The sequence below is a fragment of the Triticum urartu genome, chromosome 2A, assembly GCF_056163025.1.
Source record: "Triticum urartu cultivar PI428250 chromosome 2A, HENAU_Tu73, whole genome shotgun sequence".
Lineage (NCBI taxonomy): Eukaryota > Viridiplantae > Streptophyta > Magnoliopsida > Poales > Poaceae > Triticum > Triticum urartu.
In genome coordinates, this window is record NC_141874.1 from 564,385,582 (window position 1) to 564,457,670 (window position 72,089).

Genomic DNA, 72,089 nt, shown 5'->3' on the forward strand with positions numbered 1-72,089 from the left:
CATGGTCTCACTCACGGCTCCGGAATTTTACAACGGAACGAGTCCGAAACCCTCGCCGGTGACCTCGCCCTTCCGCCGACGAATTCGCCTCCGAAGAACACCGCCGCCGCAATCGTCAACAGGCTGTGGAATTTTACCAAGCCGAAACCCAACCACAGCGTATTCCGAACGATCCGCCTCCGAGGAAAGCCTGACTCTCTGATACCAATTGACATGACCAGATATGAAGCAAACACACAAATTCACTCGAACTAGCCCCGATTCGATTAAAGTTCAGAACAAGTAACAGGTACAGGTACAGATCGAGGATCGATCCCAATTTCTACAGAGTAATCTAGGGTTCTAGAGCTACGCTAGGGAGTACAACTTGTAGAATGGGGAAAGATGCCGATGGATGGCTTGGAGGAGAGGATAAGTAGCCGCGGTGGTGCCTCGCACGTGCTCTGCTTCTGTCTGTAGGTGTCCTAGCTGTTGACGGCAACGGCGTGACGAGGAACAGGAGACCGTTGGAGACGAGCACCGTTGATCGTCACTTAACGCCTTCAATCTTGGCCGTCCATCTCCCATATGAGTAACGCTTCGTCCTCGCTACATATTTCTTCAGTTAAGGTGTTCAGTTCGTCAGTTAACTGCGCTTGAGTTGCAGGGTCCTGACACGGGTGGAGGCGCTCGCCGCCGACCGCGCGCGGCTGGAGGCCGTCAACGCGCTGCAGCACGAGTCCTGGCCCCTGGGAGGCCCGCGACGTTCGCCTCCAGTGGTGCCTCCTCAAGGTGACCCCTCCGCTCCATCCACTCCCTCCTCTTTATCCTAGGGTTTCGATCGGCTCCTTTCTGATGCTACTGACTAGCGTGTGCTCGCGGAGATGTCAGGCGGATGAGAACTGGAGGATGTGGGAGGCGACGTGCATGGCCCTACGGCGCTCCGACGATGACCGGATGTTCCCCGGTAAGAGGAGCATTTCCTCAGCTGCTACTCTGCTTGCTACTAGCAGCGCATATCACCTAATCTTTACATAATCAGGTTGCTACGGACTGCTACCCTTGTCTGCTGCACTGAATATAGAACCCCTAATTCCCTAAAGAGTGAAAATGAGGATCTAAAGATTTTATACAAGTGTTGGAGCTGGAAAACGAGGAGCTTAAGGTACGTTACCGAAACATGAGTTGCATCCCAGCTTGTGCATCCTGTCAGTTTTCTTAACTCATATTCTGTGTGCCCATGCCTGCTTCTTATACTGTTAGATAAGAGCCAACGGCCGGGAGGAGGAGGAGGACGCACGGCAGCGTCAGAATCAGCGCGTCGGATCCGGCCGAGGCTTACGTCGACACGGACGCGGAGGCTCTAGCCGCAGCCGCCGCGCTCTATGCCCCGCCCCTGCTCGCCGAGCCCTGCCTCTCTGGATCTCCAGCCATGTACGCTGCCATTGACCTGCACTTTTCAGAAATCTTATGTTCAGAGTGTAGTGATCAGGTGTTAATTTGTTATTTAGTGTCAGTTTAGTGCAGCTGCTCCCCTGATTTGCTTCCTAGCTGGACCATTGATCTAGAAAAGATGACACACTAGAACGTACATGGAAACTTTCAGATAAGTTTGTATACGTACATGATTGAATCCTCTCCGTGCAAGAACTGACGATACACAACTTGTTGGAAAATCATTTGAGGGGATGAACTGCAGTCTTCCCTTACCACCCAGTAGTTCCCAATTTATATTTGGAATTTTATTTTTATTTGATAAGTATAACACCTAATTTACAATGAAGTGCATCCATCAAGCAAATTGTTTGACCATTAATACAGAGCACCTCCATGTCCATGTCGTCAACATGTTGCTCGCCGACCGTGTTGTTCTTGAGATCCGCCTTGAAGACGGGGGATCGGGCCTCCAGCACAAATCGTTCTTTAGCATGTCATCGCGATATGCTTCTATAGGAAGAGAGATCCTCCCCCATATTTATGCTTTTAACCCGCATGGATAGTTCTATAGAAAAAAAAAATGTTATTCTGTAGTCTTCGTAACTTAAGCAATGTATAAATGAATATCCACTATTCATATGTGACAAGAAGTGCATGAACTTGGCTAATGTTTAGGGGCATAAACATGATCATGTCAAAACTGCATAGAGGCACCATGTTATTATGTTCTTACAGATAAAACATTCAGGTTACTAATTTCTCTTTGCTGAGTGATTTTACTGTTCCTCATTAGTACGTGTTAGAGCTATGAATGCTGAACTCGCTAGATTCCTTTTTGCTATGTCCGCAGGGAGGTCGCTTCTGGCATGTTCCGCAAGTTCAAAACGAAGAAGATCTCTGTTTGCACAGCCCTTCAGGGGAACAAATGGATTTCTGCACTCCGTCAGGTCAACACCACTGAGTTAGTTCATGAATCCATCAAATTATGGTTGTTGATCAGAGAGGTGCAAATACCACAGGCCAAGATGTCGTCTCCTGGTGTTGGACAACAGATGGAATGTATATGACGCGCTCAACCTACAAGGCAATGTTCTGGGGCTCTTACTCGAGCACTTGCTCTTGAACTTTCTGGAAGGCTTTGGCTGAAAACAAAGTAAAAAAATTCTGTTGACACCTGTCGCTTGGGAGGATTCTGACCGCGGACAAGCTGATCCAGAGAGGATGGCAAGGAAGCGAGATTTGTTCGATGTGCAGTTCACAGGAGGAGTCAGTGGAGCATCTTCTTCTGAACTGCTATTTTGCTCGCCAAGTTTGGAGGAGGATCGCGGCTTGGTCTTGTTTCGATTCGAGACATTATGCCGTGAAGATGGCCTCCGGGAGGGAAACGGTGTACTCCTGGTGGCTGGAGCGAGCCTGCCAAATCCTTACGACCAACCAGCGAAAGTTTGATGGGACTGTTGCTTACACTTTTTGGCAGATTTGGAAAGATAGGAATGAGAGAGTTTTTGACAATGCTTATGCTGGTGTCGAGGACACTTTCTTTGGAATTTAGGAGTCCATCCTAACGAAAGAGTTGGCATTTACCAGAGTGATACTGTATGATGGAGGCTAAGGCCATCACATCGAATTGTAACCAGGTTTCAGCCTAAACTTGTGTTTTTCTTCTCCTCTAATAGAAACGGTAGCGCTCCTGCCAACATTTCAAAAAAGTATGTCCGCAGCGAAGTGCTGACTACTTGGAGGCTATATACATGAAATGTTGGGTATTTCGGGGTAGTTCTTAATGCATACCAAACTGCTCATACCAGTGTTAATATTTTATTTTCTATCGAGGCGACCTGAATGATTGTTCATTTATTGCTCTATAGTTCGGTGAATCTTTGAATTTACTTTCTGGATGTACAATAAATAGTCAAACTGAAATTCCGATTCAAACATGTTGGGTAAATGAATAAAAAATTGATCGACCTCTGTTCTCATGAGATGTTACGCTGAAATGGATTTGAAATCATTCATGTGACTGTACTTAGGTTAGGTATTTTCTAGACTTCTTATTTTGAATGAATATACTCCCTCCGTTCGGAATTAACTGTCACTCAAATAATCACCCATTACAGGTGAATCAATTCCAACTGCAGCTTGTAGCGTCGTGGTGGACAGGAACAACGTGGCGGAAACGGCTGCTACTTACCTGATACCCCCAGGGCCCGGCACCATGGTGGGTGGGAGGGAACAAGAAGGAACAGGGAGCCGCGCAAGGTCCATTGATACGGCGGCGGGGGCGGAGGACTCGCCGGTGCGGCCGACGGAAGCGCTATTCTTCCCGCCCATATCCTCCGTGAATAAGGAAGAGACGCGACGCAGGAGGCGGTTCGCAAAGCACATCAAGAACGGACTTGAGAATGGGGAACGATAAGGACGATTTTTTTGAGGGGCAAGAAGATTTTCTTTTGAGAAGTATGATAAGGAAGATGAGTTTGTGCGTCCCTTCTGTCTAGGTCAAGTTATTTGTTTGGGCCAAGTCCAAATAATTAAAAAATAAATAAACTCTTCCCAACAAAATAACTAACCATCTGTAACCCCTCAAAAAAAAAAACTAACCATCTATAAAAAAATCAACACGGTAATTTTTTTTAAATGTTAGAGTTTTACATGTGTTCACATTTTCTTGGTTTCAAAAAATATGTCCGCACTTTTTAAAAAGGTTATAAATTCCAAAAAAAGAATTACTAAAAATTTTCCATTTAGAAATGTACAACAAAAAAAAAACTTTTCAAAGAAAGCTCTTAAAAAATGTTCTTCTTCAAAGAAATGCACTGATTTTCATAAAAATAGTAACTATTCTTAAAAAAGTGTTCCAGTTTTTATGAAAATGCTAACTTTTAAATAAGGAAATTTCCGCATTTTTCAGAAAAGCAAAAAGAAAATGACAGACAATCTATTTCAAGAAAAAAAAATACTCTTCCATAAAAACAGATGAAGAACACTAAGGCGGCTTCTTCACGTCCGAACTTCATGCTACATAAAGAACTAATCAGTTTAACCTTATTATCGATGTATATTAAAATTAGATAAAAAAATGATGCCCGGTGCAACGCACGGGCATTTGTACTAGTAATAAACAAATATGAAAGTCCAAGGTACCACTTTAATTAAGATATTAATGTGGTATCTTTGAAGGGAGTTTCTCTACCGAAAGACAACCTCACTCCTCCCAACTGGCAATAAAAGAAGAAGTGTAGTTTTTGTACTCACGATGAAACAATCAAACATCTCTTCTTACAATGCAAGTTTTCACGCTCTACATGATCAGTCATTCAAATAGTGTTCATTTTATATCCGTTCACTACTATTATCAATATATATGGTCACTGGCTTCACGAAATACCAAATATTTGTAGCATCCAATAAGGTGGGACCGGTTGCTTATTATGGTTGATTTGGCTATGTAGAAACGATATGTTTTTAATGGCAAAATCTCTTGTCCTGTGTGGGTTATATACCGTTGTACACAATGGCTTTGTCGTACGTGCTCTATGCTACACCGGACGTAGTACCATTCAATATTCAAGAGGTGTTGTGCATGCGGTTAGAGCGGTGCCCAGGAGGTTTTTACCCAAGATCAGAATCTCCGAATCGGTCCACCAGCTCAATTGACATAGGCATAGTGTCTGTACGATATAACTTTACTGTTGTCAACATGCTACTTGTTACTCGAGTCAGATTGTGAGTCTGGTTATGTGCATCATAGTTATGCATAGGCCGAGTATCACTTTGATGTGTTAACAAAAGCGTCCTTTGTCAGAACAAATGGAGAAGCAACATCAATCGATTATACCACATGGAATTGGCAATTTGCCATCTTTAACAAAACATCAGTATTATTTGTAAATTAGGATAGCGTCCATTGTGGCAGACAGCAGGCCTTTACGATGTTATATCTTGTTGCTGGAAGCTCATTGATAGCCCGTGGAAGACGATCTCAGAGGGTCTCTCTCCCGCGCCAAGTACGGCAACAGCTTCCTCTCGTCGGGGTAGGGGTACTCCCTTGCCGCCCCGTTCTCTCGCTCGTCGTCGCGTGCCCTGCCCGGAGAGCTCATATATATATTTATATTCTTCACCAGGAAACATGCCTGACGTACATATGCCCATAGTGCCTGAGATCATATAGTACGTGCTAGAAATTGAGGTACATGGCGATGAGTGGGGCTTATACTTGCTGGGGCGTTGGCCATTGGTGAGTGACGGACGAGTAGAAGAGGGAGTGGATGTGCGTGGTGGTTCTCCGGCGCCGACCGATTGCTCCTCCGGCCGCCGCAGTTTGAGCAGAAGATGGAAGAGAAACCGTTCGTAAATTTCCTTACGGAACTTTATCCAATCGGTCGTCAGAACTCAGAACAAGATTGGGTACGGCCCAAAAGCTTAAGCAGTTGAATGCAAAGGAGGCCCAAATAAAGACCTAACCGAAGCCTCCAATCTCTCTCAGTTACTACCTACGATCGAGGGCGGCGGCAGTCGCTTCTGCTCTGGCTAGGCATCACGATGGCCAGGACAACGGGCCCCGCCCGCGCGCGGCGGCGGCGGCGGCAGATTCTTCTCGTGTCGCTCCTCCTACCAGAAAACCCTACGTCTGCCGTCGGCGTGAAGCAGGGGGCAGCCATCGACGACGGCGTAGCGTTCGAGCATGAGGCCACTGGGGAGCCTGTATCGAGACGGACGCGTAGCCGCCGCCGCCGCGCCGCCTCCATCGGCCGCCTCCCGGAGGAGATCATGTCGTTCGAGATCTTCGTCCGCCTTCCGGCCAAGGACATCCTCCGCTGCCGCGCGGTCTGCCGCTCCTGGCACCGCCTCGCCTCGGTGCCTGATTTCATCCTCGCCCACCATCGGCGCCAGCCGTCTCTCCCCCTCGTTCAGCTCCATGGCGACATATTTAGGGCAAGTACAAAGGCTGGCCACCCAATCTTGGGGCATGGCCCCGGTCGGGCTGTCCTTGGATTGAAAGATTACCATGGCTTTGAGCTGAAGGCCTCCTGTGATGGCCTCCTCCTGATTAGCCACTTTGGCGGCCGCTTTAGGATTTGCAACCCGGTCACCCGTCAGTGCGCTCCACTCCCACGCCTCACCACCGAAGAGCGTCGCAGCAACATCAAGATTGCGGCGTTGTACCTGTACCCTCCTACGGGTGAGTACCGCGTCATGTACAGGACAGGGAGTTACCACGCCAAAGCAGCTTACTGCTACATCCTAACGGTTGGGCGTGGAGGTTCGCCGAGGTGTATTGGAGTTCCTTCGGATACCCTTGCCATACAGAAAGCTAAGATTACCGAGAATGGAGTGACCCCTATTAATATGAGCCCACCCGTCGTGTTTGGCGGTTGCCTTCATTGGGAACCTGGCTGGCTTGACTATGACGCCAACAATATAGTCGTGTTTGACACGGTGGCCGAGACATTCAGGTCCATGTGTTGCCCGCTTAGTGCGACGAGCTGCTGCACTCATTTGTGCGAGATGGAAGGTTTGATTGACTTTAGTTGCCTGGACGACGAGAGGACAGTCGCCAGAATCTCTAGGTGCTGGAGGACTACGAGAAGGAGGCATGGTCTTTCAAGTATCATGTCAAATTCCCCATGGAGAGCTTGTGTCGCAATATGTATGCGCAACATCTTGTTCTGTCCCACAAGGGAGACGTGCTGGTCTACAGTCCGTACACACGCTACATGTTTCGTTGTGACAGCAACGGCGAGTTGCTAGAGAAGTTCTCATGGGAACCCGAGTTACAACGTAGTTTGGACATAATTGAACACAGGTTAAAAGAAAGCCTTGTCGAGCAGGAGTTCTTCACAAAGCAAGGCGCTCATCAATCATTTCTTTTCCAAACGCTCTAAATTAAGATACCTCAACTATTTTGTCTATTTCCTGTCTTTTAGTAAATTTTATATACTTTAGTGATTAGGTAGAGCTATTTATATCTTCTTAGACAAGACATGTTTTATACAATCTGGATTTTTATGGACCTTGAACTCAACATTTACTGGTTGCGTTGTGTTGGTATTTTTCACTAATAATTCTTTCCTCAGTTTGTATGCTTACCCGTACATATTTGGTTACATCCTGATGTCCCCAAGATTAGATACTTAAAATATGTTTAAACCATCAAGATGAAAACAATTAATCTGATGTCTCAACACTTATGATATGGCCAAATTAATTGCTCAAATTTGATCCATCTACTTTCTCGAAGTTGTGAATCAGCTGGGGTGTAGGTACGCCCAACTAACTTTGAAACATAAGATGTCACATTTCATAAATGTGGAGAAAAAATAATTAAAGCTGCATGCTTCACATGATAAGAAGAAAATATGTTCCTTAGAGGATGCTTGGATCCAAAGGACTTATTTTAGTCTGACTAAAAATAGTCTCTTTAAGAGGCTAAAGTTCCAAGCACCCCAGACTAAAGAGGGGCTAAAACTAGTCTTGAGACTAAAATTTTTTAGTCAGGGGTACCCCTACTAAAATGTGAATTAGTCCTCTCTCTCCCCATTTAACTTCTCTCCTTTAACACAGGCGAGTTCTGGATTGGAGGGTTTGAAGGATAATAAATACTCATTAACTTGATTTTAGTCTCTTTAGTATTTGGATCCAAGCATGCACCCTCTTAGGAATTTTGGATGCAAGAGGATTGACTTACTTGTTTCAAGCGGAAGTGGGGATTGAACTCGTAGATACCTAGCAGCTAAAAGAGATCCAAAGCACCGTATATGGCTCAAATAGTTCTTATAAGAATGATCTATGAACTACAACGTTTCGTTAAGAAAGATTAGTTACACCAGATATATTATTCTTTCTCACTTCCTATAGAAACCAAAGGGATAAGTGGGAGTCGAAAGCGACAAAGATAAAGTACCAGCAGGTGCAGACATAGGTGGAAGACTTTCTTTCTTCTTGTACATATTGAGCTTTGTTTCGTTAAGATCTCAGAACAGCTCCGAATGGAAAACATAGTGGTGTAGGTGGTCACCGGGAGGAAATACTTGATTTTAAAAGCGTCTATGTTCAGCATCAAACCTCAGTTCAGCATCAAGCGCGTCTATTTTTTCCTATATCTACACATGTGTCACCAGCGCACAAATAGGCTTCATATGTTCTTCTCAAAACACGGTTGCTCCTTCATGGCAGAGAACAACTTAACCACCATCTCACTATGTTTTGTCAAAGGCTCTCCACCATCTCGCAATCATTTAGTGCAAACACAACATCTATACTGATAACTCTGGCAGAATTTTGAGTGGATTAGTTCCAATAGTGTTGTACTCTGACTCCGGGTCGTAGGCTGTGCCTTTACTGCCTCCCAAGTTTTAGCTATTTTATTGGTGTATGTAATGCATTCTGGGCTCATAGGCTGCTTAATATATTTACGTTTCTTACAAGTGAGAGTGCACCCTCACATATTTCCTACCGCTTTCTCTGTGCATATGTCCATTTAATCTTACCCTAGCCTCATGGCTGATAGTTTAATTTTAAGCTTCAAAGCAGTTTCATATTTGTTAATATAAGTTACGTACTGATGTTGGTTGTCTCTTCTGTTTTTAGGCGATGACATGCGAACACCTATGTTGATAAGGTGTAATAGGCTACACCATAAAGATTAAATGTTGCGCACCGCAAGTGACAAAATTTAACGTCTTGTTCTGATTCGTGCTCCTCCAGCTCATTGGCTTTTAGTTTAGTATACAACCCATGTGTACCTTTCCTTGGTTTGTCTTATTCGTTACAAGATCAAAATCTTTGTTACTTAACTGAGAAAGCAAGTGTTTACTGCATTTTTGGACGAGGTACTGGGTAACCGGCCGCTGTCAAAGCTTTGTCCCTCTTCCTTTGTTTGCGGCAGCGGGCAGTGCGTGTCGTTGTGTTGACCTTGCGGGCAATCACACCGACAGGTCCTCCGACTCCAGGCTCGGCGGGACTATGAACATCTCTGTCAACACCTCCTCCTGCTCCATCGTGGCAATGGATGACGAAATGAGCGGGAACTGGGGTGGGTGGTCGCGATCTGAGAGGAGACAGCGGAGAAAGGGCGGGCTTTCACGTCGAAACATTGGAGTTGTCCAAATGCGCAGGCTCTACCTTGATTTGGGCTAGGTCTGGGGTGTCGGGGCCCTATGTGGCTGCTGTCCAGACGTCCGCAAATCTCTCCAAATTTGCTTCCGGTTTGCCGAGTTCTGAAGTGCGGACCGGTTCACAAATGTTTCGTGCATGATGTTAAATAAGACAAAATGTCCAGACCGTGTTGTCTAGACGTTTAACGGCATTTTGATACACGACATTGAAGTTGGCCTTACGTGCGTGCTAGAAATTGAGGTACGACGAATCTGCTGGGACCTGTGGTTGGCGAGATCGATCTAGGCAATAGTGTTGGATGAGGAAGAAGAGCGAGTGGATGTGTGTGGAGCAACTGCTTGTCCTGCCACCGCGGTTTGAGGGAATTGAAGCAGTCAGAAGGGAAGATGGAACAGAAGGCCCAAAACTCATCTCGGAACGTACATCTGCACAATACCTACCCTCTCGCTTAGGCTTTACCAACTCCAGCGGCGGCGACGCCGGTGTTGAGTCTTTGTCCCCTGCCCCTTTATGGATAGCGGATGATGTTCGCTCGGGCTCCCCTGCCTTGGCGTTACGAGGTTACGTTGTCATTGGCTTTTTGCGAGGGCGTCTAGGGTTTTGTTTTCGGTCCACATCACCATGGTTGGAGGTGCGAGCTCAGCCTCTGTAGCAGGAAATAAATACTTTGCAGTGACGACTCACTAGTAGAAAAAGGGGCTATGGTCCAGGCCGCCTCAGCCCATTAGTCCCAGTTCAGTCTAGAACCGGGACCAATGTGGGCATTGGTCCCGGTTCGTGAACCCAGGGGGCCGGCCGGGCCACGTGGGCCATTGGTCCCGGTTCGTCTGGACCTTTTGGTCCCGGTTGGTGGGACGAACCGGGACCAATGGGCCTCGCTCCTGGCCCACCACCATTGGTCCCGGTTGGTGGCTTGAACCGGGACCAACCCGGTTCATGTCACCAACCGGGACCAATGAGGTGCCTATATATACCCCCTCGCGCAAGAGCAGAGCACAGTGCTCTGTTTTTTCTGGCCGAGGGGGAGAGGGCTTTGTGGTACTCTACCTCACCTCCTATGCACATGAGGTGTTCGATGGAATGCCCGAGCCACACTACTTAAGCTTTCTCCTCTCGAAGCTCGACCTCCAAGCTCCATTTTCCTCGAGATTTGTCTAGATTTAGCGGTCCGTCACGCCCCGTCCCCGTCTTCACCGCCGTCGATCACCCGCGCCGATCTCATCACCGACACCACCGTGGTGAGCCTCTTATTCTTATCTTCTTTCTGAAAGGAAAAATATTCTTACTTGTATGTTTAGATAGATACTTGTATCATTTTCTTACATTTATTATTGCATCTTATATAGTGCGATGGTTTTGGTATCCGCCCCCGTCGGCCCTCGTCCTGTCTATGATTCGGATTTGGTATGTATATTATCTTTATAACTATTGGTTCATTTATTGTTTATGAAAATTATGCCGACCAACGTGACATAGATTTTATTTATCTAGGATGTATGTGAATCGGAAATGCCAATCGACCCTATTGTCGAGAGGTTAAATTTAGTTGAAGAAGAAAACAATTTGTTGAAGGAAAAAATAAAAAAAAAATTGAGGAGGAGAAGATGATATTGGAGTTGCATGTTGCGGATGTCGTCGATGATCACAAGATCAAGATGGATGCAATGCGCTTGAAGATTAGAAAGATTAGAAAATATGCCATTCATACCGAGGCTTGGTATCATTATGCTGTTGGATCAATTGTTACCTTGGTTGCGATTATGATCGCATTTGTTTTCGCATTGAAATGCTTTACATAGTTTCAATGTATGGTTTAATTAATTAGATGCTCTGGAGAGCTATATGTTATTAGATGAGAACTATATATGCACTTTGGTTTTAATGTGATGATGAACTTCTATTAATTTGGACACTTAATTATATATAATGCACGCAGATGAACCGGCAATGGATGTACGGTGACAGACATACCCGCGAGTACATTAAGGGCGTGCATGAGTTTCTCGATGCGGCTGAGACAAACAAGCAGAATGGTTTTATGTGTTGTCCATGCACTGAATGTGGGAATACGAGGTCTCACTCTAACCGGAAAATCCTTCACTCCCACCTGCTTTACAAGGGTTTCATGCCACACTATAATGTTTGGACGAGGCACGGAGAAATAGGGGTTATGATGGAAGACGGCGAAGAAAAAGAGTACGATGACAACTATGTGCCCCCTGAATACGGTGATGCTGCAACGGGGGGAGCTGGTGAAGATCAAGAGGAACCAGACGATGTGCCCAATGATGCTGCCACGGGTGAAGCTGCTGAAGATCAAGAGGAACCAGACGATGTGACCGATGATGATGATCTCCGCCGGGTCATTGTCGATGCAAGGACGCAATGCATTAGTCAAAAGGAGAAGCTGAAGTTCGATCGCATGTTAGAGGATCACAAAAAAGGGTTATACCCCAATTGCGAAGATGGCAACACAAAGCTCGGTACCGTACTGGAATTGCTGCAGTGGAAGGCAGAGAATGCTGTGGCTGACAAAGGATTTGAGAAGCTACTGAAAATATTGAAGAAGAAGCTTCCAAAGGATAACGAATTGCCTGACAGTACATACGCAGCAAAGAAGGTCGTATGCCCTCTAGGATTGGAGGTGGAGAAGATACATGCATGCCCTAATGACTGCATCCTCTACCGCGGTGCATACAAGGATCTGAACGCATGCCCGGTATGCGGTGCGTTGCGTTGTGGAGAAGATACATGCATGCCCTAATGACTGCATCCTCACCGGCGCCCTTGCCTCCCCCGCCGTCGCCATCGCCAGACGCCCCCGCTGTGAGCCGCCGCGCCGGTCCGGCTCAAATTAAGCATGTTTTTTATTAGATTAATTTCTTATTAGATTTATTACATTAATGTTTTTGTTCACAACATGTTTTTGTTCATATATGTATTTTTTTGTTCATATGTGTATTAATGTTGTTGTTGCATATATGTAATTTTTTTCAATGTATATATGTATGTGGTAGCTATATATGCATGATGAGGAGGGTGGGGCTCGATATACCCCCTCCCCAATAATTTCAACATGAGCGGAGAGGTCGATATAGCCCCTCCCCGACAACATGAGAGAGGGACGTGGGGTCGAGAGAACTAAATAAGATGATGATGTTTATGATGTTTTTTTCCTGTTGATGATATGATGATGTTTTTTTCCTGTTGATGATATGATGATGTTTTTTTCTGTTGATGATATGATGATGTTTTTTTTCTGTTGATGATATATATGATGATGTTTTTTTTTCATATATGCATTTTTTCATATATATGATGATGTTAGTGGAGAGGAAAAAGTAAAATAAGGAAAAGGAAAATAAGTAGAGAAAGAAGGAGAAGAAGAAGGAGAAGACGAGGAGAGGAAGAAAAGGAAGAGGAGAAGAAGAAAGGAATAGAGGAGAAGAAGAGAAAATTAGAATACATATTCTATTTTCTCTTTTCTCCTCTATTCCTTTCTTCTTCTCTTCTTTTTTTTCTTTGACACATGGGGGGGGGGTCGAGAACGTCGGACATTCATGAGAGAGGCGAGGAAGAAGGGGAAGAAGAGGGAGAAGAAGAGGAGAGGAAGAAGAGGAAGTCTTCTCCTCTATTCTTTCTTTTCTTCTTTTTTCTTCTTCTTCTTCCTCTTTATTTTATCGGGAACGAGGGTCGTCGAGGGTCGCCGAGCGGTAGAGGAGAAACCCTAAATAGAAAGTATCGTCGGTGTGAGATACATGTACCGTCGGTGTCGGACACTACATCCACATCCCACAAGTGGCGCGGGCTTCGACGCCCACGTCACTTGTGGGATGTGGATGTAGTGTCCGACACCGACGGCCACATGTATCTCACACCCACGATACTTGCTATTTAGGGTTTCCTCTACCGAAAAGAAGAGGAGAAATAAATAAGAAGAAGAAAAAAGAAGAAAAAGAAGAGGAGAAGAAGAAAGGAATAGTGAAGAAGAAGAGAGAGGTTTCCTAGTGTCAAAGTATTGAAGAAATCCATGCCTTCATCATTAGCCGGAAGTAACCAGGGCATGTTGGTACGAAGTTCTGCAAAGTTGTTCTGGAATGGAGTCCCGGATAGAATAATCCGCCTTTTGGTAAGAATTCAGCAAAGGCCTTCCAAATAGCGATATTCGGAAGGCTCTTTCTGAACTTTGTACCAAAAAGCGAATTATCCTATCTGGGACTCCGTTCCAGAACAACTTTAAAGAGCTTCGTACCATCATGCACATGTTACTTTCGCCTAATGATGAAGACATGGTTTTGTTGAATCCTTTGACACTAGGCAACCTCCCGACCCCTCGGTGATCCTCTCGAACATGAGAGGAAGAAGAGGGTCGTCTAGGGGTCTAGGGTTCCAGGGTCGTCGAGGGTTCGAGGGGTCGAGGATCGCCGAGGGGTCGAGAGAGGTTTCCTAGTGTCAAAGTATTGAAGAAATCCATGCCTTCATCATTAGCCGGAAGTAACCAGGGCATGTTGGTACGAAGTTCTGCAAAATTGTTCTGGAATGGAGTCCCGGATAGAATAATCCGCCTTTTGGTATGAATTCAGCAAAGGCCTTCCAAATAGCGATATTCAGAAGGCTCTTTCTGAACTTTGTACCAAAAAGCGAATTATCCTATCTGGGACTCCGTTCCAGAACAACTTTGAAGAGCTTCGTACCATCATGCACATGTTACTTTCGCCTAATGATGAAGACATGGTTTTGTTGAATCCTTTGACACTAGGCAACCCCCCGACCCCTCGGCGATCCTCTCGAACATGAGAGGAAGAAGAGGATAAAAAAAGAAGAGGAAGAAAAAAAAGAGGAGAAGAAAGAATAGAGGAGTTCTTCTCCTCTATTCTTTCTTCTCCTCTTTTTTTTCTTCTTCTTCCTCTTTTTTTATCGGGAACGAGGGTCGTCGAGGGACATAGATGTAGTGTCGTCGTTGTCGATATATACCCCCTCCCGATAGCTTACTATGATTAGGTAGCTAGTTCTACGTTTGGCACTAATATATCCATCTGTCATGTTTGAATAATAATTGCCATGTTGTAAATATTTATAGAAACTATGGACACCGCCCTAGACGAAGCAACAAAAGAAGCGTTGTTGAGGGAGATAATCGCAGAAGGAAGTGATGCCGTCTCATAATTTCTCAACGAAACCGATGGTCTGGAAGGAGAGGGTGAACAAGCTGGCTACGGTGACCTAATGCCGGTGCAAGAAGAAGAACATGAGGACGGCTCCGGTGATCCAATGCCGGTGCAAGAAGGAGACCGTGATGACGGCTCCGGTGACCGAACCGAGTCCGGCCAGGTATATATATTAGTTAAGCCTATGCTGACTAGCTGATTGATGCATTCATTATTTTGGTATGTACACATATTAATTAAGTCTTTGTTCTTTTTTCTAGCCCTCCGGATCGAGCACAACTTCGGTAAAGAGACGAGGCCCGAAGAAAAAGTTGAGCTCGGATGAAAAGCTTGAGATCATAGCAATCGCGCCCGACGGCCAACCTATTGAACCCCTCCGAACAAAGAGCGCATTTGTTGCTCAGTGCGGGGTTCTGGTTAGGGGCAAGATCCCGATAAGCATCCAGCAATGGTTTAAGCCGGCTACAGAAGACCCTGAGGTGTCTTATGTCAATGATATGCAGAAAAATGATCTTTGGACTGAGCTGAAGTCAAATTTCACCCTACCGCCAGAGGATAATCCAGAGAACCCAATTAAAGAGAAATTAATCAAGTCTTTTGCTCTGAAGAGGATGGCAGAACTATTCAGGAAGTGGAAGAAAGAGCTGAATAATAAGTTTGTCGAAAATAATGAGACAGCAGAATTCAAGGGCAGATATGAGAAGATCAGAGATCACTGACCCGCATTTGTGGCCCACAAGACATCGGAAAAGAGTAAGAAGATGTCGGCGACAAACAAGCAAAATGCTGCGAAGAAGAAGCTTCACCATCGCACGGGGTCAGGTGGCTACCTCGTAGCCCGGCCTAAGTGGTCCAAGATTGAGAATGATCTGGTTCTTAAAGGGATCGAATCAGAGACAAATAACTGGCCAGACCGTTGCCGAACTTGGTTCTTCGGGGCTGGCGGAACCTTGGACCCTGAAACAGGGAAGTGCATTTGGACGAACGAACAAATGGACATACCAATCAGTAAGCTTAAGCAGTATATCGAAGCAGCGCAGGAAGGGACGTTCTTTCCAGACAGAGAGAACGACGAGCTCACAATGGCCCTCGGGAATCCTGAGCACCCTGGACGCACACGAGGCACGCCAGGCTCCGTTCCGTGGAAGGTTGGGTTTCCAGACGCAGGCGGTTACAAATCCCATGAGAGGAGGAAAAAAGTGCAGCAGACCCAAATGCAGGCGCTGCAAGCAAGGGTAGACGCAATAGAGGAACGAGAAGCAAATCGCAGCAAACGTACTGCCAAAGCCTCCCCCGAAGCTACCCCGCCATCTCAGCGCAGAAGCAGCGTGGCTTCCACCGAGTTGCTTCAGCCGGAGCATGCCTTGACGGCTCCTGCCAGCTATCCCGTGGATGCTATCACGGAGTCTCAAAATTGCCACCTTATGACGCAATGGATGAATTTGAAGGCCAAGGCAGCTGTTGGCTCTGTTTATCCTACTGAACCCGGCGCAACTTTTCACTGCCAGCCTATTCCAGAAGGATATGCTAGGGTGATGGTGGATGAGATAACGGAGGGATTTGAGGACCTCCAGCTTGACCACCCTACCGGTGAATGGGAGACTCGGCTGGGGTCTGCTTTGAAGACTCCATGCCTATGGCAGAAGGATCTCATCAACCTTCCGAACTGGACGCCTTCGCCTCCTTCTCCTCCTCCGGCGAGTCAGGGCACTCCGCCTCCTCCACCGCCTCCTCCTCCGGCGAGTGACGATCAGGGCCCTCGGCTGGCTCCTTCTCCGGCGCGTGGCGGCACTCCGCCTCCTTCTCCGCCTGCGCCGACGCGCCCGAGCAGCCAGCCTCCTCCTTCTCCGCCTCGTCAGCAAGGGCGGAAGAGACCTGCCGCCGCTCTAGCTGCTCCGGCGCGTCGTAGTCCTTCTCCTCCGCCTCTTAAGCAAGTAAAGAAGACAACCGCTCCGTCTGCTCGGTTGGCGTCTAGCAGTACAACCAGAGGCGGTCGGACATACAGATTCGGTCCTTCTTTGAAGACTCCAGAGAAGTTACCATACGAGAGGACCCAGGAGGAGAACGCCGAGATCGCGCGAGAATAAGTGAGGAAATTCTTTGAAGGGGTGAAAGAAAAGAAACATCCACCTCCGGAGGAGAAGGTAGATCGGGTGAAAGTGAAGCGCACTCTGGCTGCCCTGACAAAACCACCAAAGTCTGATCCGCCGAAAGGAAACTATGACCGCATTATTGCAAAGGAATTTGCCGAAGTGGAGCGGTCGGAAAGTACTGTCAGTGATCAAAGGCTGAAAGAATGACGAGCTGGGAAACAAATTGCCCAGCTCGGCGAACAAGCGAAGCAATCGTGCCCCCCGCTTAAGGTGCCTAGCCACAACATCGCTAATGATCCGAGGATGGTGCCCGGTTATAGCAATCTTGCAGATTACCTGCTCGACGATGTACATTATGAACCCATGGATGTGCAGATACAAAGATACGAGTACGGAAAGCCTCTCGTCAAAGATGAAAGATCTCTATCAACGATGATGCGAAGATTGCATGATTGGTACTTGAAAATCTGCAGAGACTCTGGGGGGAGGAGTACTTTGTATTTGAAAGTTAAAAAGGAGCATGACCTCATTAGAATTGATCTGTTGCCTGTTCCATTTGAGGAGTTCTATCAGTTTTTCAATCGATTGGCCCTCGATAAAGCAACTGTCACCTGCTACTGTCTGTAAGTAGTACTACTTCTGTCATTAATTTTCTCTATATAGCTTAGCTCTTTCATTGCATGTATTTATAATCATCCTCACTATATTATGCAGATTGAAGATCGTCGAATTGAAGAAAAGACAAGTCGGTGATATTGGGTTCATTAACACATATCTCATAGATGCAACTCAGGTTAAATTTCATGCCGCAGAAACCGAGGCCAGCATGCTACAATCGTTGATAATAAATCAAAACAAAGATATAATACTCTTTCCTTACAACTTCAAGTGAGTGTTACTGTCTTGTGCGTATTCGGTTTCCCTTATATATTAGTCAAGGTTATAGTAATGTAATTGATGAGTTATGCATGCGTGTGCAGTTTCCACTATATTCTCCTACATATTAAGCTTGAGCAGGGACTAGTAATCGTCTTAGACTCAAGACGAAAAGATCCCAAGGACTATGCAGACATGACTCAAATACTCGAGAAGTAAGTTAAATCGATCATTATCCACCATATCAACAACTTTGTTCATTTCCTGATATATCAAGTAATTGTTTTCTTTGTCCGGCAGGGTTTGGATAAAATTCACCAGAAAAGCTCCAGGACTGCCGAAGGAGCTGCAATTTAGACACCCGAAAGTAAGTACTAGCTATAGTAGCATTTTAAGCGCATCTACTAGTCATTCAAGCGCTAATTTCATCAATACCATTTAGCATTCTTGCTTATCAGTTTGATTAACCTCTATTTCTTGTAAAGTGGTTGTGGCAGGAATAAGGGAATGATTTCTGTGGATACTATGTTTGCGAGTCCATCCGCCACACGACCTGTGAGCGGTGCTACACTGACGAACAATATGAAGTACGTAAATAACAACATTCACAATTTTATTTTATTACCATCATTTGTGTTGAGTTTCATTCATTCATATATATATGTATTGACCCCCTTCTTTAAATTAGATGTTTCGGAAGCGGGATGAACTCGTAGCACCAGCTCGCATGCGAGGAATTCAAGAGGAATTGGCGGCATTCTTTCTTGACCACGTGATCCCTGAAGACGGAGAATTCTATGTTGACCCTGAGTCCGTATGATTATATTTGTAAGAGATAATTACTGTATATATGTAGCCGGTAGTGTCAGATAGATACACGAGAACTTGTTGTTCGACCAATCTCTCAGAGAAGGAGAGGTGGTCGATATCACTTCTCTCTGTATGCATATATGTTCATCACGATCTTCTGTTTCCTTCGTTTGCTTACTAGCTAGCCAGCGTGTCTAGTCCTCTCTATATGTATGTATAGTACGTAGCGTCGACCAAGCACGGACATAAGAGAGGACACTTCTCTCTATTAATTATAGCTAGCTAACACAATATATGAAACACCTAAATTAACCCCCCAAAACCCCCAACCCCCCCCCCCCCTTTCAAAAAAAACCCCAGCCACAGAAATGCTGACGCATGGATGCCTATTGGTCCCGGTTGGTGCCACCAACCGGGACCAAAGGGTCTCCTGACTGGGCTCTGCGCACTACCCACGTGGAGGGCCTTTAGTCCCGGTTCTGGATTGAACCGGGACTAAAGGGGGGAGGTATTAGTACCGACACTTTAGTCCCGGTTCAGGAACCGGGACTAAAGGCCCTTACAAACCGGGACTATAGGCCCTTTTTCTACCAGTGACTCGTCGGCGGGACGCACGAAAAGAGGATCTGGATGGTGGTGAGGATGCATGCAAGGCACAGCTGCCACATCCCTATTGTCTGGCTGAGAAAGTCCTATATCCTGGTGATGGAGATCCTGGTGGAACGAGTATTGAGCTGCCGCTGTTTCCACCTGTGCTACTGGTGTACATCTCACCAAGGAAAAACAACAAGAAGCCGGCGTTCATCAACTTGGGCAGCTGTACCTTGCATGCAGCAACTGCGGAGAAGGGTGTACAGGAGACGACCATCGGAGAGAACCCAAGTGTTGGCAAGGAATTAGACTTACCAACACATTCCTTTCAAACTCTACATCCCCCGTTGGCGTTGAGCATGGCTGCATGGGGTAGCCACCGACGGTGGCGGCGCATTCGAGCATGAGGCCATGAAGGAGCCTGTATCAAGGTGTCCCCGCTGGCACCCTCAGCCGCCTCCCGGATGAGATCGTGGTGTGGGCGATTCTTGTCTGCCTTCCGGCAAGCGATATCCTCCACTGTCGTGTGGTCTGCCGCTTCTGGCGTCGCCTCGCCTCTGCCCCCGATTTCCTCCTTGCCCACCACCGGCACCAGCGACATCTCCCTCGCGTCATGCTCTACAATGCAGCCGCCCTAGCTGGTACAAGTATAGAGGTCGACCTCCCGATCTTGGAGCACAGCCGCTGCCGGCCCATCGTAGGGATCGAAGACTATGACCCCTATGATGGCTTTGGGACGCACGCCTCATGTGACGGACTCCTCCTGCTCAGCCGGTGCGACGACATTTCAGCTTCTGCAACCCGACCACACGTTAGTGCACTGCTCCACTCCGAGGCCTCGCCCTTGACAGCCGTTACAACATGTACCTGCACAAACCGTCCGGAAATTACCGCGTGATGTACAAGAAAGGAAGACACCACGCGGAATCAGCTGCCTACTACATCCTTACAGTGGGGTGGAAAGGCATGCCGAGGTGCATCGGACTTCCTTTGGATAAGGCTACTCATAGTGGGGAGTAACTTACACTAGTAACATGTATGTTATGTCTATGTTACTACCTCCATAGTGGGTATTGTCATAGATGTGGTAACATAGAGAGCTTTATTTATTACTTTGTAGACTCATTTTACATTGCTATATGATGGTAACATATTATGTTACTCCATTTGTATCTCTCCTTATTAATTACTTGCCACGTCATATTTTTTGCCTATGTGGCATGCATGTTACTACCTATATTACTCCCGCTATGAGCCTAACCCTGTCATCAAGGAAACTATGATTGCTAAGAATGGAGTGACCCATATTAATGCGGGTCCACGCACCGTGTTTAGAAGTTGCCTTCATTGGGAACCTGGCTGGCTTGACTTCAATGTGGACATCATAGTCATTTTTGACACGGTGATCGAGTCATTTAGGTCCATGTGTTTCCCTCCTAGTGCTACCAGTTGATGTACTCCCTCTGTTTTTATTTACTCTGCATATTAGAGTTGACTGAAGTCAAATTTCGTAAAGTTTGACCAAGTTTATAGAAAAAAATATAAACATTTACCGTAACAAATCTATACGATATGAAAATACATTCAATAATAAATCTAATAGTATTGATTTATTATTGTATATGTTAATATTTTTGTTTATAAACTTGGTCAAAGTTTATAAAGTTTGACTTTGACCAAAGCTAATATGCGGACTAAATAAAAACGGAGGGAGTACTTATTTGTGCGAGATGGAAGGTTTTATTAGCTTTAGTTGCTTGAACGATGAGAGGACAGTCGCCAAAATCAGGGTGCTGGAGGACTACGAAAGGGATGTATATATTCATTCAAGTACCATGTTGAATTCCCTATGGAGAGCTTGTGTCGCCATACAGATACACGCTATCTCATTTTATCCTACAAGGGAGACGTGCTGGTCTACAGTATGTGTAGCTTACATGTTTCACTGTGTTAGTACCAGCAAGTTGCTAGAGGAAGTCCAATGGGAATCGAGTCACATGGTTTGAACATTATTGAACCCAGGTTAAAGGAAAACCTCGTCGAGCACAGTTTCTTCCCAAGGCCAGGTGCTACACAACTAAGGTTTTTTCAAAGGCTCTAATGGCTACTCCAACAGGCTGACGCAAACGGATGTGGATTTTGTTAGTTTTTTGTCCGCTTGTATCAGCCGAGAGGACGAGTGTGTCCAGTTTTAGCAATGGGAGCGTTAGTGCGCCCAACGCGGCTGTCGGCTGACGCATTAGTCCGCTTGGTCATAAAAAAACTAAATAGGCATATAAAGCATTTAAATTTAAAACACACATATTAACAAAACATAATTAAATATATTAAAACACTAGACAAAGTCCACTTCAAACATAATTAAACACGAATAAAACTAAAAAAACACAACCGCCCCGTCGTAGCCCGCAGCCCTAGGCGTCGTCTGCGGAGTTGGAGCTGCTGAGGTTGAAGAACGCCGGCAGCGCAGCCCAAGAGAAGGCATCTTTGTAGGCCACTAGCGCTGTCTCCTCTGGCATCATCTGATGCGGCGGCACTGCCTGACGCCACAAGTGCGCCTCGTCCTCCTGCTACCGCTACTCCTCCTCCTTGCGCCCCGAACGCAGCCGACGCTCGTCCTCGTCGCACTCCCGCTGCATTTGGCGCTCGGTGTTGGCCCGTTCCTCCACCAGCCAGTGCGCCTTCCAGATGTCGAGGTGCTAAGCCTCCTCCTCGGATGTCGTGTCCATCCAGACGACTAGTGTGCTGACCCACTCTCCCACGATGCCGGTTCACTGTTACATCTCGAGGACGCCATCATGTGCGGGCGATTGTCGGTGCGGGTGCTGGCGGCGCGTAGACGATGTATAGCAACAAAAGGCAGCACACCCCTTGATGGACCATCGTCTGGTGGTTGTGCATACTGTTTGTCGTGTGCACAGTAATTCTCCGTTCCCTTCAAAGCCTCTCTCTCTCCTTCGCGACAGCCTATGTCAATTCAACCAGCGGAAACAGTTTCCTAGTTGGTAAAGTTGTGTTCTCACATCCATTTACTATTCACCTAAACACCCTTTATCGAATTTTTTTACTATTCACCTAGCCTACTAATCCAAACTGTGGTGCAGGACCCGGCATATATCCCAACGAGATATGGGTACTGACTGGACGATGGATAGCCGTGTGTCTAGACACCCGGGTGTTGAAAAGCCGTTCTCATTTCATCATAGCTAGTAGCATTCCCCATATCAATACCCTTACGACAGGGAATATGTGTTGTAGTCATCAGTATCTTTAACTTTTTTTATATAGTGGAAGCCATCAGTATCTATGTGAGATTGAAAGACATTAGCACCTTGGGCTGTAGTCCTAGGAGGAGTAATAGTCGTGGGAGTCCAGGTGTTTGGGAAGTAGGTCAAGTGCGGTGTCGGCAACTCCCCCAAATATACATGCAAAATTTACTTGCTGCGGTTGGCGGTCGATTCGGCGAGTCTCTCTTTTATTATTTTTGAGAGGCGAGGTGGAAGATTCGGTGCGGCCCAAAGGCTTCTGGATTCGCCATATCAGCATTGCATGCAAAGAAGGCCCAAACTACGCAAAGGGATTCACCAACCTTAATATCATCGGCGTCTCACCTGCACAAAACCTAACAGAAGCCTCCAATCGGCCGCAGTCGCTCCTGCTCTGGCTAGGCATCACGATGGCCAGGACAAGGGGCCCCGCCCGCCGGCTGTTCCCGCGGCGGATACTTGTCGTGTCTCTCCCGATATGAGATCCCATATCCACCGCCGGGGCCGAGCTAGGGCAAGCCACCGACGACATGGTTGCGTTCGAGCGTGAGGCCACCGGGGAACCTGTATCGAAGCGGACACGCCGCTGCCGCCGCCCTCGACCGCCTCCCGGAGGAGATCGTGGCGTGTGAGATCCTTGTCCGCCTTCCGGCCAGGGACATCCTTCGCTGCCGTGCGGTTTGCCGCTACTGGCTCCGCCTCGCCTCTGCCCCTGATTTCCTCCTCGCCCATCACCGGCGCCAGCCGTCGCTCCCCCTGGTCGCGCTCTACCGCGCACTCTGTACAAGTAGAGCGGATGTCCTCCCAATATGCGGCCGTGGCCGGCCCATCGTCGAGTTCGATGACTACAACAACAACCGCAGTGGCTTCAAGCTGCACGCCTCCTGTGACGGCCTCCTCCTGCTCAGCCGATCTGACGAGAGCTTCAGCATCTGCAACCCAGCCACGCGTCAGTGCGCTCCCCTCCGAAACCTCACCACCGTTGGCCACATCAACATTGTGATAGCCGCGTTGTACCTCCACCACACATCAGGCGAGTACTGTGTCCTCTACTGGAAAAAGAGACACTGGAAAGGGAATCAACAAGTGAAAGAAGCTTCCTGCTACATCCTTAGGGTGCGGCGGAGAGGCTCGCCGAGGTGCATCCAAGTTCCTTCAGAGATCCCTGCCATGAAGAAATCTATGATAGCTGCGAACGTGATGACCACTATTAATGTGGCCCCACCTGTCATGTTCCGCAACTGCCTGCACTGGGAACCTAGCTGGCTTTGCTATGATGTCGGGGACATAGTCGTTTTCAACACGCTGGCTGAGTCATTCAGATCCATGTGCTGCCCGCCCGGTGCTACTAGTTCCTGCACTCGCTTGTGCGACATGGAAGGCTTGATCGGCTTCAGTTGCTTCGATGATGGGAGGACAATCATCAGAACCTGGGTGCTTGAGGACTATGAGAGGGAGGTATGGGCATTCAAGTACCATGTTAAGCTCCCTGTGGAGAGCTTGTGCCACTTGACAGATACACGACATTTCATTTTCTCCGACAAGCGAGATGTGCTCGTCTACAGTACGTACGCACGTTACATGTTCCATTGTGACAGTACTGGCAAGTTGCTAGACGAATTCCAATGGAATCCTGAGTCACAGGGTTTGAGCATTATTGGGTATAGGTTCAAAGAAAGCCTTGTCGACCATGAGTTCTTTGCGAGGCGAGAAGCAGCTCGTGATGGACAACCAAGTTTTCTTCGAAAGGCTCTAAATTAAGGTACCTCAACATAACAGTGATTTTGGTTTATTTATGTATTTCTCATCTTATTGCGTTTTTTAGTGTAGTGATTAAATGGAGCTATTTCTTTCTTAGTCAAGATGTTAGCTCTTTCTATATTGGTCATTGAGCAGTTCAAATGCTTTGATTGCTTATCAGATAAGAGGTAAAAATATTCTTCATTCATTTGTTTTGTTAATTCAAAATTGCATTCAAACCCATTGTTTCTCATAACTTGAGTATTCCATATAATTTGGATTTCATGGATCTTTAACTCCATTTTACTATCACAGTAAAACACTTCAAATATGTATACTACCTGAAGATGAAAACAATCACTTTGATGTCTGCACTTGTTAGGTGGTCATATCCATCTAATTTGGGAAAGATGTGAATCGACTGGGGTGTAGATATCTAACTTTGCAACATAAGATGTCATGTGTCATATATGAAGAAAAGGATTAAGACAGCATGCTTCACATGGTAAAACAAAAATCAGTGCTTTGAATATTTTAGATCTTGTTAGTTGATCTGTCTATGCGCTTTATGAAGTGTGAAGGTGAAGTCTGCTATGTTCAAGAAACACCAGCTGCCAATTAACTCTTGATGATCTTTTTTTCTTTTCTTATGGCAACACATAGGTCATCGGGGCATGAATAGACTTCACCCGTTCTTTCTTGAAACAGGGTTGACCCTTTGTCGTAGAGAACAATTTAACCACCATCTCGTTACGTTGTGTGACAGTCTTAAGAATGAGGTTACAATCTGGGTGTAGAGATTTACTAGTTTGCTAGAATTTTTGGTGGACTAGTTAGTGGTGTACTCTGACTCTAGACTGTTGCTACTGTGCTTTTGATACCTCTTGAGTTTCAGTTATATTCATGTGTTTAAATGTTTTTTCAGGTTGTCTGATCATGCACGAAATATTATATTTCTATTTCTTACAATTTGTACCACACGCTCTGAAATTTCCTTCAATTTGCCCTCTGCATATTTCCATTAAACCTTTCCTATCATATCACAAATACAAAGCCTGAATGGATTCAATTTAATTTTAAGCTTTAGATAACTTCAGTATAAATATAAGTTACTGATGTTGGCTGTTGTTGTATTTTAGGGGTTGCAAGACACAAATGTTGATAAGTACTACTAGCCTATAACACGAAGATTTATTTTCAGGCGCTGGCGGTGACATAATTTGAACTAGTTGTGCCACAGTATTGTCCAGTCACAACATAGACACAATATAATGTTTCACTCTCCTTTTACTCTATGCATTTATTTGTTTGTAGTATAAGTATACTGCTCATGGTTATTGAAGTTTTCTTGGGTGATATGCACCGGTTATATGGTCTAAAAAGATATTCTCTAACCGAGGAAACAAATATTAAGTTCATTGTTGCACGTAAACTTGTGCATTGAAATAAGGGATGTGCTAGCCTTTGAAGGCGAAGTCTTGGCCTCCCGGCATGCCATGGTGTTGGCTGCTGAACTGCGTTGGAGAAAGATCATCACTGAATCAGATTGTAAAGCCCTGGAGGACGACTGGCATCAAAGGAATGACTGGGCCGTTGGTAGGCATATTATTCGAGAGATGTGCACCTATCCCCCAAACTTTCAGGGGTTTGAGCTATGATTTGTTGGGAGACAGGAAAATGATGGAGCCCACAAATGTGTAAAAGCATGCACTATTTGTAGTTATTAATAGCGTGTCCTTCGATGTAATCCCTGACTTTCTAAATGTTGTGGTGCAATCAGAAGATATGTACAATGGCTGAATGAATAAATGCCATTGATAGTGGTACTACTAAAAAACCATACGTGATAGAAATTAACGTGGGGTTCTTTGACTTCACCATGCATGTCGCCGATAGCACCTCTGGCTGCCGGTACACTATGGGCGTGTTTGGTTACTTGGGTCAAGACAAGATGCATCATATCTGCTATGCTGGCTGAGTCTGGCCTGGCTGATCTAGTGCAACGAGGGGCTGAGACGTGTGTTTGGTTGCCTGTAAGCCGTGGGACAGGTTGACCTGAGATGGTGTTTGGTAGGTTGTATGAGAAATCCATGAGCAGCCGTGCCTACCATGCCAGGCTCCGGCAAGGAAGCAGCAGCAGCCGTGTCTCACCGTCGTGCAGCCGTATTGGTGAAGAGGGAGGATGGAAGGTTTCCATGAAAGGCACTAGGCAGTGTGGCGGTGTTCAGGTGGTGGCTGGCCGTGAGGCCATTGACGAGGCCGAGCATTGTGGTGGTGCTCTCACGTATGGAAGCTCGTCGACCTCCCGTGCCCGACGGCCGCGCGTGTCGACGCCTTTCCTTATAGCAGGATGACGCTCCCCTCCCGTGGGCCTCGACGCCTCCCCAGCCCGGCGGCCAAGCCCCTCGTTGCCTCCTCCTCTGTGTCCGTGCTGTCTCAAAGCTTCCCCTATTGGACAGCTGTGCACCACGAGGGAGTTTCGACCAGCTGTGAACGAGGGAGCTCGCACCGACGGTGCAAGAGGGAGCTCGTCCGGCGGCGGCGCCGGCGGTGGGCTGGTGTGCTCGATCCGATCTGAAATCTGATGCATGGTGAGAGAGAGAGGAAAGAGAGGCAAGGAAGGTTGCGGTGTTTCAACGTAATTTCAGAAAACATCAGGAGCGATCTCATATACCGTTTCGTTTAAGTCAAGGCGCGGGTGCAAGCGCGGGCCTGGCTCCCGGAAACGCCCAATTCTTGCGTTCCCCTCAGCCTGGAGGGCTGCTTTTGCATTGGCCGGGCCAGGCTTAGCAGACCATACAGGCTACCAAACGCGCTGAAATTTGCATGCCATGTGTGAGCCAGGTGCAACACAGCTAACCAAACACCCCCTATGTTTCTCAAGTGAGTCAATGTAGGTGGGGTGCCTTCATGGCGCGTGGCGCCTCCGAAGGTTTGAGGGAGCCGAAGCAGCCAACCAGGAGGAAAGATCGAAGAGAACCCGACCTATTACAACTTATATACAACCTACGGGTGAAACAGATTCTTGATTTTTTTAAAATGGAAAATGTTTACAATCAACTGGACTCTCTCTCTCTCTCTCTCTCTAATCGGCTCCTGCGATCGACATGTGCCCCCCATGGGGCCCTCCATGCATCCTCCCAGCCTAATCCTCTCCACCTTACCCTCATCTAGCCGCGGGTCGTCTCCCTCTCATCTCTCCTCTGCTGCAGACCGCCAGGGCGAAGCAGAGCCGGTCGTCGCCACTATGGCAGACTTACTCCCCCTACCCCTCCCCTTCCCTGTCGCGTTTAAGGGATGCTGCAAGCCCAGCCTCCAAAAGCCATCGTGAGGAGAGAGGAGTGTTTGCGCTATAGCGAAGCATCAATGGAGCATCTGCCATGGTCATCTGCGATAGATCCGTGAAGGAGGTAGCCGGTGCTACGATGGAGAACCGCCGCACCGGAGACCACGAATCGACAATAGCTACTATGTCGACCACCGCCTGCCATGGCCGTCTCTGCGAGCTGCAATGGAGCGTCGTGCGGGAGCTGAGACGGTGACCCAACGAGTGGCCGACGGAAGCATTGCAACTCCCATGATGTTGCCTTGAAGCTGTCCGAAGCACTGTCGGTGTTACAATGGAGCAACGCCAGGCCACCGGAAGCATAGCTGGCGCTGCAATGGAGCTTCGATGGACGCCGGTGGTGCTGCGTTGGAGCTCCGCCGAGGCTGCAATGGAGCTTTGTCGCACGCCGTCTGTGTTGTGTTGGAGCTACAATCGCATCGCGTTGTGCTGCAGTGAAGCTTTGCCGGGGTGCCAGCAGCGCTGCGTTGAAGCTGTTTGTGTGCTCGCTGCTGCCGCGGACAGAAAACACCCTGTCACCACCTTCTCTAGGGCACGCGCGGGCTTAGCCGGCGGCCCCTCTGGCGACGGCGATGTGGGAACGGGGAGTGGCGGCCTTGCGGTGGCGGCGCTGGTTCTCCCCGTGTCACCCGAGCAAGGAAACGCGGGTCAGGAGCCTTGGCGTGTAAAAACATTCTCCTAAATATGGAGAATATTTGTTGTTCATACAATAAATTCAACTTTTAAAGAAAAGTAAAAATTACTCCCTCCGATCCAAATTAATATTTTACCAAAGCACTGATAATTAATCTGGATCGGAGGGAGTACAATAATTTTTGCATAGGAAAAAGGAAAGATTAACAAGATGGTTTACGTCGTGGGTGGACAGGCGTGCAGCGTAGTACATGTCCTGCTGAGCGCCTCCGGCGGCCGTGCAAGGCATGTATATCTCCTCCTCCTTCGAGTTGCTAGAGACTTAGAGAGATCCCCCAGAAAATACTATTGGAAATATGCCCTAGAGGCAATAATAAAATGGTTATTATTATATTTCCTCGTTCATGATAATTGTCTATTGTTCATGCTATAATTGTGTTATCCGGAAATCGTAATACATGTGTGAATACATAGACCACAACACGTCCCTAGTGAGCCTCTAGTTGACTAGCTCGTTGATCAAAAGATAGTCATGGTTTCCTGACTATGGACATTAGATGTCATTGATAACGGGATCACATCATTAGGAGAATGATGTGATGGACAAGACCCAATCCTAAGCATAGCACAAGATCGTGTAGTTCGTTTGCTAGAGCTTTTCCGAATGTCAAGTATCATTTCCTTAGACCATGAGATTGTGCAACTCCCGGATACCGTAGGAGTGCTTTGGGTGTGCCAAACGTCACAACGTAACTAGGTGACTATAAAGGTGCACTACGGGTATCTTCGAAAGTGTCTGTTGGGTTGGTACGAATCGAGACTGTGATTTGTCACTCCATATGACGGAGAGGTATCTCTGGGCCCACTCGGTAATGCATCATCATAATGAGCTCAATGTGACCAAGTGGTTGATCACGGGATCATGCATTACGGTACGAGTAAAGTGACTTGCCGGTAACGAGATTGAACGAGGTACTGGGATACCGGCGATCGAGTCTCGGGCGAGTAACGTACCGATTGACAAAGGGAATTGTATACGGGATTGATTGAATCCTCGACATCGTGGTTCATCCGATGAGATCATCGAGGAGCATGTGGGAGCCAACATGGGTATCCAGATCCCGCTGTTGGTTATTGACCGAAGAGTCGTCTCGGTCATGTCTGCGTGTCTCCCGAACCCGTAGGGTCTACACACTTAAGGTTCGGTGACGCTAGGGTTGTTGAGATATTAGTATGCGGTAACCCGAAAGTTGTTCGGAGTCCCGGATGAGATCCCGGACGTCACGAGGAGTCCCGGAATGGTCCGGAGGTGAAGAATTGTATATAGGAAGTCCAGTTTCGGCCACCGGGAAAGTTTCGGGGGTCACCGGTATTGTACCGGGACCACCGGAAGGGTCCCAGGGGTCCACCGGGTGGGGCCACCTATCCCGGAGGGCCCCAAGGGCTGAAGTGGGAGGGGAACCAGGCCCTGGTGGGCTGGTGCGCCCCCCTTGGGCCTCACCCTGCGCCTAGGGTTGGAAACCCAAGGGGTAGGGGGCGCCCCACTTGGCTTGGGGGGCAAGCCACCCCCCTTGGCCGCCGCCCCCCATCTAGATGGGATCTAGAGGGGCCGGCGCCCCCCCTGGACCCCTATATAAAGAGGGGGGAGGGAGGGCTGCGCACCCTATCCCCTGGCGCCTCCCTCTCCCTCCCGTGACACCTCTCCCTCTCGTTGAGCTTGGCGAAGCCCTGCTGAGATCACCGCTGCTTCCACCACCACGCCGTCGTGCTGCTGGATCTCCATCAACCTCTCCGTCCCCCTTGCTGGATCAAGAAGGAGGAGACGTGTTCCCTAACCGTACGTGTGTTGAACGCGGAGGTGCCGTCCGTTCGGCGCTCGGTCATCGGTGATTTGGATCATGACGAGTACGACTCCATCAACCCCGTTCTCTTGAACGCTTCCGCTCGCGATCTACAAGGGTATGTAGATGCACTCCCCTTTCCCTCGTTGCTAGATAACTCCATAGATTGATCTTGGTGATGCATAGAAAATTCTAAATTCTGCTACGTTCCCCAACAGTGGTATCAAAGCTAGGTCTATGTGTAGTTTCTATGCACGAGTGAAATGATATCATAAGGAGCAAAATGATATTGGCCATATCATGTCACTATTTGATTGCATGTGATGTTTATCATGTTTTACATCTTATTTTCTTAGAACGACGGTAGCTTAAATAAGATGATCCCTCGCAATAATTTCAAGAAAGTGTTCCCCCTAACTGTGCACCGTTGCGAAGGTTCGTTGTTTCAAAGCACCACATGATGATCGGGTGTGATAGATTCTAATGTTTGAATACAACGGGTGTAAGCCAGATTTACACACGCAATACACTTAGGTTGACTTGACGTGCCTAACATGTATAGACATGGCATCGGAACACGGAAGACTGAAAGGTCGAGCATGAGTCGTATAGAAGATACGATCAATATGAAGATGTTCACCGATGTTGACTAGTCCATCTCACGTGATGATCGGACACGGACTAGTTGACTCGGATCATGTTTCACTTAGATGACTAGAGGGATGTCTATCTGAGTGGGAGTTCATTGAATAATTTGATTAGATGAACTTAATTATCATGAACTTAGTCTAAAATCTTTACAATATGTCTTGTAGATCAAATGTCCCACGCTAATGTTGCCCTCAACTTCAACGCGTTCCTAGAGAAAATCAAGCTGAAAGATGATGGCAGCAACTATACGGACTGGGTCCGGAACCTGAGGATCATCCTCATAGCTGCCAAGAAAGATTATGTCCTAGAAGCACCGCTAGGTGACGCACCCATCCCAGAGAACCAAGACGTTATGAACGCTTGGCAGCAGCGTGCTAATGATTACTCCCTCGTTCAGTGCGGCATGCTTTACAGCTTAGAACCGGGGATCCAAAAGCGTTTTGAGCAACACGGAGCATATGAGATGTTCGAAGAGCTGAAAATGGTTTTCCAAGCTCATGCCCGGGTCGAGAGATATGAAGTATCCGACAAGTTCTTCAGTTGTAAGATGGAGGAAAATAGTTCTGTCAGTGAGCACATACTCAAAATGTCTGGGTTGCACAACCGCTTGACTTAGCTGGGAGTTAATCTCCCGGATGATGCGGTCATTGACAGAATCCTTCAGTCGCTTCCACCGAGCTACAAGAGCTTTGTGATGAACTTCAATATGCAGGGGATGGAAAAGACCATTCCTGAGGTATATTCAATGCTGAAATCAGCGGAGGTGGAGATCAAAAAGGAACATCAAGTGTTGATGGTGAATAAAACCACTAAGTTTAAGAAAGGAAAGGGTAAGAAGAACTTCAAGAAGGATGGCAAGGGGGTTGCCGCGCCCGGTAAGCAAGCTGCTGGGAAGAAGCCAAAGAATGGACCCAAGCCCGAGATTGAATGTTTTTATTGCAAGGGAAGTGGTCACTGGAAGCGGAACTACCCCAAATACTTAGCGGACAAGAAGGCCGACAACACTAAAGGAGCTGCGGAATAAGCGGAGACTGGCGAAGGACGAGGTGACGATGCGCGTCGGGAATGGTTCCAAGGTCGATGTGATCGCCGTCGGCACGCTACCTCTACATTTACCTACAGGATTAGTTTTAAACCTCAATAATTGTTATTTAGTGCCAGCTTTGAGCATGAACATTGTATCAGGATCTCATTTAATTCGAGATGGCTACTCATTTAAATCCGAGAATAATGGTTGTTCTATTTATATGAGAGATATGTTTTATGGTCATGCCCCGCTGGTAAATGGTTTATTCTTAATGAATCTCGAGCGTAATGTTACACATATTCATAGTGTGAATACCAAAAGATGTAAGGTTGATAATGATAGTCCCACATACTTGTGGCACTGCCGCCTTGGTCACATAAGTGTCAAACGCATGAAGAAGCTCCATGCAGATGGACTTTTGGAGTCTCTTGATTACGAATCATTTGACACGTGCGAGCCATGCCTCATGGGTAAAATGACCAAGACTCCGTTCTCAGGAACAATGGAGCGAGCAACCAACTTATTGGAAATCATACATACTGATGTGTGCGGTCCAATGAGTGTTGAGGCTCGCGGTGGCTATCGTTATGTTCTCATCCTCACTGATGACTTGAGTAGATATGGGTATGTCTACTTAATGAAACACAAATCTGAGACCTTTGAAAAGTTCAAGGAATTTCAGAGTGAGGTTGAGAATCAACGTGACAGGAAAATCAAGTTCTTGCGATCAGATCATGGGGGAGAATACTTGAGTCACGAATTTGGCACGCATTTAAGGAAATGTGGAATAGTTTCACAACTCACGCCGCCTGGAACACCTCAGCGTAATGGTGTGTCCGAACGTCGTAATCGCACTCTATTGGATATGGTGCGATCTATGATGTCTCTTACCGATCTACCGCTGTCATTTTGGGGCTATGCTTTAGAGATTGCCGCATTCACTTTAAATAGGGCTCCGTCGAAATCCGTTGAGACGACACCGTATGAATTATGGTTTGGGAAGAAACCTAAGCTGTCGTTTCTAAAAGTTTGGGGATGCGATGCTTATGTGAAGAAACTTCAACCTGAAAAGCTCGAACCCAAATCGGAAAAATGCATCTTCATAGGATACCCTAAAGAAACTTTTGGGTATACCTTCTACCTCGGATCCGAAGGCGAGATCTTTGTTGCCAAGAATGGATCCTTTCTAGAGAAAGAGTTTCTCTCGAAAGAAGTAAGTGGGAGGAAAGTAGAACTTGATGAAGTATTACCTCTTGAACTGGAAAGTGGCGCAACTCAGGAAAATGTTCCTAAGGTGCCTGCACCGACTAGAGAGGAAGTTAATGATGATGATCATGAAACTTCAGATCAAGTTGCTACTGAACTTCGTAGGTCCACAAGGACACGTTCCGCACCAGAGTGGTACGGCAACCCTGTCTTGGAAATCATGTTGTTAGACAACGGTGAACCTTCGAACTATGAGGAAGCGATGGCGGGTCCAGATTTCGACAAATGGCTAGAAGCCATGAAATCCGAGATAGGATCCATGTATGAAAACGAAGTATGGACTTTGACTGACTTGCCCGATGATCGGCGAGCCATAGAAAATAAATGGATCTTTAAAAAGAAGACAGGCATAGATGGTAATGTGACCATCTACAAGGCTCGACTCGTCGCTAAGGGTTATCGACAAGTTCAAGGGGTTGACTACAATGAGACTTTCTCACCCGTAGCGAAGCTGAAGTCTGTCCGAATCATATTAGCAATTGCCGCATTCTATGATTATGAGATATGGCAAATGGACGTCAAAACGGCATTCCTTAACGGCTTTCTTAAGGAAGAATTGTATATGATGCAGCCGGGATGTTTTGTCGATCCTAAGAATGCTAACAAGGTGTGCAAGCTCCAACGCTCAATCTATGGGCTGGTGCAAGCATCTCGGAGTTGGAACATTCGATTTGATGAGATGATCAAAGCGTTTGGGTTTACACAGACTTATGGAGAAATCTGTGTTTACAAGAAAGTGAGTGGGAGCTCTGTAGCATTTCTCATATTATATGTGGATGACATACTGTTGATGGGAAATGATATAGAATTCTTGGAAAGCATAAAGGCCTATTTGAACAAGTGTTTTTCAATGAAGGATCTTGGAGAAGTTGCTTACATATTAGGCATCAAGATCTATAGAGATAGATCGAGACGCCTCATTGGTCTTTCAAAGAGTACGTACCTTGACAAGATATTGAAGAAGTTCAATATGGATCATTCAAAGAAGGGGTTCCTGCCTGTGTTGCAAGGTACGAGATTGAGCACAGCTCAATGCCCGACCACGGCAGAAGATAGAGAAAAGATGAGTGTCGTTCCCTATGCCTCGGCCATAGGGTCTATCATGTATGCTATGCTGTGTACCAGACCTGATGTAAACCTTGCCGTAAGTTTGGTAGGAAGGTACCAAAGTAATCCTGGCATGGAACACTGGACAGCAGTCAAGAATATCCTTAAGTACCTGAAAAGAACTAAGGATATGTTTCTCGTTTATGGAGGTGACGAAGAGCTCGTCGTAAAGGGTTACGTCGATGCTAGCTTCGACACGGATCTGGATGACTCTAAGTCAGAAACTGGATACGTGTATATTTTGAATGGTGGGGCAGTCAGCTGGTGCAGTTGCAAGCAAAGCGTCGTGGCGGGATCTACATGTGAAGTGGAGTACATGGCAGCCTCGGAGGCAGCACAAGAAGCAATCTGGGTGAAGGAGTTCATTACTGACCTAGGAGTTATTCCCAATGCATCGGGTCCGATGACTCTTTTCTGTGACAACACTATAGCTATTGCACTTGCCAAGGAGCCCAGGTTTCACAGGAAGACCAGGCATATCAAGCATCGCTTCAACTCCATTTGTGAAAGTGCTTAAAATGGAGACATAGATATTTGTAAAGTACATACTGACCTGAATGTAGCAGATCCGTTGACTAAACCTCTCCCTAGAGCAAAACATGATCAACACCAGAACTCTATGGGTGTTCGATTCATCACAATGTAACTAGATTATTGACTCTAGTGCAAGTGGGAGACTGTTGGAAATATGCCCTAGAGGCAATAATAAAATGGTTATTATTGTATTTACTTGTTCATGATAATTGTCTATTGTTCATGCTATAATTGTGTTATCCGGAAATTGTAATACATGTGTGAATACATAGACCACAACACGTCCCTAGTGAGCCTCTAGTTGACCAGCTCGTTGATCAAAAGATAGTCATGGTTTCCTGACTATGGACATTAGATGTCATTGATAACGGGATCACATCATTAGGAGAATGATGTGATGGACAAGACCCAATCCTAAGCATAGCACAAGATCATGTAGTTCATTTGCTAGAGCTTTTCTGAATGTCAAGTATCATTTCCTTAGACCATGAGATTGTGCAACTCCCGGATACCGTAGGAGTGCTTTGGGTGTGCCAAATGTCACAACGTAACTAGGTGACTATAAAGGTGCACTACGGGTATCTCCGAAGGTGTCTGTTGGGTTGGCACGAATCGAGACTGGGATTTGTCACTCCATATGACGGAGAGGTATCTCTGGGCCCACTCGGTAATGCATCATCATAATGAGCTCAATGTGACCAAGTGGTTGATCACGGGATCATGCATTACGGTACGAGTAAAGTGACTTGCCGGTAACGAGATTGAACGAGGTATTGGGATACCGACGATCGAGTCTCGGGCGAGTAACGTACCGATTGACAAAGGGAATTGTATACGGGATTGATTGAATCCTCGACATCGTGGTTCATCCGATGAGATCATCGAGGAGCATGTGGGAGCCAACATGGGTATCCAGATCCCGCTGTTGGTTATTGACCGGAGAGTCGTCTCGGTCATGTCTGCGTGTCTCCCGAACCCGTAGGGTCTACACACTTAAGGTTCGGTGACGCTAGGGTTGTTGAGATATTAGTATGCGGTAACCCGAAAGTTGTTCGAAGTCCCGGATGAGATCCCGGACGTCACGAGGAGTCCCGGAATGGTCCGGAGGTGAAGAATTGTATATAGGAAGTCCAGTTTCGGCCATCGGGAAAGTTTTGGGGGTCACTAGTATTGTACCGGGACCACCGAAAGGGTCCCGGGGGTCCACCGGGTGGGGCCACCTATCTCGGAGGGCCCCATGGGCTGAATTGGGAGGGGAACCAGCCCCTGGTGGGCTGGTGCACCCCCCTTGGGCCTCCCCCTACGCCTAGGGTTGGAAACCCTAGGGGTGGGGGGCGCCCCACTTGGCTTGGGGGGCAAGCCACCCCCCTTGGCCGCCGCTCCCCCATCTAGATGGGATCTAGAGGGGCCGGCGCCCCCCTGGACCCCTATATAAAGAGGAGGTGAGGGAGGACTGCGCACCCTAGCCCCTGGCGCCTCCCTCTCCCTCCCGTGACACCTCTCCCTCTCGCTGAGCTTGGCGAAGCCCTGCCGAGATCACCGCTGCTTCAACCACCACGCCGTCGTGCTGCTGGATCTCCATCAACCTCTCCTTCCCCCTTGCTGGATCAAGAAGGAGGATACGTCTTCCCCAACCGTACGTGTGTTGAACACGGAGGTGCCGTCCGTTCGGCGCTCGGTCATCGGTGATTTGGATCATGACAAGTACGACACCATCAACCCCGTTCTCTTGAACGCTTCCGCTCGCGATCTACAAGGGTATGTAGATGCACTCCCCTTTCCCTCGTTGCTAGATAACTCCATAGTTTGATCTTGGTGATGCGTAGAAAATTTTAAATTCTGCTACGTTCCCCAACAAATAGAAGGTGGCAGAAACTAATAGGTGGCTTTTTAGGAAGCATGGATCATAACCAAATTGCTACTGCAGCACAATGATCTAAATGCATGCTTACCGACAAGCTCTTAGCACTTCTAGCTGAATTTCCCACTAGTGGTGTTGTTAAAAGTGAGAGTGTAAGAAGTGGTAATCATAACCAAAGGAAAGAGATCAGCTCGAATGCCCTCTGCGGAAGTTAGCAAACCAGATCATGCATAAGTTTCTGAATATACCAGAACCAGGCTACAACTGACAGTAACATGGAGGATGACTATCCAAAAGTACAAGTTAGATCAAGCAACAAAATTGCCATGTCTAGGGTTACTTTATCTGGAGCTGCGGTGGTGGAGGCCCTGGCGGCGGTGAAGGTTCCTACATCTGGTTCGGTTGACACCGGTGACATGGTTTCCGACAAAGGGAGCGACAAATCTGATAATGTGCGGGCAAACAAGGGGGCTCGCAAGAAGGAAAAAATGTGTTGCTATAGGTGTGGCAAGCCGAGTCATTTTGCGATTGACTGCACTGCAGAGTTGTGTGACAATTGTCTCAAACCAGGCCACCCTTTAGCCGGATGTCCGTCGCTATCGGTGCCTAAGTCTGTTGTGGTGGTATACGGAGTGAGTAGTGATAAACTTATGTTCTTTTAGATGCTTCATGCGGTTTCGGAGATACCTCGCTTGGAGGGCTCGAGGACTCGCTTAGGGAAGGTTACACAAGGAACTTTGTCTGTGGAGCAGCTGATTCAACAGCTCTGGCGGCTTGTGTCAGAATCTTTCCATTGGGATCCTGTAAGAGTGGACGATCAGGTTTACCATGTGGAATTCCCTGTTGGGGAACGTAGTAATTTCAAAAAAAATCCTACACACACGCAAGATCATGCTGATGCATAGGAACGAGAGGGGAGAGTGTTGTCCACGTACCCTCATAGACCGAAAGCGGAAGCGTTAGCACAACGCGGTTGATGTAGTCGTACGTCTTCACGATCCGACCGATCAAGTACTGAACGCATGACACCTCCGAGTTCTGCACACGTTCAACTCGATGACATCCCTCGAACTCCGATCCAGCCAAGTGTTGAGGGAGAGTTTCGTCAGCATGATAGCGTGGTGACGATGATGATGTTCTACCGACGCAGGGCTTCGCCTAAGCACCGCCATGATATGATCGAGGTGGATTATGGTGGAGGAGGGCACCGCACACGGCTAAGAGATCAAGAGATCAATTGTTGTGTCTTTGGGGTGCCCCTGCCCCCGTATATAAAGGAGTGGAGGAGGGGGAGGGCCGGCCCTCTCTATGGCGCGCCCTAGGGGAGTCCTACTCCCACCGGGAGTAGGATTCCCCCTTTCCTAGTAGAACTAGGAGCCCTTCCATGTAGTAGGAGTTGGAGGGAAGGAAAGGGAAGGGAAAAGGAGAAGGAAGGAAGGGGGCGCCCCCCCTCCCTAGTCCAATTCGGACCAGCCCATGGGGAGGGGTGCGGCCACCCTTTGAGGCCTTTCTCTCCTTTCCCGTATGGCCCGTTAAGGCCCAATACGAATTCCCGTAACTCCCCGGTACTCCCGAAAATATCTGAATCACTCGGAACCTTTCCGATGTCCGAATATAGTCATCCAATATATAGATCTTTACCTCTCGACCATTTCGAGACTCCTCGTCATGTCCCCGATCTCACCCGGGACTCCGAACTCCTTCGGTACATCAAAACACATAAACTCATAATATAACCGTCATCGAACTTTAAGCGTGCGGACCCTATGGGTTCGAGAACTATGTAGACATGACCGAGACACTCTCCTGTCAATAACCAATAGCGGAACCTGGATGCTCATATTGGCTCCTACATATTCCACAAAGATCTTTATCGGTCAAACCGCATAACAACATACGTTGTTCCCTTTGTCATCGGTATGTTACTTGCCCGAGATTCGATCGTCGGTATCTCAATACCTAGTTCAATCTCGTTACCGGCAAGTCTCTTTACTCGTTCCGTAACACATCATCCCGCAACTAACTCATTAGTTGCAATGCTTGCAAGGCTTATAGTGATGTGCATTACCGAGTGGGCCCAGAGATACCTCTCCGTCAATCGGAGTGACAAATCCTAATCTCGAAATATGCCAACCCAACAAGTACCTTCGGAGACACCTGTAGAGCACCTTTATAATCACCCAGTTACGTTGTGACGTTTGGTAGCACACAAAGTGTTCCTCCGGTAAATGGGAGTTGCATAATCTCATAGTCATAGGAACATGTATAAGTCATGAAGAAAGCAATAGCAACAAACTAAATGATCAAGTGCTATGCTAACGGAATGGGTCAAGTCAATCACATCATTCTCTAATGATGTGACCCCGTTAATCAAATAACAACTCATGTCTATGGCTAGGAAACTTAACCATCTTTGATTCAACGAGCTAGTCAAGTAGAGGCATACTAGTGGCATACTGTTTGTCTATGTATTCACACATGTATTATGTTTCCGGTTAATACAATTCTAGCATGAATAATAAACATTTATCATGATATAAGGAAATAAATAATAACTTTATTATTGCCTCTAGGGCATATTTCCTCCAGTCTCCCACTTGCACTAGAGTCAATAATCTAGTTCACATCGCCACGTGATTTAACATCAATAGTTCACATTACCATGTGATTAACACCCATAGTTCACATCGTCATGTGACCAACACCCAAAGGGCTTACTAGAGTCAATAATCTACTTCACATCGCTATGTGACTAATGCCCAAAGAGTACTAAGGTGTGATCATGTTTTGCTTGTGAGGGAAGTTTAGTCAACGGGTCTGCCACATTCAGATCCGTATGTATTTTGCAAATTTCTATGTCAACAATGCTCTGCACGGAGCTACTCTAGCTAATTGCTCCCACTTTAAATATGTATCCAGATTGAGACTTTGAGTCATCTGGATCAGTGTCAAAACTTGCATTGACGTAACCCTTTACGACGAACCTTTTGTCACCTCCATAATCGAGAAACATATCCTTATTCCACTAAGGATAATTTTGACCAATGTCCAGTGATCTACTCCTAGATCACTATTGTACTCCCTTGCCAAACTCAGGGCAGGGTATACAATAGGTCTGGTACACAGCATGGCATACTTTATAGAACCTATGGCTAAGGCATAGGGAATGACTTTCATTCTCTCTCTATCTTCTGTCGTGGTCGGGTTTTGAGTCTTACTCAACTTCACACCTTGTAACACAGGCAAGAACTCCTTCTTTGACTGTTCCATTTTGAACTACTTCAAAATATTGTCAAGGTATGTACTCATTGAAAAACTTATCAAGCGTCTTGATCTATCTCTATAGATCTTGATGCTCAATATGTAATCAGCTTCACCGAGGTCTTTCTTTGAAAAAACTGCTTTCAAACATTCCTTTATGCTTTTCAGAATAATTCTACATCATCTCCGATCAACAATATGTCATACATATATTTATCAGAAATGCTGTAGTGCTCCCACTCACTTTCTTGTAAATACAGGCTTCACCGCAAGTCTGTATAAAACTATATGTTTTGGTCAACTTATCAAAGTGTATATTCCAACTGCGAGATGCTTGCACCAGTCCATAGATGCATCGCTGGAGCTTGCATATTTTGTTAGTACTTTTAGGATCGACAAAACCTTCTGGTTGCATCATATACAACTCTTCCTTAATAAATCATATTAAGGAATGCAGTTTTGTTTATCCATTTGCCAGATTTCATAAAATGCGGCTATAGCTAACATGATTCGTACAGACTTAAGCATAGATACGAGTGAGAAATTCTCATCATGGTCAACACCTTGAACTTGTCGAAAACCTTTTTGCGACAATTCTAGCTTTGTAGATAGTAACATTACTATCAGCGTCCGTCTTCCTCTTGAAGATCCATTTAATCTCAATGGCTCGCCGATCTTTGGGCAAGTTAATCAAAGTCCATACTTTGTTCTTATACATGGATCTTATCTCAGATTTCATGGCCTCAAGCCATTTCACGGAATCTGGGCTCATCATCGTTTCCTCATAGTTCGTAGGCTCGTCATGGTCAAGTAACATGACCTGCAGAACAGGATTATCGTACCACTCTGGTACGGATCTCACTCTGGTTTACCTATGAGGTTCGGTAGTAACTTGATCTGAAGTTACATGATCATCATCATTAGCTTCCTCACTAATTGGTGTAGTAGTCACAGGAACAGATTTCTGTGATGAACTACTTTCCAATAAGGGAGCAGGTATAGTTACCTCATCAAGTTCTACTTTCCTCCCACTCACTTCTTTCGAGAGAAACTCCTTCTCTAGAAAGGATCCATTCTCAGCAATGAACAACTTGCCTTTGGATCCGTGATAGAAGGTGTACCCAACATTTTCTTTTGGGTATCCTATGAAGACGCACTTCTCTGATTTGGGTTTGAGCTTATTAGGTTGAAACTTTTTCACATAAGCATTGCAACCTCAAACTTTAAGAAACGACAGCTTAGGTTTCTTGCCAAACCATAGTTCATACGGTGTCGTCTCAACGGATTTAGATGGTGCCCTATTTAACGTGAATGTAGCTGTCTCTAATGCATAACCCCAAAACAATAGCGGTAAATCAGTAAGAGACGTCATAGATCACACCATATCTAATAAAGCACGGTTACGACGTTCGGACACACCATTACACTGTGGTGTTCCAGGTGGCGTGAGTAGTGAAACTATTTCACATTGTTTTAACTGAAGGCCAAACTCGTAACTCAAATATTTTACTTCTGCGATCATATCGTAGAAACTTTTATTTTGTTATGATGATTCTCCACTTCACTCTGAAATTCTTTGAACTTTTCAAATGTTTCAGACTTGTGTTTCATCAAGTAGATATACTCATATCTGCTCAAATCATCTGTGAAGATCAGAAAATAATGATACCTGCCGCGAGCTTCAATATTCATCGGACCACATACATCAGTATGCCTGATTTCCAACAAATCTTTTGCTTGCTGCATTGTTCCGGAGAACGGAGTCTTAGTCATCTTGCCCATGAGGCATGGTTCGCAAGCATCAACTGATTCATAATCAAGTGATTCCAAAAGTCCATCAGCATGGAGTTTCTTCTGCGCTTTACACCAATATGACCTAAACGGCAGTGCCACAAATAAGTTGCACTATCATTATTAACTTTGCATCTTTTGGCTTCAATATTATGAAAATGTGTATCACCACGATCGAGATCCAACAAACCATTTTCATTGGGTGTATGACCATAGAAGGTTTTATTCATGTAAACAGAACAACAATTATTCTCTAACTTACATGAATAACCGTATTGCAATAAACATGATCCAATCATATTCATGCTCAACGCAAACACTAAATAACATTTATTTTAGGTTTAACACTAATCCCAAAATTATAGGGAGTGTGCGATGATGATCATATCAATCTTGGAACCATTTCCAATACACATCTTCACTTCACCCTTAACTAGTCTTTGTTCATTCTGCAACTCCCGTTTCGAGTTACTACTCTTAGCAACTGAACCAGTATCAAATACCGGGGGGTTGCTACGAACACTAGTAAAATACACATCAATAATCCGTATATCAAATATACCTTTGTTCACTTTGCCATCCTTCTTATCCGCCAAATACTTGGGGCAGTTCCGCTTCCATTGACCAGTCCCTTTGCAGTAGAAGCACTTAGTCTCAGGCTTAGGACCAGACTTGGGCTTCTTCACTTGAGCAGAACTTGCTTGTCGTTCTTCTTGAAGTTCCCCTTCTTCCCTTTGCCCTTTTCTTGAAACTAGTGGTCTTGTCTACCATCAACACTTGATATTTTTCTTGATTTTTACCTTCGTTGATTTCAGCATTACGAAGAGCTTGGGAATTGTTTCCGTTATCCCTTGCATATCATAGTTCATCACGAAGTTCTACTAACTTGGTGATGGTGACTAGAGAATTCTGTCAATCACTATCTTATCTGGAAGATTAACTCCCACTTGATTCAAGCAATTGTAGTACTCAGACAATCTGAGTACATGCTCACTGGTTGAGCTATTCTCCTCCAACTTGTAGGCAAAGTACTGTTAGAGGTCTCATACCTCTCGACACGGGCATGAGTATGAAATACCAATTTCAACTCTTGGAACATCTTATATGCTCCATGACGTTCAAAACGTCTTTGAAACCCCGATTCTAAGCCATTAAGCATGGTGCACTAAACTATCAAGTAGCCATCATATTGAGCTAGCCAAACATTCATAACGTCTGCATCTGCTGCTGCAATAGGTCAGTCACCTAGCGGTGCATCAAGGACATAATTCTTCTGTGCAGCAATGAGGATAAACCACAGATCACGGACCCAGTCCGCATCATTGCTACTATCATCTTTCAACTTAGTTTTCTCTAGGAACATATCAAAATAAAACAGGAGAGCTAAACGCGAGCAATTGATCTACAACATAGATATGCTAATACTACCAGGACTAAGTTCATGATAAATTAAAGTTCAATTAATCATATTACTTAAGAACTCCCTGTAAGTGCATCTAGTGCCACCCCTAGTTGGTTTTGGAGTATTGACGACAAACCTAGTTGAGGGACTAATGTGTTTGTGAGAATTGCGGGATAACACAGGTAGAAGTCCCTCATTGATTCGGTTTCACTACCAGAGATGACCCCTAAAAATGTACGAAGACATTGAAGACAATGGTGGTGTATGAAGACATTCATATTGAAGACAATGACATAAGAAGACTCCCTATGAAGCTTATGGAACTCGAAGACTTAGATCCTTCGTAGTTTTATCTTATTTATGTTGTGTCATAGGAACCACCGTACTATTAAGTGGGGTCCAAGAGAACCAGTCAGGATGACTGAAGTGATGCCTAATTCAAATCCTATGTCTTCGAGCGAAGACTATGAGAGAAAATCTTGTCCAGAGTCAGACAAGTCAGCTTTACTTGTAGCCCAAGTAAAGTTGCCGTGTGAGTTCGAAATCCGACCGTTGGTACACGTGTAAGTTCCTTAGTGACCCAGGGTCATTTCGGACAAATCAGGTCGGGTTGCCATGTGGCTATAAATAGTCCACCCCTACAACCATAAACGGTTGGCTGCTCAGATTTCAGTGCACGGCTTTTGTCGTTTGAGAGCAACCCACCTCGAAGCCTTTGAGAGAAAATCCCTAGCGAGGAGAAAAGCCCTAACCACCCAGAGCCAGAGTAAATTGGGTATCACTTAAGTCTTCCTGTCTGTGTGATCTGAAGACTTATTACACTTGAGGACTGTGCATCCTCCAGATGGTTAGGCGTCGCGTTCTGAGCATCCAAGAGAAATTGTGGATTGCCGGTGAACGAAGTCTGTGAAGGTTTGGGAGTCTACCTTGAAGACTTACCAGAGTGATTGGGCGAGGTCTGTGTGACCTTAGCTCAAGGAGAATACGGTGAGGACTGGGTGTCTTGGACTAAGTGTCCTTGACTGGGTGTCCGGGACTGTGTGTCCTTTGGTTTAAATACCTGGCCGCTCCAACCAGACGTACAGTTGTCACAGCAACTGGAACTGGTCCAACAAATCATTGTCTTCAACGTGTCACTGGTTTCATCTTCACCTCCTTTTACTTATTGTACTCATTGTGAAGTCATTGCATGCTTGCTATATCTTCTGTCTTCACAACGTGACTACATAATATGTTTGGCTTCATAACTTCTTCCCATCTGATCCTCATTACACTGAAGCTATTGTTACTGTGCTTTCACTCTATTGAATACTTGACCATAGCTTGCTTGTGTAATCTAACTTCCGCTGCATAGTGATAGGCATATCTTCATTGTTTATCTTCATAACTTCCACGTTTTGAAGACTTTCATAAAAATCGCCTATTCACCCCCCTCTAGTCGATATAACGCACTTTTAATTGGTATCAGAGCAAGGTGCTCCCTTGTTCTGTGTGATTCGGTTTAACCACCTGGAGTTTTAGCTATGTCGACTGCAGGGATAATCAAAGTCTCCGCTGCGTGCCCCGTCTTCGATGGAACTGAATATCCCTACTGGAAGAATAAGATGCGCATGCATCTTGAAGCCATTGACGTCGACCTATGGTATGTCGTCGAAAACGGCGTTCCCAAGGCTGGAGAAGGTGTCACTGCTGCTGATGTCAAGAAGTTCACTCAACTGGACTCTACTGCCAAGAATATTATTTGTGGTCATCTGACCAAGGGACAGTACGGCCGTGTGAGTGCCTTGAAGACATCCAAGCTGGTCTGGGACTGGCTCTCCAAGGTCAATGAAGGTATCTCAACCCAGAGAGATCAAAGAATCAGTGTTCTTCGCAACCTCTTCAACCGCTTCAAGCGAAATGACAATGAGAATGTCCAGCACACATTTGACCGGCTCACTGACATCACAAATGAGCTTCAAGCCCTCGGCGCCACTGAGATCACCAAACATGAAATCGTCAAGACGCTGCTGAGATCACTTGACAGTTCATTTGACATCCTAGCCCTGATGATTCAAGAACGTCCTGATTTCAAGACACTCGATCCATTTGACATACTTGAGAGGCTCAACACACATGAGTTTCAGCTTTCTGAGAAAAGAGAGATCTACGGTCCAAACTATGGGCGAACTCGTGCCTTGAAGGCAAAAGCTGTTTCCTCATCTGAAGAAGAATCTGACAGCAGTTCTGATGATCCTGAAGACATTGGAAGGGAACTTGCAATGCTAGTGAAGAAGTTCCAAAAATTCACCAAGAAGAAAGGCTTCAGAAAATCTTCACGATCAAGCTCAAGAGATGATGAAGCTTCTGCTCATGACTACAAGAAGAAAACATGCCACAAGTGCAAGAAAACTGGACACTTCATCTCTGAGTGTCCACAGTGGGATAATGAGAGCAGAAGGAATAAGAAGAGCAAGGAATATGACTCTGATGACAAGAAGAAGAAGAAATATTCGAAGTCTTCTTCCAAGTCTTCTTCAAAGTCTTCATCACACAAGAAGAGCTCATCTGGCAAGGCACGTGCGTTTGTTGGCAAGGAAATGGATTCTGAGGAGGAGTCTGCATCTGAGGAGGCAGAGGTGGAGTCTGAGGAGGAATCTGATTCGGGAATTGCGAGTCTGGCTACTGCATATGTTGCCAAGTCCATCTTCAACACTAAAGACAATGACTTCATCACCAACAACGACGCTAATGACGAGGACGACTCCACTCCTACCTACTGCTTCATGGCCCGTGGTGCCAAGGTAACCAAACGCACTACTCACTATCAAACATCCAGTGACGATGACTCTGATTGTGATTCAAAACCCAGCTACAAAACACTTGCTAAAATTGCAACTGAACAACAAAAGGATATGAAACATATTCAAAAACTGTTAGAAAGAAGCGATGATCTGTTGGGTGCTGAAATGACTCGTTCTGAATCCTTAATTGAAGACATAAAAAATCTTCACGTTAAGTATCAGGAACTTGAAGATCGTCTTGAGACTTTCTCAACTACTCATGAAAAGCTTTCCTATGATTATCTTCAAAGGAAGCAAGAACTTGAGAAGTTGAAAGCAAATCATGAAGATCTTCAAAAGGAAAATGAGTCACTTCGCACCGAACAGATCAGTTCCGCTCAGGAAGGATTTGAACCACCATGCCTTAAATGCATTGAGCGTGATAATGCTACTTCTGTTGCTGAATGTTCCACTGCTACTGCTGTTGCAATATCTTCAACTGTTGAAGTGGTAACTAACCCCTCTGCTGAGGATACCACTGCTATTGCTGATGAAAATGCTAGGTTGAAGACATTGCTTGAAATAGGGATGTACAAAAGTCTCAAAGGTCATCAGACATTATGTGATGTCCTCAAGAAGCAGATTCTGAACCGAAACCCTAGGAAAGAGGGTGTTGGGTTCACAAGGAAAATAAATGCAGATGGCTCTTACTGGAAACCTGAGCAGTACCCCAAAACCACATGGGTTGCAGCAAAGGAATCCTCAGCAGATCCATCCAATTTATCTGGCTTCACTTGTGCTAACCCCATTATTATTGATGAATCCTTTGATGCAAACTATAAACTGTTTAAGAATCAGAATGGTGAAGTGTTTGCCAGGTACATTGGTACTAACTGCAGGAATGGACCGCCTACGAAGAGGATCTGGGTTCCAAAAACGTGTCTGGAGAATCTTCCTATGAATGTCTTGACACCTCACTTGAAGAAGACAAACCTCAGACCAAAGGCGTCATACGGTCCAAAGGCTTCATACAGACAGAGGACTCATCTGAGTCGCACTAACGCAAATGTTTTGCAGGGAAACCATACTCAGGCATATGAATATGAGAGCAGTTCATCAAACCATCATGTTCATATGACCAAGAACTATTCTGCCTATTCTTATGAGTACTATTGTTCTCCTGCTAGACTGTTTGCTAGGGCTCCAAAGCCAAGATTCTCAGATGTTGCACTCAGACTTATTGCTTCTAAGCCACCCTTGAAGATGTGGGTGGTTAAGGAAGCTTAACTTTCTTTTGCAGGGAAAGGTCTCCAGCAGAAAACCTAAATCTTCTGACGCTATTGCTGGGGACCTTAAAAATCTTGCAGGGCGCAAGATAGAATGCCCAAATGGCATCACTATGTATTTCGTTCCTGAATCGCATGCTAATCTCCCTATTAGTCCGAATCTGGATCTAAGTTTTCATAACCCACTGGTTCGTCAAATGTTTTTGCTTCACAATTCTCTTCGTGAAGCCTATCCCCCTAACTGCACTGTAGGGTACGACACAAGCGTCTTCAGAGTCTTCAGAATGGATTATTGTCAGTGGGTGTACAAATCACATGACTGGCAAAAGAAGCCTCTTTATGGACTCAACCTTACGTCCAGCCGAAAAGAGCCACATCACATTTGCTGACACTGGTAAAAGTAAGGTATTGGGTCTAGGTAGAGTTGCAATCTCAAAGGATCAACACATGGACAATGTCATGCTTGTTGAATCCCTTGGCTTCAACTTAATGTCTGTTTCAATGCTTTGCGATTTGAATATGGTCGTAATATTTGGAAAATATGTTGCCTGGTACTAATGGAATCTGACAAGTCTCTAGTGTTTGAAGGGTATCGGAAAGATGATCTGTATGTGGTAGATTTCTCAGCAGGGCCACAACTTGCAGTGTGCCTTCTGGCAAAGGCTTCAGAATGCTGGCTTTGGCATCGGAGGCTTGGACATGCTGGCATGAGGAATCTTCACACCCTTGCAAAGAAGAAGCATGTCATAGGCATCGAGGGCGTCAAGTTCAATAAAGATCACTTATGCGGTGCCTGTGAAGCAGGGAAGATGACAAGGGCAAAACATCCTTCGAAGACAATCATGACCACTACTCGACCCTTCGAACTGCTTCATATGGATCTTTTTGGTCCTACTCACTACTCAACTTTCAACACTACTGCATGCCTCTATGGCTTTGTTATTGTTGATGATTATTCTAGATATACTTGGGTGCACATAATCCTTTTCAAGACTGAAGTGCAGGATGTCTTCAGACGCTTCGCAAATCGAGCCATGAACAATTATGGCGCCAAGATAAAGCACATCAGAAGTGACAATGGCACTGAATTCAAGAACACTGGCCTTGACACATATCTTGATACATTGGGCATCACTCATGAATTCTCAGCTCCGTACACGCCACAACAAAATGGCATCGTCGAACGCAAGAACAGAACACTCATTGAGATGGCCAGAACAATGCTAGATGAATACAAGACTCCAAGAAAATTCTGGACTGAAGCCATTGACACGCCATACAATCAACCGTGTTTATCTTCACAAGCTTCTGAACAAGACATCTTATGAACTCCTAACTGGCAAGAAGCCAAATGTCAGTTACATCAGAGTATTTGGCACAAGATGCTGGATCAAGGACCCACACCATACCTCTAAGTTTGCACCAAAAGCACATGAGGGCTTCATGCTTGGATATGGAAAGGATTCGCACTCCTACAGAGTCTTCAATCTCTTTCACTACAAAGTGGTTGAAACAGTGGATGTGCGGTTCGATGAAACCAATGGATCACAAAGAGAGCAACTGCCAAATGTGCTAGATGAAGTTCCAGCTAGTGAATCAATCAAGCTTATGGGAACTGGAGAGATACCCTCTGAAGCTCATCCTGAAGAAGAACTCATCATCTCAGCACCTGATCCACATGAAGACAATGCTCAGCCTGAAGATATACCTCCCAATGACAACACAGATCAGCAAGAGCAAAGTCTTCGCCCTGTACATCCTCGTGTTGCCAATGAAGTGCAGATTGACAGAATAAGTGATAGCATCAATGCACCTGGTCCACTGACTCGTTCAAGGGCAACTCAACTGGCAAATTTCTGTGGGCACTTCGCATTTGTCTCAATTTCAGAACCCAAGAAAGTTGAAGAAGCCTTTATGGAACCTGAATGGATTCAAGCTATGCAAGAAGAGCTTCAACAATTTGAGCTGAACAATGTATGGGAACTGGTTAAGCGTCCTGATCCACGGAAGCATAACGTGATAGGCACAAAATGGATATACCGCAACAAGCAAGATGAGCATGGATAGATCATCAGAAACAAAGCTCGCCTTGTTGCTCAAGGATACACTCAAGTGGAAGGCATTGACTTCGATGAAACATTTGCTCCTGTGGCCAGACTTGAAGCCATACGTATACTGCTGGCCTATGCAAATCATCACAACATAATTCTGTATCAAATGGATGTGAAGAGTGCCTTTCTCAATGGCAAGATTGAAGAAGAAGTGTATGTTGCACAACCACCAGGGTTTGAAGATCCAAAACATCCTGACATGGTATACAAGCTCAATAAGGCACTGTATGGCCTCAAACAAGCCCCTCGGGCCTGGTATGACACACTCAAATACTTCCTGAAGAGCAAAGGCTTCATACCTAGTTCCCTAGATCCCACTCTCTTCACGAAGACATATGATGGTGAACTGTTTGTGTGTCAAATATATGTGGATGACATTATCTTCGGCTGCACAAATCAGAAGTACAGTGAAGAGTTTGGCTATATGATGCAAGAGCAATATCAGATGTCCATGATGGGGGAGCTGAAGTTCTTCCTCGGTCTTCAAATATGGCAACAACGCAACGGCATTTTCATATCTCAAGAGAAATATCTTAAAGAGTGCCTGAAGAAGTTCGGTATGCAAGACTGCAAAGGCTTCACAACACCAATGCCAGCCAAACACCATCTGGGTCCCGACGACAATGGTAAAGAGTTCGATCAAAAGGTATACCGCTCCATGATTGGTTCTTTGCTTTATTTATGTGCATCTAGGCCAGATATTATGCTTAGTGTTTGCATGTGTGCTCGATTCCAAGCGGCACCAAAGGAGTCGCATCACCTAGCTGTGAAGCGAATTCTTCGATATTTGGCTCACACACCAACCTTGGGATTGTGGTATCCAAAGGGCTCAGAGTTTGATCTGGTTGGATTCTCGGATGCTGATTATGCTGGTGACAAGGTTGATCGACAGTCCACATCAGGCACATGTCACTTTCTAGGATGATCACTTGTATGTTGGTCTTCAAAGAAGCAGAACTGTGTATCCCTCTCCACGGCTGAATCTGAATACATTGCTGCTGGATCCTGCTACGCTCAGCTTCTATGGATGAAGCAAACCCTCAAGGATTATGGCATTCATCTGAAGCAAGTGCCACTTTACTGCGACAATGAAAGCGCCATCAAGATTGCCAACAACCCAGTACAGCACTCGAAGACAAAGCACATTGAAATTCGTCATCATTTTCTCAGAGATCATGTTGCAAAGGAAGATATTGATATCATACACGTCAACACTGAAGAGCAATTGGCATATATCTTCACCAAGCCCTTGGATGAGAAGAGATTTTGCAAGTTACGGTGTGAGCTAAATATCTTGGAATCCTCAAATGTCCTGTGATCAGGCACACATCCTAACACTTATGCATATTGATGACTTAGGTGTGCAACACACGAAGTAACGTATATCTTCAATCAATGAAGACATACACTCTAAGTGTGAATACATTAATGCGGAAATTGACTTCGGAGCGCCACGATAATTGTGCGCCGTGTCTGGGTCTAATACTTCCTATACGGTGGGTAATGCCACCACCAAACATTCTATTTTGAAGTGTTTCACTCATGGCGTTACCTCGCAATGTCTTCACATTTGGTTTGGCTTCAATCTCAATATGTCTTCATGATTATCTTCACTACATTGATATATAAGTACTAGTGTTCTGTCCTCTACAGCATTCACTTATAGCTATGTCTTCTTGTTTGAATCTTTTGAACTAAGTGAATGTGATCGGACCCTAACCTCTCTATGCTTTCTACCTCAAACTCTATCTCTCCAAGTCGTATGCATTCTATTGAAACTGTCGAATGTCTTCACTGCATCCTTGTTAGCAGAAGACACAGAGACAAACTTTAAAACCGTGTTCAATGCTCATTCATCCACAAGAAATCCGGAGAAGTAGGAACGACCCCCGACAATCAAGGCGTGCGTGGGATGTGGAACTACCCCCAAAATACCGCATGATGGCCACGTGCTGCTCAGATGCGAACCGCCAGGGGCACCTGAGTAATAGCGCCATGCCGCCTCTATTCCTATAAATACACGATTCACTGCGGTCACTATCTCTTCTTCCACCCTCGCTCGCACGAACCCTAGCGCCACCGCTAGCCCTCGACGACGCCGGCGACGAAGCGCTTCACTGCCGTGACCTCTCCGACGCCGTTTTCACGCCGATCGCGGACTTCAACCTCTCCGCCGTCGCCGTAGGTGTCTTCCGTCGCCAAGTTAGGGCACGGAGGATCGAACTGCTCGGCCTCAAATCCCACTTCGTCTAGCAGTTCCAAGTGTGGTAATTAAAACCCCTTTTTACAGCCTCTTTTGATCCTATAGTTCAGTCATTTTCTTCCATAAGAAGTTTCTCTTCACACAAGCTAGTTCTCTTTCAATCTGCATCTCACAACATGCCTAGTATATTCACTTGTAATTCATGAAGTAGTTAGATTCCTCACTTGGAACCAACTTCTTTTCTCTAAGTGAATATCTTCGCATGATGAGGTCAATGTCTTCTAAACTGATTTATCTTCAAAATCTTCTGAGAATGCATATGACCTCTTCCCCTTCCCTCGCACCTTAATGCTGTCACAGGTACATGTCCGTGGGAGAATCCTTTGGTTCTCATAGTCTGCATTCATTTGCAGAATTCTTACAGCATCACGTTAACTCTCCTGAAGCCAGTTCTTGTTTGTTAAGCAAAAGGAAGCCTTTGAAGCCTTTGAACATCTTGAAGCCTTCCAAGTTAAGATTCATGGCTTCAGAAGCAGCAGCAAGGAAGGGAGGCAGACAGCGCCGTGGTGGCACTTCAAAGGATCTGCCTGATGAACTGGCAGAGATGTACAAAACAGACCCTGAAGAGAACTATGGTCAGCGCAAAACACGAATCCAATGGATTCGAAGATACTGGGCAGAGCAATGGTTCCAATACCGCTTCATCACCCAGGAGTATGCGGAGAAGTACGCCATAAAGCAACCTTGGGGAGACGTGCTGTACAAAAATCTTGTACCCAAGACCAGAGACGAAGCCATTGCTAAAGGCTTTTACCCATGCATGGTCCGAGGACCGCAGCCAGCTGAAGCACATCCGTCATCACTCCTCTGGTGTCGCGATGACAATTTATTCAAGCGCAACTTTCAGTTTGCTCAGAACTCTGCGAAGCAAAACAAGAAGGAGCTGGGGTTAGACTTCAGCCCTGGCCCATCTGCGCCAAGGGCGGATGGCACACGCGACGCCGATCCCAATATCATCGGGCCGTATGCCAATCTCGCTGGCCTCATCACCCGCATTCTAGTCCAAGGGACTGCCGTGAACGACCCTCCAGCAGACACTGAGTCTGATGACGCACCTGCTGCACTGAAGCCGAAGCAAACGAAGAAGCCAAAAGCTTCAAAGCCAGCCGGCTCTCCCAAAATCTCAAGAGCGAAGCCATTGGCAACTGCACCTCCTGAAGCCAGTGTGCAGTCTGAAGACTTATCACGAGTCTCCAAGCCCCAAGAAGCTAAGAAGCCTCAGCCAGACACAGGGAAAGAACTCACCGCTGCTGCTATTCTGCGCTGCGAAACCATTGATCTTTCAAGCGATGAAGATCTTGGAGATGATGCCCTTGAGTAGCTCATCAAGAGCAAGGAGGAGGCTGAAATCTTCAACAATCTGCCTCTGTTTGATGTCGCCATCATCCACAACTTCATCGATGAATGGTTTTCCTCACCGGACATCAGCTTCGATGACCTGCAACTGCCCATAGGCCTCAGTGTTACCTTTCTAGGCGCAATTGCTTCAGAACTTGCAATAGCCCAGCGCATTGTGGAACTGAAGCAGAAAATTGATTTCGAAAAGGCTCAGTTCAAGAAGCATGTGGCCAAGCTCAGCGTGCAAGAAGTAAGAAACTTCAAGATCATGCTGCACGAGCTGAAAGAAAACTTTTTGAAGAAGCGTGCCGAAGCTCAAGGTTCACGAGAGCAGATGAAGACTTTGGCTGATCGCTGCGTGCAGGCCTACAATGAGGCCGAAAAGCGCAAGGCACTTGGGCGTCCAGGCATCGACCCCAAGATGGCCGCCAAGAAAAAGAAGAAGACTGTCACCGCTGAACCAGAGGCGCCAAGGCAAGAAGCTGCTCCGATTGTCTTCCCCACTGCTCCAACTGGCTCGAAGCCAAAGAGCCGGTCCAATGCCTCCGAGCTCAAGAAGACAAGGAAAGCTGAAGCTGAAGCGAGAAAGAGAAAACACTCATAAGCCTCTCCTTCTGACCCCACCATCAAGAAGCGCAAGACCAAGAAATCTCGGGCTGCTCCCATAGAGCCCTTGATAGTTGAACCCCTCTCCGTCCGCTATCCTGACGAAGATCGTCAGTTGACAGTGTATGAGCCTGCTTTCACAGAGGCTCCGCACGCTGAAGACATTCCAGCAGCCGACCACAACGCTGCTGAAGACATTGGTCTCCAAGACAATGTACACGGTGATGCAGCCCTTACTCAGCTTGAGACAAGCGAACTGATTAGCATTGGTCGTCCATTGACGCCAATCACACAAGATGCATCGTGGGCAGATCGCCCACAGGAGGAAGATAATGAGCCCCAGCCCACTGCAACTCCACAGGCGTTGCCTACATTCCGTAGGCTTCGCAAAGGTCCAAGGGCTCAAGCTGCTGACGACATTCCGGCTGCATCAGCCGAAGACAATGAAGAAGCACCACCAGAACCCCAAGCTCCAACTCCACCGCTCCAACAAGAGGCAGTTCCCCAGAAGAACGTACCTGAATCCGTCCCTCTCACTACACGTGTTGAGGCTGAAAACATTGCGGCTGCCACAAACAACAATGAAGCAAATGTGGAGCCCTCCCCTAGAACAGCTTCAGAAGACACTGAAGTTACTGTCCCTGAACCTTCTGCACCTGAGTCTGCTGCCGGTCCACAATTCAACTATCACATTGCGCACAGGCCTCAGGTTCAGAAGCCAATCCCACGACTGCCAAGGTTCCCAGGTCCTGTATCAGCTCCTGCCTCCTTCAATATCAACAGCTTCAAGGCAGATAATACATTCTTCAACAGCTCCACGAACCCTTATTCAAGGGAACGGATTGCATCAGATAGGTTTTGGAGCTACCCACAACGCAGCTACTATTCATGCATCCTATACAACCAAGGCCGCATCTTTCCTCACCAGCGCCTTGAGGTTGAAGCTGTTGCTGGTCTGCCTGGTCTGGAAGAAGCACTAGATTGCTTCAGGCAAGTGGGTCTGCTGCCGTTTATCATCGATGAAGAGCACTGGAATGAAGAGCTTCTGCTCCAGTTCTATGCCACCCTGCATATCAAAGGCCATAACAGAGATCCGAAGACTTGGGTCCTGGAGTGGATGACCGGAAATGTCCATCATGAAGCCAATGCATTCGATATCATTGAGCTTACCGGCCTTCCCACTCCTGGCGAATTCTTCGAAGAAGGCTGCCAACTCCATGCTGAAGCTATTGAGAGCATATTTCAGCGTCCTGAGCCAAATATGAGTCAGATGCTCTCAATGATGAAGCCATTGGCACATAATGCACCTTATCCGACTGAGTTCTTCGTTGAAGACTTAGAGTACCTGCCCAGAACCATATATCATATCATAAGGCGGACTCTCTGGCCCATTAAGGGACACTCTCGATATGCCAAGGTTGAAGGTGCAATGAAGACTCTCATCTTCTGTATTATGCATGGCAAATGCTTCGACGCACAGGATCTCTTTATACGCCAACTTGCAGCGTCTGGCTCAGATCTCTTTGGTTTGAAGTTTTATGCTCCTTGGGTTATGAGGCTGATCAAGCTTCACTCTGCGATCTCCTATCAGCCCTCAGCCCGCAACCATAGGATCTTTTTGCCAGATGTGGACACATCAGCTGAAGCAATATATCCAGAGCCTGCCAAGCAACCCCTAAGTCTTCAGAATGCAGAACACCAGAGCTTCACTCAAAATGTTGAAGGTGTTGAAGCCATCTCAAGAGTGTATCCAATGGCTGGCATCACACATGCCCCTGCATCAATTGAAGCCACTGACAGCACAGCTGAACCGAGACCCAAGAAGCGCGCTCGTGCACTCAATGACCGAGAACTTCTTGTGGCTCTTCACCAAAAGCAAGATAGGCATCACGACTGGCTCAAGAGGCAGATGAGCAGCATCATGCAAGACGTCAATCGCATCAGAAATCTGGCAACCAAGAATGCATTCGTCGCACACGAAACCTGTCGCCGCACTTGGAAAGGCCTCACCAAGATGTGCACTGAAGCTGAACTTCAAGAGGATGGCTTCAAAGAGAGATTCAAGTTTGACTCCACACCTCCGAGAAGAGCTGTGATGCGAAGCACACCATCACTTGAAGATTCAGAGTTCTCTTCCTCAGCTGCCACCGTGTCTCCCAGAATTATCGAAGACGAAGACGATGCTACATCACCTCCACCTGCATCAGCTCGCGTCGAATCTGCACCAAGCTCGTCTGCACCGCCACTCGACTCCACCGACCCTGCTGCGCCCGGGAACGCGTAGAAAACTCTATGTATTCAAACCTTTTTGGTCATCACTGACAAAAGGGGGAGAAGCATATGATGTTCATAGTCTTCAAGCGGGTCACAATGGGCGGGTGCCTCTTAACTTTTGCTACATTTTGCTTCGTGCTTACAACTCCCGTTTTGCTACATTTGCTTCTTTGAGTTGTAACACGTCGCCCTGATGGTCGTCTGCTACCTGTTTATCACTCTTTATGCGAAGATAAATTCCGCATGTGCGACGATAAATTCCGCACTTAGATCATTCTGCAGACGTCCATTTTCATTATGCATGTCATTATCTTCGTATATTCTAACATGCATAGTGGATTGTCATCATAAGTTGAAGTGGATCTCCACAAGTACAGCCTGCCATGTGCATTTGCATTCAAGAAGCAAATTACTTATATGCACATCTTCAGGGGGAGCCCTTGCAGCTTATGAAGACAATTCACATACAATTTCACAATTTATGTTCCCCGTTGAAAACTTCGACTAGTTTGTCATCAATCACCAAAAAGGGGGAGATTGTAAGTGCATCTAGTGCCACCCCTAGTTGGTTTTGGAGTATTGACGACAAACCTAGTTGAGGGACTAATGTGTTTGTGAGAATTGCAGGATAACACAGGTAGAAGTCCCTCATTGATTCGGTTTCACTACCAGAGATGACCCCTAAAAATGTACGAAGACATTGAAGACAATGGTGGTGTATGAAGATATTCATATTGAAGACAATGACATAAGAAGACTCCCTATGAAGCTTATGGAACTCGAAGACTTAGATCCTTCATAGTTTTATCTTATTTATGTTGTGTCATAGGAACCACCGTACTGTTAAGTGGGGTCCAAGAGAACCAGTCAGGATGACTGAAGTGATGCCTAATTCAAATCCTATGTCTTCGAGCGAAGACTATGAGAGAAAATCTTGTCCAGAGTCAGACAAGTCAGCTTTACTTGTAGCCCAAGTAAAGTTGTCGTGTGAGTTCGAAATCCGACCGTTGGTACACGTGTAAGTTCCTTAGTGACCTAGGGTCATTTCGGACAAATCAGGTCGGGTTGCCATGTGGCTATAATAGTCCACCCCTACAACCATAAACGGTTGGCTGCTCAGATTTCAGTGCATGGATTTTGTCGTTTGAGAGCAACCCACCTCGAAGCCTTTGAGAGAAAATCCCTAGCGAGGAGAAAAGCCCTAACCACCCAGAGCCAGAGTAAATTGGGCATCACTTAAGTCTTCCTGTCTGTGTGATCTGAAGACTTATTACACTTGAGGACTGTGCATCCTCCAGACGGTTAGGCGTCGCATTCTGAGCATCCAAGAGAAATTGTGGATTACCGGTGAACGAAGTCTGTGAAGGTTTGGGAGTCTACCTTGAAGACTTACCAGAGTGATTGGGCGAGGTCTGTGTGACCTTAGCTCAAGGAGAATACGGTGAGGACTGGGTGTCTTGGACTAAGTGTCCTTGACTAGGTGTCCGGGACTGTGTGTCCTTTGGTTTAAATACCTAGCCGCTCCAACCAGACGTACAGTTGTCACAGCAACTGGAACTGGTCCAACAAATCATTGTCTTCAACGTGTCACTGGTTTCATCTTCACCTCCTTTTACTTATTGTACTCATTGTGAAGTCATTGCATGCTTGCTATATCTTCTGTCTTCACAACGTGACTACATAATCTGTTTGGCTTCATAACTTCTTCCCATCTGATCCTCATTACACTGAAGCTATTATTACTGTGCTTTCACTCTATTGAATACTTGACCATAGCTTGCTTGTGTAATCTAACTTCCGCTGCATAGTGATAGGCATATCTTCACTGTTTGTCTTCATAACTTCCACGTTTTGAAGACTTTCATAAAAATCGCCTATTCACCCCCCTCTAGTCGATATAACGCACTTTCACTCCCACTTAGATAGACATCCCTCTAATCATCTAAGTGATCACGTGATCCAAATCAACTAAACCATAATCGATCATCACGTGAAATGGAGTAGCTTTCAATGGTGAACATCATTATGTTGATCATATCTACTATATGATTCATGCTCGACCTTTCGGTCTCAGTGTTCCGAGGCCATATCTGCATATGCTAGGCTCGTCAAGTTTAACCTGAGTATTCTGCGTGTGCAAAACTGGCTTGCACCCGTTGTAGATGGACGTAGAGCTTATCACACCCGATCATCACGTGGTGTCTGGGCACGACGAACTTTGGCAACGGTGCATACTCAGGGAGAACACTTTTATCTTAAAATTTAGTGAGAGATCATCTTATAATGCTACCGTCAACCAAAGCAATATAAGATGCATAAAATATAAACATCACATGCAATCAATATAAGTGATATGATATGGCCATCATCATCTTGTGCTTGTGATTTCCATCTCCGAAGCACCGTCATGATCACCATCGTCACCGGCGCGACACCTTGATCTCCATCGTAGCATCGTTGTCGTCTCGCCAATCTTATGCTTCCACGACTATCGCTACCGCTTAGTGATAAAGTAAAGCATGACAGGGCGATTGCATTGCATACAATAAATCGACAACCATATGGCTCCTGCAAGTTGCCGATAACTCGGTTACAAAACATAATCATCTCATACAATAAAATTTAGCATCATGTCTTGACCATATCACATCACAACATGCCCTGCAAAAACAAGTTAGACGTCCACTACTTTGTTGTTGCAAGTTTTACGTGGCTGCTACGGGCTTAGCAAGAACCGTTCTTACCTACGCATCAAAACCACAACGATAGTTTGTCAAGTTGGTGTTGTTTTAACCTTCGCAAGGACCGGGCGTAGCCACACTCGGTTCAACTAAAGTTGGAGAAACTGACACCCGCTAGTCACCTGTGTGCATAGCATGGCGGTAAAACCAGTCTCGCGTAAGCGTATGCGTAATGTCGGTCCGGGCCGCTTCATCTAACAATACCGCCGAACCAAAGTGTGACATGCTGGTAAGCAGTATGACTTATATCGCCCACAACTCACTTGTGTTCTACTCGTGCATATTACATCAACGCATAAAACCTAGGCTCGGATGCCACTGTTGGGGAACGTAGTAATTTCAAAAAAAATCCTACACACATGCAAGATCATGGTGATGCATAGCAACGAGAGGGGAGAGTGTTGTCCACGTACCCTCGTAGAACGAAAGCGGAAGCGTTAGCACAACGCGGTTGATGTAGTCGTACGTCTTCACGATCCGACCGATCAAGTACCGAACGCACAGCACCTCCGAGTTCTGCACACGTTCAACTTGATGACGTCCCTCAAACTCCGATCCAGCCAAGTGTTGAGGGAGAGTTTCGTCAGCACGACAGCGTGGTGACGATGATGATGTTCTACCGACGCAGGGCTTCGCCTAAGCACCGCCATGATATGATCGAGGTGGATTATGGTGGAGGAGGGCACCGCACACGGCTAAGAGATCAATTGTTGTGTCTTTGGGGTGCCCCTGCCCCCGTATATAAAGGAGTGGAGGAGGGGGAGGGCCGGCCCTCTCTATGGCGCGCCCTAGGGGAGTCCTACTCCCACCGGGAGTAGGATTCCCCCTTTCCTAGTAGAACTAGGAGCCCTTCCATGTAGTAGGAGTTGGAGGGAAGGAAAGGGAAGGGAAAAGGAGAAGGAAGGAAGGGGGCGCCCCCCTCCCTAGTCCAATTCGGACCAGCCCATGGGGAGGGGTGCGGCCACCCTTTGAGGCCTTTCTCTCCTTTCCCGTATGGCCCGTTAAGGCCCAATACGAATTCCCGTAACTCCCCAGTACTCCCGAAAATATCTGAATCACTCGGAACCTTTCCGATGTCCGAATATAGTCATCCAATATATAGATCTTTACCTCTCGACCATTTCGAGACTCCTCGTCATGTCCCCGATCTCACCCGGGACTCCGAACTCCTTCGGTACATCAAAACACATAAACTCATAATATAACCGTCATCGAACTTTAAGCGTGCGGACCCTACGGGTTCGAGAACTATGTAGACATGACCGAGACACTCTCCTGTCAATAACCAATAGCGGAACCTGGATGCTCATATTGGCTCCTACATATTCCACGAAGATCTTTATCGGTCAAACCGCATAACAACATACGTTGTTCCCTTTGTCATCGGTATGTTACTTGCCCGAGATTCGATCGTCGGTATCTCAATACCTAGTTCAATCTCGTTACCGACAAGTCTCTTTACTCGTTCCGTAACACATCATCCCGCAACTAACTCATTAGTTGCAATGCTTGCAAGGCTTATAGTGATGTGCATTACCGAGTGGGCCCAGAGATACCTCTCCGACAATCGGAGTGACAAATCCTAATCTCGAAATACGCCAACCCAACAAGTACCTTCGGAGACACCTGTAGAGCACCTTTATAATCACCCAGTTACGTTGTGATGTTTGGTAGCACACAAAGTGTTCCTCCGGTAAACGGGAGTTGCATAATCTCATAGTCATAGGAACATGTATAAGTCATGAAGAAAGCAATCGCAACAAACTAAACGATCAAGTGCTATGCTAACGGAATGGGTCAAGTCAATCACATCATTTTCTAATGATGTGACCCCGTTAATCAAATGACAACTTATGCCTATGGCTAGGAAACTTAACCATCTTTGATTCAATGAGCTAGTCAAGTAGAGGCATACTAGTGAAATACTGTTTGTCGATGTATTCACACATGTATTATGTTTCCGGTTAATACAATTCTAGCATGAATAATAAACATTTATCATGATATAAGGAAATAAATAATAACTACTTTATTGCCTCTACGGCATATTTCCTTCATTCCCTAGGAGGGAAGATCTTGATCGCCTCCTAAAATTTGGCTTCAACAAGGTTACTGGTAGTTAATGTGCTTGAGTATGTCGAGTGTAAAAAACCAGTGCCAAAGGGAAAGCCTCTACAAAAAGCCTGGATCAGATTCTCAGGGGTACCAGAGATACCGCATAATGAGTTCCTCATAGTATGGAGTCTGGGATCTCTGGTAGGGAAAACAGAGAAATCGGATATGCCTTTCACACACACTCATGGTATTGCCAGGTTGTTTGTCAGTGTGCTTGATGTGGATCTTGTGCTATATTTTATGCAATGGACTTATGAGGGCATCACTTATGATCTCGAGGTGGAGATAGAGGACTACCCTTATGAGGATGTCACTGCCACGATGAAGGATGTTGATATGACCGAGGGCGGAGATGGGGATAGGAACCAGGAGCACGATGGGTCTCGTGAGGCTCGTGATAAAACATCCGTACCTATGGGACAGACTACTCAGACCGCAGTGGTGCCGACACATAAGGAGACAGCCCCTTCGTCCGCCCCGATGGCTTCTCTTAGATTTGGTTCTTTCCAGGCGGCATCTACGCCGAGCCGTCTTTGGGGAGACCGGGTTGATACTAAGGACATGGATGGATAACTGACTCCACCAGCTCTCTTGACCGAGTTGAGAGGACCGAGCTCTGAGGAGGGACGGTTGGAGAAGCCCCAGGGATAGGAGGTCTTTGGGTCAGCTTCTCCGGCCGCACCACGGAGGGTGTGCTCTTCTTCATAGGTTGAGGCAGTGGGGAAATGTGGGCAGGAGGCCCGCCGATCTTCTTCATCTTCACCACACTCTCTGCCTGCTCGACACTCATCACCTCAGCAGGAGGTTTCCTCCCAGATGATGGTGGGGTTCGCTTCACCGCTTGTTGATGTGGATGGCGTAGCTGGGGGTCGGCCTGAGCACTTGGCGTGGCCCCCACCACCTTCTACTGCAGCTGGGAGTATGGCAGGAGGCCATACACCGGCTAAGATCACCACCAAGGATGTGACCACCTTCGAGGGGATCCAGGACTCGAGGTCTGGTGATAGGCGCATTAGTCACCGGAATCAGGCCCAACCTGATGCAGACGACCTGCAACTAGGGTGTGCTATGAGGGCAGTCAAGCTTTGAGATGTCGAATTAACTACAGGTTATCTACAGAACCACTCCTTGGATCCGTACGTGGTCGTTACTCACTCATGCAGACTCCAGGGAGCTTTTAGTTATTGGGTGCAAAAGGTGGGAGACGGTAGCACGGGTCTTCAACCGATTTGGATGGCGAGCTAATAATAGGTTAGGTGGTTAGTCATCGTAGCCTATATTTTTTGCCAGCCGTGACATCTTTTTTACTTTTTATTATTTCTGGGCTCTTTTTATGAGCCAGTACCAAACTTGAGACCTTATTTCCGTACTTTTTTTAATAAATTGGCTGCATGCATCACTCTGATGCAGAGGCCGGATGATATCCTACTTTTCAAAAAAAATCTATCTTTCTCATAAGATTTAAATTTCAACAAAACGAATCAATGGAGTATCAATCTATTAGGTAGAACTTCAATATGTTTCTGATATAACGTTGCAGAGGATGACTATCTTACCATGATATTTCTTATAGTCTATAATATTGGAAGTTTTCATGGAATATTTTTGTCCAAATATGCAAGGTTTTTAATTTATCTGGACTAAACTATTGACGAAGTGTCCAAAAGTTTGGTTGTATGTTTATGTCTTTATCTTTGCAGGAATTTATGGACCTGAAAAAGAATACGTCAAAGCGTCACTTCCAGAGCATAGGGTGCAGGAGAAGGAGACGCGCGCGTACCTGTGGCTCGGTAATGAGTCAATTACACCATCGATACTTAAACTTGGCGAGAAAAATAACTTTAGTATCAAAACTTGCGGCATACATTGAACTGGTGTCACAACTTGGCTCATCGTGCAAATACGGTGCATAACTCGTTTGTATACGCATGCGACGCTGATGAAGCATGACAACATAGCGTCGGGGCCCATTGTCAGTGACCAGGCAGTAGACCAGGCGTGTGGCATGTAATTTTTGCCAAAACACCCTCGAATTTTATTTTTTCGCATAAAAAACCTTATATGTGCGGGACCCATTGTCAGCGAAAACTCACAAATTATGTTAGATTAAAAATATTGCAAGCACCCTAAAAAAATATTGCAAGCTCGAGGAATCAAACCGCGACCGCCCGCTAACCTAACCGCGCAGCTAACAAACACACAAGGATACACTTCATGTCCTACAAGGATACCATGTCATTATATCGTTGCTTCTAACAACATAAACTAAGAATTTTAATTCCAACAAAAAGATGGTGTCACAACTTGGCTCATCGTGCAAATACGATGCATAACTCGTTTGTATACACATGCGACGCTGATGAAGCATGACAACATGGCGTCAAGGCCCATTGTCAGTGACCAGGCAGTAGACCAAGCGTGTGGCATGTAATTTTTGCCAAAACACCCTCGAATTTTATTTTTTTCGCATAAAAAACCTTATATGTGCGGGACCCATTGTCAGCGAAAAATCACAAATTATGTTAGATTAAAAATATTGCAAGCACCCTAAAAAAATATTGCATGCTCGAGGAATCAAACTGCGACCGCCTGCTAACCTAACCGCGCAGCTAACAAACACACAAGGATACACTTCATGTCCTACAAGGATACCCTGTCATTATATCGTTGCTTTTAACAACATAAACTAAGAATTTTAATTCCAACAAAAAGATGTGGACATGAGAGTTAGAACACGGGACCTGCGGGACACAATCTGACGGGCATGCCACCCCAACAAAGGCAGGCATTTTTTCTTTGCATACGATTGTTACATTTTATTTTTACAACCAACCGCGGTCATGGCGAAAAATGGACTGCAGTTAGTGCGGCCTATTTTTAACATGTGTTTTGTTTTTATTTTCATTTTTAAAATTGTAAAAAATATATGTGAAACCTGGTTATAAATATTATACATATAATTGTAGATGCATATTCCTTTGAGGATCTGCAGGTGACACATTTAGCTCATATATTTTTTCCATAAATATATTTGTATTAATTTATTTTATTTTTTAACACACATAAACTTTATCAAAACACATAAAAAACTTGTAAAGCAACATTAAAACAATTCAAGCATGAACTCTTTTATATCCTACATTAATATTTTATTTACAAACTTGTGAAAGTTTGAACTTGTAAGTAAATTTATTTCCATGTATATTATAAAATTAATTTAATATTCTATTTAATATGCAAACAATTTTCAAAATTATACAAACATTTGTATAATTCTTAATCTAATTTTATGGATTCTTTAAAATTAATAGGTGGCCATTTTTTGAATTAGATGAGCATCTTTTTGTGTAATTTATTGTATGTATAAATATATTGTTTATAATTAGGATTTACATATTTTTCACAAATTGTAAAAAATGAAAAAAAGCACAATATGTCGTAGCTCATCTGACAAAAAGGATAACATTCCCAGTAGAGACCAAATGAATGTCGATGCAGTGACCGACTCGTCTTAAATTTTTCCCTAAGTTGAAGGTTCGAACCCCACGGCAGCATATTTTCTGAATTAATAAAATTATCAATTTATGTTGTTTAAGCAAAAGATATAAGATATGTGTATCCACCAAGCCGTCAAATGGTGTAGCCATTGGGTGGCTAGCCGAGCGACTGGATGGTCCAAATGGCCAGTTCGTTTCTTCGTCTTAATTTATGTTATTTTTTCATTTCAATATAAAATTTGTGCTACAGCTGGGTTTCACACCTATCAGAGGCTTTCTCGTGCAAAGAAATAAAATTCCGAGGTTGTTTTTGCAAAAACAACATCCCACACGCGCCTACTCTACACTGGGAGGTCACTGACAATGGGCCCCACGCCACACTGTCACGCCTCGTCGGCGTCGCATGCGTATTCAAACGAGTTCTGCATCGTATTTGCACTTTCTAGCCAAGTTGTGACACTAATTCAATATATGCCACAAGTTTTGGCATTAAAATGACTTCTCTTGCCAAGTTTAAGCACTGATGGTGTAGTTAACTCCTTGGTAATTTCTGTGAGAGCGGGGATTGAGTGATGTGCCCCTCATATATTAGGTGGTGGACGAAGGGAGAACAAGATCTAACGGCAGGCGACCGATTTGTGTGATGCGTTGGTCGACCGGCGGCTAGCATTGCCCTTAATAGAAGCCCAAACGAACCGTGTGTATTGAGCTATGTCAACTAGATTCTAATCTTCTTGTGAACTTTGAGTTTGCTAACCACATGTTCAGGTGGTTCTTTCTAATCCTTTTTAGGCTTTATACAATGGGAGATGCTTAGGAAGGTGCTTAGAAAAATAAACCGGATTTTCTTGAAGCACCGGTGCCTATTTCTATAGAAGAGACGCTTAGTTAAGCGTCTACCCTGTACAAATAAGCACCGGTGCTTAAAAAATCTTGATTTATTTTTCTAAGCACCTCTCCTAAGTATCTCCCATTGTACAAGGCCTTAGGGGTCATTTGGTTGCCAGGCTCCCCCCTCCCTCTCTTGGATCCCTATGTTTTTTCCAGGGTTTGAAACCTACGTGGAGATGCTTGCCGGGGAAAACTAGCGCGTCATTTGGACGACCCATTCAACGGAATGTGCTTGTCCGAAACCTGCTCTTTCCCCGGGAAGAGGTCCCACGCCTCGACTCTCGTGGAAAATCTTACCATCGTTTCCCTCGCACAATTTGAACTCGGCTGCCTTGCGCTCCCTGCCTCGCCTGTTGTCGTCCGTCCCACTCCTCTTGACCTCTTCCCCTTCCCTATACCACCAAATGAGCATCAGCAAGGAGGAGACCTCCCCTGTTGAAGACAGGGAATCATATATGCTCTTGAAATTCCCCTGACGGGATTTAGTAATTAACCTGGGCGTTCTCCCCCTGGTCACGAAACAAAGCCTTATTGTGTAAAACAAGTTTATTTCCCCCCAAAAATAAAAATTTCAACACATTCCTTGGAGTTTAACTAGATAGAAATTCAGAAGTGTTTTCTTCTTAGAAAATTAAAACATGTGTTTTGTTGCTAGAAGATGTGGATTTTGTTGGGACCCATGGCAATCATATGTGTTTGCCTACTGATAATTTTAAGTCGTGTGACCACGAAAAATCCAGTAGAAATCATAAATATTGTATGTTGCATTTTTACATTTTTTGCAAACACCCTTTTTTTTTTCTGATTTTGCTGCATTTGCAAGAGCACGCCTTTCGATGTTGTAATAATGAACTTCCGTTGTTGCGCCGATGTTCCAATCTTATTGCAATCATCTAAGATTTTTTATAAAGGTCTAAGCACTCTAGAAACTCCATCAAGTTATGTTGATATTTAACAAAACCATAGATAAGGAAATGTATAAACACACTATAATTATTGTGAATCAATTTGATTCATTTGGTTGATTAGATTAGGTTTATAATAAAGTTCATTGCCAAAAATACTTTATTAAACAACTTAAACTGAATTAATAAAATAAAAATAGCTGTTGTGACAAAATGCACTTTTAATTTACCATAAAAATGCATTTTTATGGATAAATATTACAAATGCATTAAAAATATGTATGTTTATATAAAAAACATGACTGCATTATTACTTTTACTAATTATACCTAAAACAATATTTAAGATAGTATAACAAAAGATGTATCAAAAAAAACTTTAGACTATATTTAATTATAACATTAGCTATGCCAAAGTAAAAAAGTTTAGTATAAATAGCTAGAAGACCAGGGCCGCTGGCACGACTCGCGCTCCACGACGCACGGGAATTATGCGCTCGGGTGATGATGCTGATGGATCCATCTTTGGTTTGGCTTTGTTCTTGTTATGATACTGCTCCCTGCGCTGCGCTGTGATGCGACGGAGATGTGATATGATAGAGCTACCGGTCTTGGGTTTCATTTATGATCTCGTCTTAGCCTTCATTCTTCTTGTTTCTGGATTGATTGATGATCTTTGGGTTGATCTACAATCTACCTTGTCGTTATGCCTTGATTCATGAACTGCATTGCTAGTTTGCTACACGCTTGCTTGTTCCGTCTGGCCGCGCATGATCTCGCATTGTTGTAGCGGAAGAGCCGCCGCCGGCCTCCATGGCAACCACTGCGACCCGCCATGGCGCTCCGGGTCTACTCATCCCGCGGCGGCGTCAGAGCCTCGTCCCCGTGGCCGCGGGAGTGGCTCCTGATGATGTACGGCAAGCCGGGAGCGCGTGAGGAGAAGGTCTAGGCGGTGCTAGAGCGCATGAGGACAAGGCCTGATTGCGGGGAGTCGACGGCGACACGTTTCGAGGTGGCCGCCGCTGGTATTTCTTAAATACCAGCAGCTCCGGTGGGTTTCAATCCAGTTAATCGCGTCAGAACACCCTATACTCCCCGCTAATCGATGCCATCAATTCCAAACACGATAGTGGACGCAGCCGCCGTTGGGTGCCCCGCTTGCCATGCGTGGTTGGAGTCGGCGGATACCTCATCTGCAGATGCCCCTTCGTCGTGCCGTTCTGGGCCAACCTGCGCATCCCCACTGATGGTGCCTCCATCGGTCGGCCAGCTGCATCGCTCCCCCTGTGTATGCCCCCTTGTAACTCTTTGCTTCTTGCTCTCATGGCAATGGCCGCTCTATGCAGCGTCCACCCCGGATGCCACAAGCCACGCACAATGGTAGCTTGTCGCCAAAACTACGAGGTTCCGCTGCATCGCTCTAAAATGTTTCCTGTCCCACGAGTCGCGCTGTCCTCTGGTGAACTCGGTCCAACCCTCGCACGGCCGCGGCGCCATTGTCGGGTGGCGGCATGAAGGGGTGTGGGAGAGATGACCCATAACCATAACCTGTATGAGGAAATGTTACAGGTAGGCACTCATGTGGACGTGGCGTTTCGTAAAGAAGACACGTCCAAAACTATCACCAAGGCTATTTTTGTAACAAAAAAAGAAGAAAAAAACTGGCCTGTCAGCCGGGTACCTCAACTCATGATTCTACTTTGTGGCCTGTTTGTTTGGACATAAACCGAGTCTTGTGACAGCTTCACAACATTTTTAGAGTTATTATGGGACTAAAGTACAAATATTTCGCATACAAACACCGAGTACATGCAGCAATCTTATTTTTGAAAGAGATAAAAAAAGGGCAGCCCGGTGCATGTAGCTCCCGCTTGCGCAGGGTCTGAAAAAGGGTCCGACCACTTTGGATCTATAGTATGCAGCCTAAGCATGCTAAAAAGTTAAAAATTCAGGTTTTTTGGCAAAAATTGACAAATGTTTTGAGTGCTTGAAATTTTCACCATGAAATGACATTCATGGAAGTCATGCCAAAAAAAAACCAGCGCTCCAAAATGCTTTCAAAAAAAGTATTTTTAGAGCATCAAATTTGTTATTTTTACCATAACTTCCACAAATGTCATTTCATGATAAATTTGCAAGCTCTTAAAACATATGTTTGTAAAAAAAATCAGAATTTTCTGTTTTGCCTGTTTTTTTATAGTTCATTAGATTGTATTTGAGCTCAGGATCGGATACTCCGTGTCCGCTAGTAGTCACACAACTCGTGAAGATTTTTTCTTCGAACATGAGGTTTTAGCCTCTCTCTTTTTGCGCAAAAAGCTGATAAATTTTATTAGTTAGAGAATAGGGTTACAGTCCACATCTATTAAAACTGCAACATCACTTCGGACATCATGTAACCACAAGTTGGTTTGATGCTCCCTCCTCGAGTATTTAGCTACGAAATCTGCAACCCTATTTTAAGTACGACAAATCTCTTCTAGATTAAGGGCCCGTTCGGATCTCATCCACGATCCAGCTTCTCGAGAAGCCAGCGAGAAGCGACTCGAACGGTTCACCTCCGAGAATCCCGCTCGAGGAGACCGAGCGGCCCTCAGTGTAAATCCATGGAGCAGCATATACCTGGCCATACCTTTGGCCGGGCCAGGGTTCGGGCCGGGCCTAGCCAAGCCCGACACAAAAAACCTAGGCCCGAGCCCGGCCCGGCCGTCGGGCCTGTTTTCTGGGCCCGAGCCCGGCCCGAACACGTAAAAGGCCGTCGGGCTTCGGGCCGGCCCAGCCCGTCCTTCAGAAAAACATGAAAATGATGGGCCCGGGCCCGGCCCAGCCCGGCCTTCGGGCTCAAAAATCTAGGCCCGAGCCTGGCCCAGGAGCGGCGTCGGGCCGGGCCGGGTCGGGCCGGGCTGCTCATGGCCAGGACTAGAGCAGCAGAAGTGTAGCTTCACGTAAAGGAGGAGGATCCTGTTTTAAGTACTTGCGGGATCGTGTTTGGTAAAAGGTGAAAGGTTGGATGGAGAAACTTTTATCCTCCGCAGGGAAAGAAGTACTAATCAAGGCGGTTGCTCAAGCAATTCCAGTATATTCTATGGCATGCTTCCATCTTCCTCGAGGCCTATGCGAGAGTGTTACTTCGCTATTCAGACAATTCTGATGGGGGAGCAAACAGGGCAAGAGGAAACCTAGCTGGGTGGCTTGGGACGTGATGACATTACCAAAGAACCTTGGAGGCCTTGGTTTTCGAGACATGGAGATCTTTAACTTGGCCCTCTTAGCTCGGCAGTCCTGGCGCATGTTGCAAAACCCCTTGTCTTTGAGCGCGAGGATCCTGAAAGCAGTGTACCATCCTGATACAGATATCTTCGGTGCAGCCTTGGGATCACACCCCTCGCAGATTTGGCGAGCCATTCTGGATGGCCGGGACATTATGGTCCAGGGCTTGGTGCGTAGGATCGGAGATGGGGAATCAACCAATATCTGGGAGGACAACTGGCTGCTGAGATCACAAGCGAGAAGGCCGATTGCTTCCTTGATCCCTGATCTATCGAGGAAGGTGGCGGAGCTGATCGACCATACCTCGTCCACCTGGAACGAGAACTTGGTGCGCTCGGTGTTTATACCGATAGACGCTGAGGCCATCTTACAAATTCCTCTATGCACAAGACAGATAGATGACTTTTGGGCTTGGTCCGAGGATCGAAAGGGTATTTTTTCTGTGCGTTCGGCGTATCGGATGATTCAATGGACAAAGCTGGGCCAGGAGGCATGGCTGTACGAGCAAGGAGGCTCCTCCGATTCCCAGGGTGCCGACCAAGGCTGGACTGATCTTTGGCGGATCAGGGTTCCCTCCAAGCTGAAGTTTTTCCTGTGGAGGCTCACTAGAAACTCTATTCCCACAGCTGCACTTCTCCACCATAGAAACATGTCATCTTCCAGGGCTTGTTGCCTTTGCGGGGCGGTCGATACTTGGCGACATGCCTTGGTGGACTGCTCGGTCTCGAGGAGCACTTGGGCACTCTCAAAGGAAACTGTTTTGGATAAACTGAGTACCTGCAGAGAGGAAAATCCAAAGAGGTGGTTGTTCGTAATGTATGAAGCTCTCAACCAGGAGGATTTCCTTGCTTTTATGGTGACCCTATGGGCGTTGTGGAGTTCACGAAGAAAGGCCATGTACGAGGATATTTTTCAGACACCCTTTACCATCAACAGCTTTGTTACATCATACATAGCAGAACTAAAATCTCTACAGCAGCCTGGAGTGGTCGGAAGGGGGCCGCCCCAACGCCGCCCAAACCATTGGATTGCATCTCCGGATGGGCTAGTTAAACTCAATGTAGACGCAGTAGTGGGACGATCGCGTGGAGTCGTGGCAGCCATTTGCAGAGATCGTGATGGTGTTTTCTTGGGAGCATCGGCGGTGGTTTTTCCCAACTTACCAGATCCTGGCATTCTGGAGACGCTTGCCATCTGGGAGGCACTGGCTTTATCTGATGATCTCTACGTTCGAAGGATCCATGTGGCATCGGATTGCAAGGTGGTCGTCGACGATATCCATCAGCATTACAAAGGGAGCTATGGTGCAATTGTGCAGGAGATTTTGCAATATAGATCGTCTTTTGAAACGTGTAATATTATTCATGAGTTTAGGAGCTCGAATATCGAGACTTACAAACTGGCAAAGCACGCTTTATCTCTCGGGACTGGCCGCCATGCTTGGTTAGGCCAGCCCAACGAACTTGATTTCGTCCCTGTAAACATTGTGACGATCTAATAAAGCTTTGCAGTTTGTCTCAAAAAAAACACGTAAAGGAGGAGGAGAAGTTGCTAGGAATTACTGGGAAATGCCCTTCCAAAGTGCCTCGGTGCGAACTGTTTTCTTTCGCTCAAACTGTTTTCCTTGTTACGAGCAACCAAACTGGGCCACAAACTCGACTCCTGGGCTGCCAGCCCATGATGACGGAGAGGAGGAGCTGGTGGTGGGGCGAACGCATTCTTCTCCAGTCAGAAGCTGGCGGCGGCTGGCTTCTCAGGAAGCTGGCTATTTCATGAAGCTGGACAAAATCCGAACGGACCCTATGTTCCCGGTCTCCTCTCACCAAGTCCTTCACGTCCTCCACAATGTCTCCCGGTTCGAAAATCTATGTTGCTAGATGATAGTATCGTTACAGCTTTCGTACAATCAATCTGTACCTCTTGCCTCTGCATCAGTGTAATGCACAGGGAAAGTATCTAGTGCTCCCAGGCTTTGGATGCTTCCGGTGCTCCAAATGTCCGAAAACATTTTTAAAATGTTCAAAAAATTCTGAAAAAAATGCGGTAGATCGACGGAACATCGATGTCTCTTGTCATAAAATTTCAAATCAAAATTCGAAACATTGCTCGAGATACAAAAATGACTAACTTTTGTACATAACATAAGTTGGGCTTTAGTTTTGGCTCATTATCACATTGATGTCAAATTTGTCATTTTTGTATCTCGAGCAATGTTTCGAATTTTGATTTGAAATTTTATGACAAGAGACATCGATGTTCCGTCGATGCGCTGCATTTTTTCATTATTTTTTAAGCATTTTAAAAAATGATTTTCGCATCGGAGCACCGAAAGCACTCTAGGCCTGAAAGCACTAGATACTTTCTCATAATGCACATAGCAAAATCGCCATCGATGCGCATAGCGCTATCGGCATGAAAAGGACATGTCAATTTTGCATTCTTTAACAACACGTGTCAAGTTAATTCAACATCATTGTTGTTTTATTTGACCAATGTGGTGACTGAGACACGACGTGCAGCGTCCCAGCTACACGTTGACCAATTACCTCAAGCAGCGTCGGCGGGGGCAGAGACACGTCGAGCAACAACCCGGTTATATGCTGGCCTATTACCTCAAATGAGCTCGGTGGACAGTAAAACCAGAAAAAACGAAAAAAATCAAAAAAAAATTCTTAATTGTTCTTTGTGAAAACATTGACAAAAGTTTTACCTTCTCATAAAATTTCATCCTGAAATCACATTTTTGGAAGTCGTGGCAAAAAACAATTGATGCTCCAAAAGTGTTATTTTCGAAAGCATTTTGGAGTTCTAATTTTTTTTCCACGTGTGAGACATAAAAAATTTGTCAATATTTGCACCAAAAAAGTTCAGGGTTTTTTGAACATTTTTTATTTTCTATTTATCTTAGTGTGCTTGGAGCTCGCGAGCAAGATGACTTTTCAGTTAGTTCCGTTTTCACCCCCTCTTTTATCATTTTCGACAATGACTATCCCATTGAACATAATTCAATCCCTTTTACTCTATTAAATTTAACTTGATGCATATCTTGAGAATGGCGTTCTGGCTCACGGCCTCGATGGAGGCCTTTTCTTTTTAATTCAAAAACTTCAGTTTCAAAATAATCTGATTTTTTTTGTAGAAGTAAACAATGATGTGTGGCTTATGTGTGAAAAATTTCAAGATGAAATGCGTTAAAATGCGACCTGTACAAAAAAAGACAAATTCATGGTCTG

General features: G+C 45.8%; 1 long non-coding RNA gene and 2 pseudogenes across 3 annotated transcripts; all 3 read left to right on the forward strand.

Moving 5' to 3' along the window:
• Positions 1-214: 214 nt before the first annotated feature.
• LOC147985928 (uncharacterized) lies at positions 215-3,984 on the forward strand. Of its 3 annotated transcripts, none has more exons than XR_015616949.1 (6): positions 215-771; positions 871-946; positions 1,022-1,144; positions 1,243-1,413; positions 2,267-3,053; positions 3,534-3,984. It is a non-coding gene; the product is annotated as an uncharacterized LOC147985928 (long non-coding RNA). The 3 variants fall into 3 exon arrangements; XR_015616950.1 differs by lacking the exon at positions 3,534-3,984 and having other exon boundaries at positions 215-571; positions 647-771; positions 2,267-3,521; XR_015616948.1 differs by lacking the exon at positions 3,534-3,984 and having other exon boundaries at positions 2,267-3,522.
• Positions 3,985-5,274: 1,290 nt separating this feature from the next.
• On the forward strand, positions 5,275-7,301 carry LOC147985929 (putative F-box protein At1g47730; annotated as a pseudogene).
• Positions 7,302-22,748: 15,447 nt separating this feature from the next.
• Positions 22,749-24,099, forward strand: LOC147985930 (F-box protein At5g49610-like; annotated as a pseudogene).
• The last annotated feature ends 47,990 nt before the right edge of the window (positions 24,100-72,089 follow it).